Source organism: Rhineura floridana, chromosome 15, assembly GCF_030035675.1.
Source record: "Rhineura floridana isolate rRhiFlo1 chromosome 15, rRhiFlo1.hap2, whole genome shotgun sequence".
Classification (NCBI taxonomy): domain Eukaryota; kingdom Metazoa; phylum Chordata; class Lepidosauria; order Squamata; family Rhineuridae; genus Rhineura; species Rhineura floridana.
This window is the reverse complement of record NC_084494.1, coordinates 26,536,716-26,605,871: the sequence shown is the minus strand read 5'-3', so window position 1 is coordinate 26,605,871 and position 69,156 is coordinate 26,536,716. Positions and strand designations below refer to the sequence as shown.

Genomic DNA, 69,156 nt, shown 5'->3' with positions numbered 1-69,156 from the left:
AGGGGCCACATGCCTGCAGCAAGTGAGGCCACCTCACACTCACAGGCACACAGCTCTCCCTTCTCTGCTGATCTGTGCAGATCAAGTGAGGAGGGAATCGATTACCTGCTCTCTGCTTGTCAAATGATCAACCTGACGATGATGAAGCAGAGGCCGATTTGCATCTCCAGGGCGCTGGAGCCTTTCCCACCCCAGCACTGTCTGCATTTTTTTTTTTTTGCTGTCACCACTAACATTTATTTTATTATTCATATAATAGAAAAAGACTTGTAGACCTGAATTTCAAATATCAAAGCAGTTTACCACAATTAAATATATACAACAAAAGCACACACAAACTAAAATCACAAGTCATGAGCCTATAACAGTATATGCTTTCTCAATTCTCTGTATAAGCCTGGCAGCACAGGAATGTTTTCAGCATACGTTTGAAGGTTAAAATAGAAGATGTCTGCTGAATCCCTAGTTGAAGAGCATTCTACAGGACTGGGCTGATGGCACTGAAGGCTCATTTCATCTTGATGTCAAATGAGCCTCCCCAACATGGATGGGACGACGACCAGTGATGCTCCTACAGATTACCTGAAGTGATCAAGCTGGGATATAAGGGTTCAGGCAACCCCTAAGGTCCCACGGTCCTAAGTTGGTCAGGTCTTTGTAAATGAATACAAGGACCTTGAACCTGGCTGAGTATCAATGGAGTCTTGGGGGTGGGTGAGGCAGGAAAATGGCCTCGGGGTCCAATCAGGTCCTCTTTGAAAACATCTTAAAAAGCAATTCCAACAGAGGTGCAGACTGGGATAAGGTCTCTACTTAAAAGGCTTGTTGAAAGGGGAAGGTTTTGAGAGCTGGGGCTTGAGCAATTGATAAGAAGCAGTTGGTTACAGCTGAAAGTGACACTTGGCCCAGGAATATTGAAGTTAACCGCTTCGTGTTACTGTTGAGTTTGTGAAAAAGGTTGGTTACAGCCTATGGCTTGCAGTTAAATAATCCTTACACTCTTCTGGAAGCCCAACAAACAGAGGTATCAGCTTGTCTCTACCAGAACAATTTTTTGGAGACCCTGTGGTGGCCACCAAACTGGACTACTCCCCAAAGCCTTCACTCTAATCTCTGAGCGAGACTTTGCAAGAACGTCTTAACAGGTGAGAATATTATGCAAAAGAGACAGTCCCTTGAGAGCCAGTGTGATGTAGTGGTTAAGAGTGTTGGGCCAGGACTTGGGAGACCAGGGCCCAAATCCCCATTCAGCCATGACGCTTGCTGGGTGACCTTGAGCCGGTCAGTCTCTATAGGGTTGTTGTGAGGATAAAATTGAGAGGGAGGAGAACCATGACCCTTGAGCTCCTTGAAGGAAAGGTGGGATATAAAATAAATAAATATGCAAGCCCTAGCCTGCTATGGGCTTTAGAAGCTGTCTGAAATGTCCTTCCCAGGTGAACACACTCATTCTACTCATTGTGATATGGGTACAAAAAAGGCAAATGGTGTTTTAGGCTGCATTAACTGAAGTATAGTTTCCAAATTGCGTGAAATACTAGTTCCCTTCTGTTCTGCACGGGTTAGGCCTCATCTTGAGTACTGCGTCCTAGTTCTGGACACCACACTTTTAAGACAGTTGCAGACAAACTGGAATGGGTTCTGAGGAGGGCAACAAGGATGATCGGGACTGGAAACGAAACCCTATGAGGACAGAGTGAAAGAATTGGGTATGTTTAGCCTGGAGAAGAGAAGACTGAGGGGAGATATGATAGCACTTTTCAAGTACTTGGAATGGTTGCTACACAGGAGGACCAGGATCTCATCTCGATTGTCCCAGAATGCAACGCATGGAATAATGGGCTCAAGTTACAGGAAGCCAGATTTTGACTGAATATCAGGAAAAACTTCCTAACTATTAGAGCGGTATGACAATGGAGCCAGTGACCTAAGGAGGTGGTGGACTTTCCAACACTGGAGGCATTCAAGAGGCAGCTAGACAGCCACCTGTCGGGTATGCTCTAAGTAGGATTCCTGCACTGAGCAGGGGATTGGACTCAATGGCCTTATAGGCCCCTTCCAACTCTACTGTTCTGTGGTTCCATGTGGCAGAAGGGTCATAGCACAGTAGCAGAGCATCTGGTTTGCATGCAGAAAGTCTCCGATTCAGTCTCCAGCATGGAGTGCTGCTGCCCTTCAGCGTAAATGATACTGAGGTTAGATGAACTCAGTGGTTCTGACTTGGTAGAAACCAGCTTCCTATGTTCCCAGCAGAATCATGTTCATTCTTAAGACCGTAAGTTCCAGTGTTTGGAGTACTGTTCTCACATCTATATGTGGAGCAACAATAGCCTTGCTGTGTGGATGTTGGGTACCCTATTCTACACTTCTAATCTTTTTCAAATGGGGAGAGAAGCATTGCCTTGCTCAACCGTGGGAGAGCATAGCATCCCCAGAACGTCTTGCTGTGTACAAAGTGCTAAAAATCTAGTGTAGGCAAGGCATGGCTCCCTCCTGTCTGAGCTGCTTTGGACATCATCTGTCACAAAAAAATCCAGGAATGGATTTTGTTCTCTGAACCACTATGATTCATTGAATAACCATGGAGTGAGGCGGCATCTCAAAGAGTGGGTGACACCTTGTGGTTAAAGCTGGTGCTTTCGGCTGCCCTTTGTATTTTTCTTAGAGCCTTTTATCGCAATGCAGGAGTCCTATCTAAAGAGGGACCCTGCTCCTTGTACAGCAGCAGTGGGTTGTATTTTATTTTTCAAGGGTCTAACTTGCAGCTAAAAAAAGTACACACAGTTCTTAGCAGCTTGATAATATACAATAAAGTGCTTAAATTAAAGACTCTCATTAATCCTTGCAGGAAGCTACTCTCCTGTTGACAACAGATGGCTATCCTTTTTCCAAGTGAAGTGGCCAGAACTGTATGCAGTATTCTAAGTGTGGTCTCACCATAGATGTGTATAATGGCCTTATGACAGCATCAGTTTTATTTTCAAGCCCTTTTCTAACAATCCCTGGCATGGAATTTGCTCTCCCCCCCCCCAGCTTATATAATGTGCACCCACAATTCCAAGGAGGCAGGATGTTGTTGTTGTTATGTGCCTTCAAGTCGATTACGACTTATGGTGACCCTATCAATCAGTGACCTCCAAGAGCATCTGTCATGAACCACCCTGTTCAGATCTTGTCAGTTCAGGTCTGTGGCTTCCTTTATGCAATCAATCCATCTCTTGTTTGGCCTTCCTCTTTTTCTACGCCCTTCTGTTTTCCCCAGCATTATTGTCTTTTCTAGTGAATCAGGTCTTCTCATTATGTGTCCAAAGTATGACAACCTCAGTTTCATCATTTTAGCTTCTAGTAACAGTTCTGGTTTAATTTGTTCTAACACCCAATTATTTGTCTTTTTCGCAGTCCATGGTATGCACAAAGCTCTTCTCCAACACCACATTTCAAATGAGTTGATTTTTCTCTTATCCTCCTTTTTCATTGTCCAACTTTCACATCCATACATAGAGATCGGGAATACCATGGTCTGAATGATCCTGACTTTGGTGTTCAGTGATACATCTTTGCATTTGAGGACCTTTTCTAGTTCTCTCATAGCTGCTCTTGCCAGTCCTAGCCTTCTTCTGATTTCTTGACTATTGTCTCCATTTGGGTTAATGACAGTGCTGAGGTATTGATAATCCTTGACAAATTCAATGTCCTCATTGTCAACTTTGAAGTTACATAAATCTTCTGTTGTCATTACTTTAGTCTTTTTGACGTTCAGCTGTAGTCCTGCTTTTGTGCTTTCCTCTTTAACTTTCATCAGCATTTGTTTCAAATCATTACTGGTTTCTGCTAATAGTATGGTATCGTCTGCATATCTTAATGATATTTCTCCCTCCAATTTTCACACCTCCTTCATCTTGATCCAATCCCGCTTTCCGTATGATATGTTCTGCGTACAGGTTAAACAAATAGGGTGATAAAATACACCCGTCTCACGCTCCTAAATAGACCTTATGACAGGCTATCTCAGCCTGATGCTCTCAGTTATTTTGGACTACAGCTCCCATCATCCCTGATCATTGCCCATGCTAGGGCTGATGGGAGTTGTAGTCCAGAAATCTGGAGGGCACCCACTTGGGAAGCGTAGAGAATTACAACTTGTAATTAGAGAATTACAGCCCCAGGATGGCTCAGAAGCAAAGCTGATGTGGCACTGGAGGCCTGTGAAATGGATTACCTGTTGTTGTTGTTTAATTATTGTTATTAATAGCAGCTTTGGGAAATCTGATCTGGATTGGAGGTATGTCATTGAAGAAGGGCAGGCCTGAACTTTTCCAGTCCATTTTCCCAATTAACCCCTCCCAGCTGCTATTTTACACTGTAGAACAGGAGTGGGGAACCCACTGACCCTCCAGATGTTGCTGAACTACAACTCCCATCACCCCCAGTAAGCATGGCCAATGGGCAGGGATGATGGGAGTTGTAGTTCAGCAGCATCTGGAGGGCCAAAGGTTCCTCACACCTGCTGTACAGCACGTCGAACAGGCTACCTGTGATCCCCCCTTCCCATGCAACTAGCTTCAGTGAGTGATTTATTAATGAAAGGGGCTGACTGGGGAGAGAAAAGAAAACAAGTTGACTTATTCTCCCAAATAGCGGAGGCAACTCTTAGTGGCATGATGCCAGCATGAGGTGTGCCTGTGCAGTATGGATGTCTGATAAGCTTTCAGGCCAATCTCAGCACATGTTTACTTAGGGTTTATTGGCTTGCAGAGCAAACATGGCTCCTTGTTCACTTTTTTTATGGGACAGAAGAGGCACCGGCTGAACAAAAGCAGAGCCAGGATGCTCCTGCCACCCCTCTTCATTCATCTCTTTGACCCAGCTTTAGGGATTCAGCAGGCCCCTTTATTGAGATATAAATAAAGCTTAGAGTGCTTACAGCCCGTGGTGTTGCAGGCCCCATTAGGTAACAAGTGGCTGATCTAGTGATAGCTCTGCCAGCCAGTGCCTGCTGCAATCATGGCTGCTCTGGTTGTCTATTGGGTCAGCTGCTCTGATGTCACAGAGGAGCTCAGTAGGTAGGTGATACTTAAAAAGGTCTTGATGGGCAGGGCTGAGAATCAGAATGTTTAGCTCCATGGACAACTTCAATTGATGTCACCAGAAACATCTGACACCTGGGGGCAGATATTTTTCTTCCTACTGGGAGGAAGGGCAGAATGTAAATTTAATAAATAAATTGTCCCCAACTACAGGTTTCATCAGACATCATTGCCTTAAAAAATGCATAACTTTTAAGATTTAGTGACTGTTTAATTTCCTACTCATCCTCCCTTTTCATGTCTATGAGATTATAAACCTGTGATAGGGACTGTGTTGTTTTAAATTAGTATAGCACCCTCGAAAGCTTAAATGCATCATTAATCATTAAGAATAGTAAACCTTAAAATATTGCCTGCAAACCATGGTTTTCAAATGATAGCTAACTTCCAAACTAAAAGAAAAAAAAACTGAGCAGGAAGTAGAGCAGCGATGAGAAACTGTGGCTGTCCAGATGATCCCTGACCACTGGCTATGCAGGCTAGGACTGATGGAAGTTGGCGTCCAGCAACATCGGAAGGTCACCAACTCCCCCAGCTCTGAATTGGAGCCTCTCCATGGCCAGCCATGGACCATAGAGAGATTAAACTTGATGCTTATGATGCGTGATACAAAAGAGGCATCTATGGCCATTGGCCACACGGAGTCCTAAAACTAGGCTGATTTTTATCTTTCTGTTAGCAGCCCTAAATTTGGGATGACCTAAATCTCTTGTTGGTCTCAATAATTATTTATTTAATTTATATCCCACCCTTCCAAAGCAGCCCAGATCCCCTCCATTTTTCTTTTGTTCTTGCCTTTCTGTCACCGAAATGTCCAAAAAGTGAATAATCAGGGAGCTGCTTCCATTTTGGTTTCTAACTGATCCACAATTAGCCACCTTGTTCATGCACGTGGCACAGTTAGGCTGCAATCTGTGTGCGTGCGTGTGCGTATGTAAGCATATATTTTTTTCGCCAGGGCTCTTTTTGTGACAGGACTCACCAGTACAGAGTACCGGCACCTCTTTTTTTTCCGCTGGCACATGGTATGTGCTGAAAGCCAGTGTGGTGTAGTGGTTGGACTACAACCTGGGAGACCAGGGTTTGAATCCCCACACAGCCATGAAGCTCACTGGGTGACCCTGGGCCAGTCACTACTTCTCAGCCTCAGAGGACAGCAATGGTAAACCTCCTCTGAATACTGCTTACCATGAAAACCCTATTCGTAGGGTCGCCATAAGCCGGGATCAACTTGAAGGCAGTCCATTTTGTGCTGCCACCCACAGCACTTTTAACAAGATATGAGTACTGGCACCTCTTTTTTTTTTTACTAAAAAAGCTGTCTGTCTATGATTCATTTTCATATAATTACACTGCACAGTGAACTGTCTGATATTATAATACCCTTACACAGCACTTATCGAGAGGTATACCTGTTACTAGTATTCATAGCAAGTAACAGAGAACGGGAACCATTTTTTTTAAAAAAGACTAAAGCCAATATAGTTTAGTGGTTCAAGTGTCAGCCTAGGACCTAGGAGGTGGTGCTTCAAAGCCCCACCTAGCCACAAAGCTTGCTGGATGACCTTGGGTCAGGCACCGTCTCTCAGCCTAACCTACCTCACAGGCTGATTGTGAGATGAAACAAAGAGGGGGAGAACTATTTATGCTTCTTTGAGCTCCTTGGAGGAAAGGTGGGATACTCATGTAATAGGTAGATAAAGAATAAAAACCATAAGGACAGTACAATAGAACTATTACTAACAGATTTCAGGGTCACTCAGTGTGTTTTCCCATCCACTATCTAACAAACAGCTCTTAAATCCCAATAATACTGCTAAAATGGTTGGTTCTTGGTAGGTTTTCTCTGGCATGAACATGGTTTGTTTAGCTTCACCCATTTTGCTGTGTGCCACATCTTATTAGGTCATTCAATTATTGAGGGGACATTTTCTTGAGAGGGAATTTATTTTTTTGCTGTCCTCACCATATTTGCCAGTAATTGATGCATCAATGCTCATCGCCTTCAATAAAACCAGAAACAGACCCAAGAATATGCCTTATGCAGTTAGGTCTTTAATGTTCCTTGTAGTTTCCACTCAACATTCTTTAATTTGGGGGCATTCCCAGTGGACGTGTATACTTTTTCATGTTGGGCTGCAAATCAACACACATTTACATGGAACTTAGCACTATTGGGATGGACGGGATGCACTTCCAAGTAAACATGTATCAGATCAGACTGTAAATGCAAACAAAACCCATCACTGCTGCTGTTGGTTGAACCCAAGTTTTCACAAAACAAAACATAGGAATATGCTTTATAGTGTCACCCTAGGTCCAGCCCAAGACATTTTGTGGCTTAAGATAGAGCAATGGTGGACCCCACATCCAAAGTTAACGTGCATAGTACCCAAAGCTGATCAGACACAAGCACCTCTCCCCCTGGCAGTAAAACCCAACAACAAATAAATCATTTCCTGACCTTTTATATTAGTGAAAGCCACTCTGCCTAATGGTAGGGCTGGCCCTTCATCAGTTAGCAGAGCACCAGACTGGCAATGGCTCCCTAGGATAGGGGTGCCTAACTCCTAGTTTGAAGGCCTGATGCTCCCCTCCAAAGTTTTTTTCCTCCCCCCCCCAGCCCCCACTGATTTTGGTATCACCAGAAAAAAGAATAATTAAAGTAGAAATAATTTAAATCTCTCTGCCAAGCATCCCTAATAGGGATTGCATCCTCCCAGGTTATCGGATCAATCACTTAATGAGCAGGGAAGGGCAATAGCCTCTCAGCAGCTGACCAGCATGGATCAATCGAGAAGGACGGAGCTGCGTGCCTGTGAGAGTGTGGGGTGGCCACATTCACTTTGGCCATACCTACTGCTGGCATCTGACCTCCCTGAGGGTTCCACTGCAGAGGGACCCTCAGAGGTGAAGGGTGAATGTGGACCTCAGGCCAAAAAAGGTTAGCCTCCTCTCTTCTAGGGTCTCAGGCAGATCCATTCCCTGCCCTCCAATTCTTTTAGCTGGAGATGTTGGGGACTGAAGCTGGGACTTTTGGTATATAAGGCATATGCTTTACTGCTAAGCTATGGTACCTTTCCTTAACACTCATCCAACTCTCTCTTATTACCTTGCAAGCCCCAGCTTTCCATCAGATGGCCATGGATCTGCCTCCGTTCTTCTGAACTTTGCCATTGGCCATGCCCAAGAGCTGCTGAATACCATCACGATGACCACATTCCAAATGAATAATAGTACATTTGTATGCTGTCACGTCTGTGTATATGCGGGCACGTTTTTATTTGGCCTTGAACTATATTGAAAATTTAGTTTTACTGTACTTTGTTGTTTTATTGTGTTTTTTTTTAACGTTCTTGCAATTGTTAGCTACCTTGAGCATTTTAATACAGAAAGGCAAGCTAGAGGCAGTTCTTCAACCAATGTTTACAAAAATGAATACACATGGGGAAAGTGTGCATAAAAATGAATGTATCAGTGAAAAGAACATACAAACATGCATTCTGTGAGGAGAAATTGCTTGCAAAAGAATATATGAGTCAAAAAATGTGTGTATTAGGAGAAATCCGCACTCAAGTGCTGAGGAATTTTCATGAGGATTTAAAAAAAAAATTGCAACTTGCTGCAGAAATGTGGAGAACTGAATTTAAGACTGGAAAAATGAGAGCTGAAATTGACAGATCCTTACATCCCTAGTCATATCTATCACTACACCCACTTTTGCCTTTGGCTGCACCCCCTCCCAGATAAGTGGCCCCCGGAAGGTTGTCAGTAAAGGAAGGTGGCCCTGGCTGAACAATATTCTCTGCCCCTGATTAGATGTACCCCATAGCAATTGTTTCTCTGATGGTTGGGTTACAATATAAAATTCCTGATTAAAATCCAATGATCCTCATAAAACTATCAAACTTAATATAGCCCAAAACATAGCGGAGAATGAAAAATGCAACTAGACAAGTCTCCTAGGCAACCACAGAATTAGAAGGTTAAGATATGTTTTAAAAACGGCTTTAAAAGGCTTGAGGAAATAGTCTTCCTTTGGTGCCTAAAAGATATCAACATAAGCATTGGGTGAGAGTCTCTGAAGAGGGGGTTCCACAATCAGGATGCCCTTTCTCACCCATACCTGCCTGCTGCCCTTCTCCTGGTAGGGACACTTGTGCAAGGGCCTCTGAGGAAGATCCTGAGGCCTTCCAGAAGTTGTTGGGAGTACAATTCCCATCATCCCTGACCACGGGACATGCTGGCTGGGTCTGATAGGAGTCCAAAGCAAGTGGAGCACCACAGGTTCCCATCCCTGCTCTAACCGCTATACCACACAGACCCTCTAACTGTGAAGAGTGACTCCTCAAAATTGTTAGGATCTTTACTACTGGAATACTTTTCAGGCTTTCCTACAGCATTTTTTTAGGCTTGATGTAAAAAAGAAAAAAAGGAGGGAAAGCTTGAGATCTGAGCTGTGCTAGATGATGTGTTTACTGAGTTGGTCTGGCTTTGGCATCTAGGGTGCTAATGAACACATAGCTCAACCCAGACATTACTTCCTTTTTTTGGCTTTCAGCATTTTGAACTCTGCTCTACAACCATGACGTTTTGCCACATAATTAAAAGAGCAGGCTTCTCTTAACACAGAACCCGTGACCCTCCAGTGTTGTTGGACTATAGCTTCCATTGGCCATTCTGGCTGGGGCTGATGGGAGTTAGCCCAATATCTGGAGGGCTACAGGCTTCCCATCCCTGCTTTAATCCTTGCACTACTCCTTATCTCAGGAGTAGGTAGTGTGGTACCCTCCAAATTTTTTGGCTTGCAATTTGCATCAGCCCCAGCCAGCATGGCCTCAGGTAAGGGATGAGGGGAGCTGTAGTCCACCACATATGTAGGCCATCATGTTGCCTACCTTTGCCTGATCTAGTACTAGTGACTCCATGTCACTGGGGCAGAATCCACTCCAGGTTTTATTCTGAGCTTTCAAGGAACTGCCAAGGTGCTTCTCAAACATTCAAGGAGCCATCCAAGGTGCTGAGGGGAGAGTCCTGGTTGTGGGTTTCCCATGGGCAACTGGTTGGTCGCCGTGAAAACAGGATGCTGGACTAGAGGAGCCTTTGGTGTGATCCACCAGGATCTTCTTATGTTCTTATGACTAAAACCTGGAGCGGATTCTACCTCCGCACTGACATGGAGCCACAAGCTGCCACTGCCTAGTACCCTTACTGCTAGACAGTATTCGGTGGATTTGAGGGGAACCTTCTGTTTGTAGCAGCTAAGAATATCTAGACTATCCTTTTCATTTCTTTTTTAAATCAGGGTAGCAGATGAACACTCCCAGAATAAGCATGTTCAATAGCTGCTGAATGTTGAGCATCAGTTGGAAGAGAAAAATGGAAAAATGTGTGAGTGGGAGTAGAATGTCCCCCCCTCGAGCAACTTACAGTTTATATAATCTTAGAGAAGGGGGCTGGCTGGCTGGCTGGCACGCTGAACAGGAGCAGGCCATTTAGGAGGTGAAGATTTTATTGTTTATTTATTGATTGCATTCATATCCCACCTTTCCTCCAATGAGCTCAAAGAGGAGTACATGGTTTTCCCCTCCCTATTTTATCCTCACAACAACCCTGTGAGGTAGGTTAGGCTGGGAGACAGTGACTGGCCCAAGGTCACCCAGTGAGCTTCATGGCTGAGTGGGGACTCGAATCCTGGTTTCTCAGGTCATAGTCCAACACGCTAACCATTACAGGCCCTACTTGTCATTTAGTAGTGGAGTTAAGACAGTTTGAGCTTCTAAACTTAAAAGATCTTATTCTCCCACGCCCCCCTTTATTTTTTAAAGACGGTAATGTGTATTATAATCACATACTTCAAAAAGTGACAAGCTAGTCCTGCTGTGTCTGGGTCCCCATTTGCTTGTTCTCTTGGACTTCTGCCCCCAAGTCATAACCTAAAGGCACAACTGTCTGAGGTTTTATTTATTTATTTATTTAACCCCAACCCTGAGCCAAAAAAGGGTCTCAGAGCAGTTTACAACAATTCGTTCTAAGATGGTCTCCGCCCCCAGGCTTGAAATCTAAAAAGGCACGGCACACAAGGAAAAAGGAATGGGAGGGAGGGAAAAGCAAGCTCAAGTCCAATACACCCATGGCAATGGCGGTTCTGGTTGTCTTGCCCTTGAGAAAGAGCAGTTTCTCTCCTGAAGCACTCTTCCGGCCTCAAGACCAAATCCAGAAGCAGAGCTGGTGATAATCTCCAGACCAGGAGGACAGGGCATCTCCTGACACACAGTTCTTGCCTCAATGGCAGTTGAAATCCTCACAGGGAGGGGATTTGATGGAGTTTCACTTCTCTCTTGCCAATATCAGTAATTAATGTTGTTGTGAGCTATAAAAAGAAACACACGTTCAATAAACCCCACCCTCAAGGAATGAATGAAACAGTCGCTCTGCTAGTGTTTGTGTTTTGTAAAAAAGCAACATGAGAAAGATGACAAAGGAATACTTTGCCTCCAAAGAAGAAGAAGAAATACGCTTCTTAAAAATGCTTTAAAAATCTTTAATGGCTTTGCTCACCTGCAATTTTTATTTATTTATGCGGGCTTCTGCTGGGCACTTGGTTCTTCTGGGCATCTGGTTGGCATTGTGAGAACAGGATACTGGATGACATGCGCATGATCTTCTTATGCTCTCACGTGGATATGACTACCTCCCACCTTTTGGCTACAAAATGCCCCTGCCCCCAAAACAGTTTACAATAAGTTAAGAACAATACACAGTAATGTAAGTAAACATAAATTACAGTTAATATCAGAGGACTAAAATTGCAGCCCAAGCTAATACCACTCATAGCAGCTGAGAAACATATGTATCAAGCTGAATGCCTGCTGAAACAGGAATGTATTTTCCAGAAGGCTGAAAGAGAGGAAGCCGAATAGGCTTCCTGAGACAGGGAGGTCTGCAAGCTTGAGGTGTTTGCAGACTGTTGCTATTTTGGGGTGGGATTCAATCACATACTGGCAAATTCAGGTTGCACAATCATAGTTGATGGGAAGTCTTGTGCAACAAACCTACTACCCCAGAAGACTGGACTTTTTTCAATAAGGAAGTGATAGAAAAATGTCTTGGAAAGTGCGAGATAACACTTGCTTTACCGCAACATCATCTGCTCTCATCGGTGGTACATGCCCTGGTCTCCTCTCACCTAGACTACTGTAATGCGCTGTACATGGGGTTACCCTTGAAAACGGTCCGGAAGCTGCAACTGGTACAGAATGCGGCAGCTCGCCTGATTAAAAGCAGCCGCCGGCAAGATCACATCACTCCAGTGCTAAAGGAGTTGCACTGGTTACCGGTTGTTTTCCGGGCCCAATTCAAGGTGTTAGTTTTGACCTTTAAAACCGTATACGGTTTCGGCCCAGTCTATCTGAAGGAGCGCCCCCAGCATCAGCAGCAATGCTGCCCAACAAGATCAGCCTCAAAAGGCCTTCTCTCTATCCCACCAGTTAAAACAGCTAGACTGGTGAGGACTTTTTCAATTGTGGCCCCCACTTTGTGGAATTCCCTCCCAAATGATCTCCGCCATGTCCCCTCTATGATGAGCTTCCGCCAAGCCTTGAAAACTCTTCAGGCAGGCTTTTGGGGTGGGCTAGGTTTTATTACTATTGTTGAGATTTTTAATGTATTTGTATGTTTTTATTTTGTACGTCACCCAGAGTGGCTGGACAACCAGCCAGATGGGCGACTAATAAATTTAATAAAATAAATAAAAAATAAATTTAACCTTCCCACAAACAAATCAGAATGAATGCTCATTAAAAAGCTAACATGGTCTAATCTCTATGGAAACAAATCAGGAGGAACAATCTTCTGGAAGTGCTCTTGGTGCTGGTACTCCATAAGTGCCAGTATTGCGCTCTGTGCCCTGATTAGGAACCAACCTAACCTCTGAAGGCAAAGGGGCATGGAGCAAAGCCTCTGATGACCTGGAAAAAGACAGTCCTTTGGAGGTTGCCAATCTTTTTGGGCCAGTGGACAAAATGGGAATTTTGAGCAAGTGCCTTGGATGACAGTCACAAAATGGCTGCTGTTTAGTGCGTAAAGTAACAAAAAATGGCTGCTACAGAAAAACAGACAGGACCACAAAATGGGATGGGCAGGCCTCCCCATCAGTGGGGGAAAAGCAGAACCTGGAAAAGTTACTTTTTTGAACTACATCTCCCATCAGCCCAATTCAGTGGCCATGCTGGCTGGGGCTGATGGGAGTTGTAGTTTAAAAAAGTAACTTTTCCAAGCTCTGGAAAAGGCACCTATGTCAGCCACAACCACGCTTGCTCACAGAAAAAAAACTCTTTGCACCTCTCCTCTACTCAGAATGGAAGTGAAGGAAGGTGTTCAGTTCTGGCATCCAATGAAATGTGGACATGTTTAAGGTGGTGTGTTATACATTTAAAGCAGTATTATACCACTTTAAGCAGTCATGGCTTCCCCCCAAAAATCCTGGGAACAGTAGTTTGTTAAGGAGACCCCTGTTCCCCTCACAGAGCGACAATTCCCAGAATTCTTTGGGAAGAGGAATTGATTGTTAAGCCATTCTGGAACTGTCTCAGCAGCACCCTTAACAAACTACAGTTTCCAGGAGTCTTTGACGGAAGCCATGACTGTTTAAAGTGGTACAATCCTTTAAAAGTATAGTGCAGATGGGGCCTAAATTATATTCCCCAGAACACTTGAAAAGCACAACGAACATAAAAAGAGCCATGCTGGATCAGGTCAAAGGATCATGTAGCCCACCACACTGTTCTAAGAGTGCCCAAACAGATGCCCATGGGAAGCCTGTAAGCATAAGCTTACACTTATGCACTGCAGGGCTGGCTCCAGGTTTGAGGAGAACCCCTGGTTAGTGTCCTCTGGTGAGCTGTGAGTGGGCTTTGGCAGGATTATCTGACTGTGGATGTAGAACAGTGACACAAGGTCAGGGGCATTCTGGGAAATTAAGTAAGTCCTGGTGCTGATTGGATTTGCTAGGCCAGAAAAAATATTTAAGGGGAAGCCCAGTGGCAGGTATCAGCAACTAAAGGAAGGCAGGTGCTAATGCCAGCCCAGTATATATGTATGGAGGAAAATAATGTTATTGTTTCCACAACAAAATTGTGCCATTTGCATGCTGGGAAATATGCTGTCCCCAGTGATCTTGAGGGCAGATGAGCTCTGTAACAAATAAGATTTATTACACACACAAAATTCCATCATGTGGAAAGTCTCTGTGTTTGTCTACCACCATGATATGAGTCAGAAAGTTTTATTTATTTATTTATTTATTTTATCACTTTTCTTCACAAAAGTGAACCCAAAGTGACTTACAATCAATAAACTACCTGGATAAATTTCTGTAAGACTTGATTTCTACTTGGAAGGAGGTGGAAAAGCTACCTCAGTTGGAAGTGCAGGACAGTATTATTTTTTTAAGCCAGTGCTAGTCAGACACAAAACAATGAGAAATATATGTTAATAGTTTCAGTGTTGCAGAAATTATTTGATAAGTTTTGTGTGTGTTTTGGACAGGATGCTTGTTTTGAAAAACCCACCGATAATTTACAATTGTTCCGATAAGTACGTAACTGCTTAGCAAGCATGGCTGTATGCCGGAATTCGTTATATCAGCATCTGCTAGTGCAAACATTTTCAGATTTGGGTTTCAGTTCCCTATAAGACCTCCTCTGAACCAAGGGAGAGGCAGTTATGGGATAATGACACCTTAAAGAAGTAATATTGTTGCCTAGGGAAGATTGTCTAAATGCCTTTTTTGAAATTAAAGAGGGGGGAAAAGGAGGCACCTGGTTTGGAATGATTGATTCTTAACGGTTAAAATTTTATTTGTGGATTTATTTATATAGCGCCATGAATTTGCATACTGCTTTACAGGTCTCTGCCTCTAGGAGCTTACAATTAAAGTTCACTACAGAAGAAATAACAGAGGAAGGAGTGGGAAATCAAGAAGGGCCCCTAGCTCAGTGGCACAGCATCTGCTTTGTATGCAGAAGGTTCCAGGTACAATCTGGCCTTTCCAGGAAGGCCTGGGAATGTCCCTTGTCTGGAATCTTGGAAAGCCTTTGCCAATCAACGTGTAGAAATACTGAGCTTAATGAGCCAATGGTCTGACTCAGTTTAAAGGCAGTTTCCCATGCTCCTAGGAGGTGGGGTAAACAGGGGAAGGATAGGCATTTAATACTCACACCCACCTCACTCCTGGCAGTGAAGGCTTATTACTCCCTAGTGTTAAGACATCCCTAGAGCCTCCACTCACCTGTGTGCCAACGTCTGTTAACTTCTGTGGAACACAGGATCCAGCAGGCCAGAGTTGGTTTGCTTTTGAAACCTGGCCTGTTAGCTATAACTAGAACGGAAGTCTCCTTGATGGCATTTTGAACGTAAAGCCTGAACTTTCCAGATTTAGTCGTCTTACACCTTACGCCTACTCTCTTTCTCTCTCTCTCTCGGGCCCCCTAACCTAACAGCAGCATCCATACTTGGGCAATATCGAAGCCGTATATGAATTAAAAAATGGATACTTTTCCTGGGCTGCGTAGCAATGCCTGGAATTCCGATTCCATTGAAGGAAGACGCACGCGCTTCCCCCCCCCTCAAGGTCAATTCTCCCTCCCAGTCCTGCTTGATCATTCCCCAATCCCCACCCTCCTGACAGAATGGAACCCAGGAGTCCTGGCTCCTAGCTCCAATCCATTTAGTCTCTCTAACTTTCTCTGGGGTTGGACTTGGCCCTGAATCTTGCTTCCCAGATCCACTTCCTTTAGAAATGAACCACATAAGAATCCAGCCTGACATCCCAAACTACTAGGCCTCTTCCCTCTTTTGGGGTTGGGAAGGGGAGGGAATGGAACGGACCCAGGAGTCCCGGCTTGGCTCGCAGCTCCTCCGCTTCTGATCTAGTCCCTCCCCCTCCGGCTTAGCTTCGCCGCCGCGCTGCGCGGTGGTGGGGCCGGCGGGGGTGCGTGCAACAAAAGGGGCGGCCGCCACCGAGGAAGAAGAAGAAGAAGGAGGAGGAGGAGGAAGGAGGGAGAGCGGCGCCTGTCTCTTCTTCCTCTTCCTCCGCGCGGCACCAGAGCCGCCGGCCGGGACCAACGTTCGCCTCTTCATCCCGGCCGGGCGGCGAGGGGGGAGCCGCCCGCCCCTCTGTGCTATGTTCGAGTAAGCAAAGCGTTGTGCGGGGAGGCGGGCTGCATGGCGGCGGCGGGAATGAGATGGGGGAGGTTGAGAGATTGCCGGTCGCGTTGGAAGCGGGGGCTGGAGAGGAGAGGGGTGTTCACTGCGCCAAGAAAGGGTGACTCTTATTTGCTTGCTAGCTGGGAGCGGGGTACGGAGGGTGGGCGGGTAGGTGGGGGCTCGGAACCAGGGCTATTTAGCCCGCCGGGGAAAAGGAGATCGGAAGCATCAGCCCTTGGCGATCCGCCTCCGGGGCTTTGCTCTCTGGCCAGCTGTCCTGCGCTTTGGGATTCTGGCTGGTTACTTGTCAGCTGAGAGAGACGGAGAGGGATGGACACAAAGGAGCCGCAGGGAAGGAGGGAGACGGGAGAAAAGGATGTTCATGGAGTGTTGTGTCTCTGTAGGACTTGGGGAACGGCTTTCGGGGGGGGGCGGTGGCGGTGCAGGACCTCCTAACATGGCTTGCAGAACACATACACACACACGGGCAGAGGAAGAAAGCCTTAGCTTGCTTGCCTAATCTCCGGAAGGGATTGATGAGGGCAGCCTGGTGTGTTTGCAGGCTCTTTTTCGACGTCTGGTTGGATTGATAAAGGTTTCAGACCAGGCTGGCCTCCCCCTTCCTACCCCTGATCTCCCACCCTGCTGCTATAGGTGCGTATTTATCCGCGTCGAATTCTCTCTGTGTGACATCAGCGTTCACTGGCGGGAGCAGCGTGGTCTTTGGCGCGCCATCATCAGGAAAGCCTTTGTTCGGTGTGTGCCTGTGCGGGTTTCTTCACCCACATGCATATATCTCACTCTTTCTGTGTGGGTGGGTGTGCATGCGACGAGGAGGGTTTAAAGATCTAGTTGAGATTCTCAGCCCTTCCTTCCAATGCATAAATTGATAATCTCCATCCCAATATTGGAAAGTCTACAGGTGCAGGGAAAGTGTCGCCTGTTGCTCCTTTTCTCCATCCCCCCCCTTCCATGAGGAGGGTATCCATGAAGGTGGAGGTTTGAATTGATCGCTGTGTAGAAGGGCAGGCCTTGGCAGACTCAGATCTGGCTGCAGGTCTTAGCACATCTGGAGTTGAAACATTCACTGGCCTCTGTTGACTTTCTGGTCTTGTGTGTAAATTAATGATGGTGATGATGATGTGTGTGTGTCTTGTGATTATATGGGGGAAAGTTGGAGCCAGAATCTCCTGAAATCCCTCCTTTGCTCTGGGGAGGCATTTGTCGGTGTCTTTGTAAAAGCAACAGGCTTGCTTGAGGTTCTTCATTCTTGGGCTTTTAAGCAAAGATCTTTTAATTTGAATATAATATTTGTGGAGTGCAAGAAAGTAAAGGGAATCTCTAGAGATGTTTTACCCCCCCAACTTTCTAATTTAAGTGCCTGTGGTTAAAAGTGTATCGTGTGCATTTGGGGGTGGAACATCTTAGAAAACTCAGACAGCTAAATAATTGGTTTTACAAAGTTCCGATTTTATTATTTCAAGATTTGAAAGGCCAGCCTCATGACATTGAAAATATGAAGACCATAGGGCTACAGTGGGCAAGAGTGTCACAAAATGTTACATTTGGCCCCAAGACAAGGTCTTTAACACATGCTGGAGTAACCAATGTGGAACTATCCAGATGTTTTCTGGACTACAACTCCCATCAGCCCTGCCCATTGGCTGTGCTGGCTGGGACTGATAGGGGTTGTAGTCCAATAACATATGGAGGGCACCATGTTGCTTACCCTGGTGTGAATCCTCATGACCCAGACCCCTGAGTGTCACAAACAGAAAATAGGAAGTCTCAAGACTAGGTACATAAATAAGTGAGCCAAGTTTCATGTGTCAAGAGAAGGAGAAACCAATAAGCAAAACAGGGTCTTTATTTAATCCAAACTGGAAGAATACATATTTTTTCCTGAACCTAATAAATGAATTCGATCCTGAACATGAAGGCAAATTTATCCATTGAGGTTTGTTTTTCACACCAGAGCAAAATATCAGGTCCTTTCATTTCCATTGGATAAATCATATATTTTCTGGAACATCTGAAGGTCATTTGGATGCCTGAAACCACACAGAAAATGCAACCATGGGAGCAAAAAGGCAATCATGTTACAGGAAAGTCACAGTTGACCCATAGGTATCTGTTTTTTTCTATAATGGCTGAAGCAGTCTTGAGTTCCATTAAAAGGAACTTCCATTGCAGTGGTGGCTTACCTGAGGCTCTCCAGGTGCTGTTGTACTCCACCTCCCCAGCCCCAGCCAGCATGGACAATAGTTGGGGATGATGGGAGCTGTAGTCCATCAGGAGGGAAGAGGTTCCTCGCACCTGTTCTTTTGGAATGCTAATCTGGCACACCCAGTATCCTGTCTTTAGTTTCTGCTGACATGCCTTGTGCCACAGAGGTAGCTCCATCCCCAAATTTTACCAATGTGGAGGGTGGGGAGGACATTATATCTTGACCTTAGTGAATGGTCAGTGAGACTCCAGATTAAACTCCTAAAATATTTTTCGTTACATGAGCTGTGGGGTGAAGCCACAGAGCTTACCTGTCCTGAATTCTGCCCCAGCTATGTGATTAGGCCTTGATTACGTGCCTTTTACACATTCTCGCAGCCATCACCTGGAGAATGTTTAAGGGGTGATCGTGTGGATCTTTATGCAGAATTAGCAGCGTCCTCTCTTAGTGCAGTGTCAGCTGCATGGGAAAGATCTACACCAGTGTTGGGGAACCTGTGGTCCTAGAGATGTTGCTGGATCATCATCCTGGACCATTGGCCATTCTGGCTGGGGTTGGTGGGAATTGGAGTCCCACAACATCTGGAGAGCCACAGGTTCCCTATGCCTAACCTCTACAATCCAGCCTCATCCACATGATTGGGTTATTTATGCATTCTTGGTGCATGGGAGCTGCTCACAAATGCTTTTAGGCAGCTGGGAGAACAAAAAAGTCACCCTGGGCCAAGGCTGGCCTGGCATATTTGGCCACTGCAGGCAGCTCCACAACACAGTGTAAAAGGCAAACCCTGGGATGCCTTGTGATGTTGCTGGAACAGCACATGGCTTGAGAACTGTGCTGCAGCATTCTTTTGCGAGGGATCTTGGGGTGCATCTTTTGGATCACATGTGGTTTCATTGGCACCCCAAAACACAATGCAACCCTAATCAACTGCTTAGGTAGCTCATGCATGTTGGGCCAGCCCCAGAGTACACCAGGGGTGCTTTGAAAACACCCTGCAATGTTTGAGAGTCCCTGTGACATACATTTGAGCCCTTTGGGGAACGCAGTTGTCCCTGCACCCTTCAGCTTCAGTAGGTACCATGTGGAGTTGAGCAATGAATTTGGATCAATGAAACTGGAACACAGGAAACTCGGTCTCTTCTCCACCCCCACACATGGTGCCTGACATCTGAGATAGCATCCTGTCCATCTGGTTTATGGCTGTGAATGTGGTTTCTGCTTTTGCAAACAGCCCTGATCTGAATCCACAGCCTCCCACTTGCATTGATGAACTGTCATTCTTTGTCTGTCAGACCCTTTTCCATGTCAGCCCTTCCATGTTTATGGCAGCTTCCTCCATCTGAAGGCCTGACCTCTTCCTCCCTCTGGACACTGGGACCCACTTGGCATCTGAATGGGAAGCAAGGCAAAGGAACTAGGTTGCTCAATGCTATGCCAAGGTCAACCCTAGAGAGAGCATTAGCATTTAACTAGAGTGGCTGCTGTGACCACATAGAACATGGGAGGATAAGGAGCATGGAATGTACATTATCCTCTGCCCTTTCTCAATCTCAGGATACACTTCGCTCTTGTTCTTCTCCTTCAGCAAATAACTCCAATGCTTTCCCTTGCCTGTCGGTGTTGCTTGTCTAACCTCTTTCTCAGGCTGCGTACACACCATACATTTAGATCACATGCCCCCAGAATCCTGGGAAGAGTAGCTTGTTAAGGGTTCTGGGAATTGTAGCTTTGTGGGGGTAAACTATAGGATTCTTTAGTGAGGGAATGTCGTTAAACATGCTGTAAATGAATGGTGTGCATACAGTCCTTTTTCATATTTTAATGCTTTTTAAGAAAATCCATATGAGGTACACCAGTATTGGTACCCACATTTTACAAATAGGGAAAAAGTCCATAAAGAAGCTGGGGCCAGCAATGAGATGCTTTAAGAGGGGCTGATACGGAGGCTTGAATCATTTCGAAGGATTTTAACAACAGGTTGGGGTGGCATTTGTCAAGGACGGAATTATTTCTACAGTGCTCAGAGATCTGTAATGTTAAATCTTTTCAGGCCTGGAATCCACTTTTAACTTCAATTTGCAATGTAGGGTCCAATTACTATTTTCTAACCATATATGTTCCTTCCTTCCTTCCTTCCTCGTTTCCCTTTTCCCCTTTCTCATGGTGTAAGGCTGCCTCCAGTCATTGTTGTTATTATTTAATTTATACACCGCTTAATGTTAAAATAGGCTTCTAAGCAGTTTGTTTGTTTGTTTACTTATTTATTTACTTATTTATTTATTATAATTATACCCTGCCTTTCTTTTCATGAAACCCAAGGTGGCTTACATATGGTTACCAGGCGGTCTCCCATCCAGGCACTGACAAGTCCTGACCCTGCTTAGCTTCAGCAAGGTGCTGGCCTCATGTGCCTTCAGACATAGCCTGTTTACAATTGTAAAAACCAATGACACAAACATAAAATATTTATATCCATAATTAGTTGTATCCAGTGTTAGTCCTACTCAGCATAGGCCCATTGAAGTTCATGGACATCACTAACTTAGCTCCATTAATAGGTCTACTCTGAGTAGAACTTAATTGGATACAGTCCAATAAAATAATCCGATTAAAACACTAAAATATAAACACCTGTAATTAAAATATGCAATAAAACAATCTCATTTGAAAGAATAAAACAGGGCAGCAATTAATTTGGGAGAGGCCTTTCCAGCAAGCATACTTGCAGCGGAGAGTGGCAGCTGCAGTGCCATGATTGGCAGGTATGTGTGAGCTGTCCACCATTATTTTCTATCCGTAGTATTCTGACTGAGCACTCTTGCCCTTTGTTATTGCTCCTCAGTAAGACAGGCCTGGTTGGGAGTGGGTATGGCGGGGGAGCCCCTAATAAGTGTAAACATCTGTAGACTCTTCTGGGGCTCTTGGCTCCCTGCTAACTGCCGAAGGACGGCCAGATGCTGCTGCTGGACCTGTCAAGGTAGATCTGTGCTGCAGTCACAACAATCTTTCCCTTCTCCCCAGGGAATCCTGGGAATTGAAGATCTGTGTGTAAAGCCTTCTGTTGGTGGTCACCATCACATCTTTCAGCAATGAATTCCATATTTTTGCTGTGTGAAGAAGTACGTCCTGTGGCCGTAGGAACATAGGAAGTTGTCTTACACCGAGTCAGACCATGAATTCCCCTAGCTCAGTATTGTCCGCACTGATTGGCGATGCCTGTCCAGGATTTCAGGCAGGGGTCATTCTCAGTATGACCTGAAGAGGCCAGGGATTGAACCTGGGACCTTCTGTATGCGGAGCAGATGCTCTACCACTGAGCTATGGCCTTTCCTTTGTCTCTGTTGCTGGTAAAAACCTTAGACCATCCTCTTTTTCCAGCCAACCGTTCATGAGAACACATCCTCCTCTGCTGCATAGACCTAATCCTCGGCCTCCTAGGATCTCCAAATCCCACCCCAACACCACTCTTTCTCTCTCCACCCTATTGCCCTACATTTTGGCATTTCCCCCTGACACTTGGACTGTTGTGGGGTTCACAGCCACAAGGCCAATGCAGTATAAGGTTACTTCTGTGTTTGTGGGTGAAAATTGGTAGAGTACCCTTTTCATAGGTAACATCCTCTGTACCAGGAGCTCCTAAACGGCAGTCCGTGACCTTCTTTGAGGTGGCTGGTGGCAGGTCAGCATTACATTTTCATATTGATTTTTAATTGTGTTTGTATTGGTTCTTTTATTTCTCACATTCTATTGTATTGCAGTTTGAATTCTATGGAATGCAAATTGATATACAGTGAAATACAAAATAAGAAATAAAAGCAGCAATACAAATTCTATTACAAATCATATAGTATCTAGCATAGCACCTTAAAATTGCAGCAACGGGCAGAAAAATCATGAAGTCATCTGCTAAGACCATCAGCCGTTTTCAAGTGGCCCTTGGGGTAAATGTTTGGGAATCACTGCTCCATACACACTTAGAAAGTATAAGTGATATCGATGAAGCAACTATTTCTTCTCAGCATCCAGGGGCGAATCACAGAGGAACCACAGCCGTTTAATCCCAGGTGACAGCTGGCTAAGGGCCCTGGGGAATAATGTGGAAACAGAACTTGTAGGTTGCTAGTTTGCTAGTACTGTTCTGGAGGAGTTGTTCCACTGGCTGTATCTTGGACTTTTGTCCTCTTCTCTTACAGCAGAACTATAACCACTGAGGCCATAGATTCTTTCCATGGGATGCCTCAGAATCAACACATCTTTGTCTGGATAGAGTTCAAAGGCAGGGGTGAGGTTCATAGAGAACATGAGTCCTGCTGAATCAAAGGCCTGTTTAGTCCAACATTCTGTTCACACAGTGGCCGACCAGATGCCAATTTGTAGCCCATAAACAAGGCAAGAGCATGTAGGAACAACAGGAAGCTGCCTTTAACTGAGTCAGACCATTGGTCCATCTAGCTCAGTGTTGTCTACACTGATTGGTGGTAACTCTCCAGGTTTTCAGACAGAGGTCTTTCCTAGTCTCAGCTGGAGATGCTGGAGATTGAACCTGGGACCTTCTGCATACAACGCAGATCCTCTACCACTGAGCTGTGGTCCTTCCAGAAGACTTTCTCCCGCTGTTGTTCCCTAGCAACTGATATTCAGCGGCCTGCTGCCTCTAATACTGGAGGTAATATTTAACCATAATGACTAGTAGCCATCAATAGCCTTATACTCCATGAATTTGTCTAATCCCCTTTTAAAGATGTCCAAGTTGGCTCCCCTCTCTACATGATGTTTAGTTAGATGAGGAGACTGGCATGTTGGCATGTGTTTTGCTGTTGTGGCCCCATAGATACCATTGTTGATGATGTCTTGATATTGATTGTAGTGCAATTTGCACCGTTTTGCTGTGCAAAATGCAGCCAGGAGTTAAATTCACTGGGACTTCTGTGTCCTCAGTCGGAAGCTGGTGTATTCTTTCCCTTCAGAGTCTGAGGCTGTGGGTACTAGATATGGCCAAGCAACAGTCCATAGGGGAGGAAGCAGGTTAAAAAAGTACAACTGGCAGAGAGCCATGGGCCTCCCACACACTACCCAGAACATGGTACTTTTAAGCAAAAACCAAGGACAAGCAGGAATTGGGGAGAGTGACTCTTCAGTGTCTACACATAACATTGGGTCAGCGAGACAGACTGGGAATACTGTTGGTGTACCGTCCACCCTGCTGCCCAACAGCCTCCCTAACTGAGCTGACAGAGGTGGTCTCGGATCTATTGTTGCGTTCCCCCAAACTTTTGGTATTGGGGGATCTCAACATTCATGCTGAGGCCGCTTTATCTGGAGCAGCTCAGGACTTCATGACCTCCATGACAGCCATGGGGCTGTCTCAATTTGCTACTGGCCCTACGCATGTGTTGGGGCACACTCTGGACTTGATTTTTGCCTCTGGATTAGGGGATGGTGATCTGAGAGTGAGGAATTTTACATCTATTCCTTTGTCATGGTCAGATCACTGCCTATTAAGGTTTAGACTCACATTGTCTTCTCCCCTCTGCAAGGGTGGAGGACCAATTAAGATGGTCCGTCCCCGGAGACTAATGAATCCTGAGGGTTTTCTGATGGCTCTAGGGAATTTTCCGGCTGATAGAATTGACGGTCCTGTCGAAACCCTGGCCACGCTGTGGAATACAGAAATGGCCCGGGCAGTTGATACGATCGCCCCGGTGCGCCCTCTCCGTTGCAGAGCTCAATTGGCTCCCTGGTTTACCCCGGAGCTAAGAGTGATGAAGCAAGAAAGGAGACGGCTTGAGTGCAAATGGAGGCGAACTCCCGACGGCTGTAATCATGCACTTGTGAGGGTCTCTACCAAACTCTATGTGAAGGCAGTGAGAGCAGCAAAGAAGCAATACTTTGCTGTCTCTATTCAGTCATCTCTTAACCGCCCAGCGGAACTTTATAAAGTTGTCCGGGGACTTTTACACTCTGGTCCCCAGGACGCAATAACACCATCAATTGCCCGCTGTAATGAGTTTGCGCGACACTTTCGTGATAAGATCATGAACATCCGCCGGGACCTTGACTCCATTATTGTAGCAGTTGATCCTAATGAGGTGTCCAGAGCACAGTCTTGTCCTGTTTTACTGGATGAGTTTCAGTTGGTACAGCTCGAGGATGTGGACAAGGTGCTCGGACAGGTGCGGGCGACCACTTCTGCTCTGGATCCTTGCCCCTCATGGCTAATAAAAGCTAGCAGGAATGGAACAGCCGGCTGGGCCAAGGAGGTGATTAATGCCTCTTTACGAGAGGGAGTGGTCCCACCCTGCCTGAAACAGGCGGTGGTGAGACCGCTCCTAAAAAAACCCTCCTTGGACCCTGATAATTTGGACAACTATAGGCCGGTAGCAAATGTTCCATTCCTGGGCAAGGTCCTAGAGCGTGTGGTCGCTCGCCAACTCCAGGCTCTCTTGGATGAAACTGATTATCTGGACCCATTTCAATCGGGCTTTCGGCCGGGGTTTGGTACAGAAACGGCCTTGGTCGCCCTGTATGATGACCTCTGTCGGGAGAAAGACAGAGGGAGTGTAACTCTGTTGGTTCTCCTTGATCTCTCAGCGGCGTTTGATACCATCGACCATGGTATCCTTCTGGAGCGACTTACGGATTTAGGAGTGGGAGGCACTGCTTGGCGGTGGCTCTGCTCCTATCTCGGGAATCGTCTCCAGAAGGTGATGCTGGGGGAACATTACTCGAGTCCCTGGGTACTCCAATATGGGGTCCCGCAGGGTTCAGTTCTGTCCCCCATGCTTTTCAATATCTATATGAAGCCGCTGGGTGAGGTCATCAGGAGTTTTGGAGTGCGTTTCCAGCAATATGCTGATGATACGCAGCTCTACTACTCCTTTTCATCTTCGTCAGGTGAGGCTGTTGATGTACTAGACCGCTGCCTGGCCGCGATAATGGGCTGGATGAGAGCTAATAAACTGAAACTCAATCCTAACAAGACTGAGATGCTGTTGGTGGGAGGGCCCTCTGCCCAGATGGTTGATGTTCGACCTGCCCTAGATGGGGTTACACTCCCCCTAAAGGAGCAGGTACGTAGTTTGGGGGTCTTATTAGATCCTCTCCTGTCACTTGAGGCTCAGGTAGCCTCGGTGGCACGGAATGCATTCTACCAGCTTCGGCTGGTAGCCCAACTACGACCCTATCTGGACAGGGAGAATCTCGCCTCAGTTATCCATGCTATGGTAACCTCTAGATTGGACTACTGTAATGCACTCTACGTGGGGCTACCTGTGAAGACGGTTCGGAAACTTCAGCTAGTGCAAAATGCTGCGGCCAGAGTTCTCACTGGGACAAAGAAATTTGACCATATAACACCTGTCCTGGCGCAGCTGCACTGGCTACCGATATGTTTCCGGGCCAGATTCAAAGTGTTGGTTCTTACCTATAAAGCCCTAAACGGCATCGGACCGCAATACCTGGTGGAACGCCTCTCTCACTATGTACCTACCCGTTCACTACGCTCGACGTCGAAGGCCCTTCTCCGGGTCCCAACTCATAAAGAGGCCCGGAGATCAACAACTAGATCTAGGGCCTTCTCGGTGGTGGCCCCCGAACTATGGAATGCCCTCCCAGACGAGATACGCCTGGCGCCTTCTTTGTTATCTTTTCGGCGCCAGGTAAAAACCTACCTTTTCACCCAGGCTTTTTAAACATTTTAAATTTAATTTTAAACCTAATATGGATTTTAATTTATAAACTCAATGGCAATTCTATTTTGGATTTTTATCATGTTTAATGTTTTTAAAATTGTATTATATTTTTCACACTTGCTCATATTTTAATTGTGATTTTATTTGTTGTACACCGCCCTGAGAGCTTTCTGCTATAGGGCGGTCTAGAAATGTAATTAAATAAATAAATAAATAAATATATTTAGACAAGCTGAGTTCACATGGTTATTTTATTTTTGGGACCATTCTGTAATGAAAGTGGGTAACCAGTTTTGTAAATCATACAAAATTATGAAATGTAGGATGTGAGAAACAATGGGTATTTCCTAGGGATTCTTCAGAACTGTTTGAGTTGTCAGGCTGTTTCCCCATCTTTGCTGTTTAAGAAAGGAAGGAAAAGATGGGGTTCTGCATTCTGCCTAAAGGGGGAATTTCTGTGCATTTATTCAGCTAATTTTTCTGTTAGCTGAAAGCACTTTAATTTGACATGAAGCACTGTAGGGAGCACACAGGCCTGTTTCACATGTTATTGTTGTCATGTGCTCCTTGGTGTCTGGATCTGGTACCCTGTGGGTAATAAGAGAGCATGATTTGAAGGCCCAAGGTATGGCAACTGTTGCTGAAGTAAGCAGGTTTGGGGCTGGTCAGGGCCTGGATGCTAAACCACCGCAAATCCTGTGTGGAGGTCTTTTTATGCTCAATTGAGGAAAGCAGTTCAGAGATGTTGGCTGGCCTTGGTGTGTAGGCAAAAGGTGTTCTTGACATGATTCTGCTCTCACTGCTGAAAAGGGAGAGGTGTTGTTTTCTCTCTCTGACTCCATACTGAGCTTGAGACCCACCTTACCTGTGGGAGAAGGAGGTGAGTGAGTTCATACCTTCTTCTCAAGCTGTCAGCTGGGAGAGGTATAAGGGCTCATCTCTGTTGTGCTGATCTCTCAGGCCTGGTCAATACATGCCACAGAATGAGATGGTAGAATCCTGAGGGGGTAAGGTGGACTCTGCCACTTCACGCTGGATGTGTGGTGGTGGGTGCCATAATTTGTACGCTCACCCTGAACCCTAGACCAGGGGTCATCAGTGTGGTACCCATGGGCACTATAGCCCCCCATGAGGTTTTTTCCTGGTGCCCAAGAAGCCTCTCTGTCCCTCTCCAACTGCCTCCTTGGTATGAGGTGTTCAGGGTGATTACATTTTTCACCCTTGAAAAGTACATAGAGCTGAAGGAGGAAGTTGGAAGAGTGACACTCTTCTCTGCTTTCTTTTTCATCCCTATGCACCTTTAAAGGCTCAGATTGATTCTGCTGGATCTGACTTTTACCCAGATTCCCTTGAAAAAAGGAAAGTGTGTTCACTGTGTCTGTCTCTCTCTTTCTCTGGGAGTGGGTCTGATTTGGGAAATGGAGAAGTGGCCAAAGGAGGTGGCAATTGCTCAAACATCTAAATGTGCTCATGGGCCTAAAAAGATTGGCAACCTCTGCTATAGATGAGTGCTGAACAAGTTAAACATTACCAGTCCCAATACTGGCATCTGGCTAGCCACTGTGGAAAAACAGGATGCTGGACTGGACAGGCTTTTGACCTGATCCAGCAGGGTTCCTCTTTTGTTCTTATATTTATCACAGTGCTGCTTTGGGGAGGACACCCAGTACTGCTCTGGGTCTGATTTTGTTGTTCTAGCCAAAAGGACTGCCAAAACACTTAGGAATGGCTGATTTGGCTTATCATAAACTAAGGCAGATGGATATCATCAACCACATTATTTCTAACTCTTGTGTTTTCAAGGAATTCTTGAGATTTAAACACCCACTTTGTGTGGCCTTTCACAGAATGCAGGTTTGTCAGATTGGGAGGTTGTGTGGGGAGCATGTGAACAGGAAGGGAGTAGTGGTGTAATGGCTACTTGAGAGTGGGTGGGTGTCAAAGCAGTTAGACCATACCTGGAGGGGCTTTTAGGCCAGTCCCATTAACTCCAGGATTGCTCGTTTGGTAGCGGTGGTTGTGCCCTTTTAAAGTTTCACCAAATCTCAAATGCCAGCCTGATTCAGAAATCTTGATGCTGATTGGGGTGTAGGGTGTCTACTTGTGCACTACAAAAAAAAAACAAATGCATTATAAAAATGAGGACAAAGGAGGACAGTGATTTGTGTAAAATTTGTGTATGCTAATTGATATGTATAGACGCAAATCTAGAATGAATTACTACAATTTAAACTGAAATACAATACATCTCACCATCGTGGGGAAGACAGTAGCCAGTAGGCCTGTGAACCTGTTGTCCCGGTGCTCATTGTTGATCGGCAACTTCAAGGCCTCTCCTGCTCTCCCTTCTTAGGATTCTTTATCTTTAAACCAGACTTGGATCCAGAGCTTGGAAAAGTTACTTTTTTGAACTACAGCTCCCATCAGCCCAATCCAGTGGCCATGCTGGCTGGGGCTGATGGGAGTTGTAGTTCAAAAAAAGTAACTTTTCCAAGCTCTGCTTGAATCACACCATACCATACATTTAAAGCACATTTAAGACATATTTAAAGCACATGGCTTCCCCCAAAGAATCCTGGGAACTGTAGCTTGTTAAGGGTGCTGGGATTATAGATCTGTGAGGGGTAAATTACAGTTCCCAGGATTCTTTGGGGGAAGCCCATGTGCTTTAAAGGTGCATTCAGCGTATGGTGTGGATGTGATCTTTGACTAGACAGCCCTTCAAATAGAGGACTATCCCCAGAAAGTAGGATACGTGATGTCAACTGTTGATGGCACTGCCCAATTTTAGAACAGTGAAATGAATTGAAACTCATTTCACAGAATCCAATTGGCGTTGTGACGGGGCTTGGCAGGATATGCACTTATCAGGGAAGGACATGAGAGTTTACACTTCACCTCTTTGGGCAAAGAGCCAGGAGGGCCTTGGCTTTGCCTCTTGTTTGGCATCAGGAATGTCAAGCCCTTTTCTAGCTACCCACTGTGGGCATAGAAATTAACACTAATTTGGGATGGGGCTTGTGTTTGTGTGTGCACGTACTACAGGTGGACTAGATAGAACTACTGCCCATGAAGAGGCTTGAGTGCAGGGGGAAAGGAGATGGAGGGAGAGATTAGGACTATCCTTCTCCTAAACACTGGCTTGTGTGTATGCTTCCCTTGCAGCTGTTCAGCGTAACACAACCACCTGCTGCAAGGGGCTGGCCGGGAAGGGCAGAGAGAGGCGGGGTTGTGTGTGTGTGTGTGTGTGTGTGTGTGTGTGTGTGTGTGTGTGTGTGTCTGAGGACAAAATAAGAGTGTGAGCTACATAGACAGAAGAGAACGAACAGCCAAAATAGCTTTTCTCTTGCTCTTATCTTTGGGTGTCCTATTCTTTCTTTCTCTTTCTCTCTCGTTCCCCGATTTCTTGTTTTCATGAATTTCCCTCCCCTCTCTTTCTTCTTTGCTCTCGTTTGCTCCAGGACACAGGGCAGATCCTTGGGTGGCCGGTAAGTTCCCTGCTAGATCGGGGTAGATCTGTGTGAGTGCATGATGTTGGTAAAAGTGGAAATGTGGGGAAACATTCCTCTTTCTCTCTCCTTCTCCCCAATACCCTGGTCTGCAGGAGCCTTGCACTAGCTTATTCCCAGACCTGCCATTTGTAAGTACGTCAGATTGTCACAAAGCATGATTTGGGAGGAAATAAGGAGCCCATAGCTCCTTTCCAGCTCTTCTCTGCACCTCCACTCACATGTTGCTGGTATCTAGCATCCCATGTGGAGCAGCGGATAGAGTTTGGGATTTGATCTGGGGAGGCACAGGCTCAGATCACCATTCAGCCAAGAAGTGCAGTCAGTGATCCTGGTCCGGCTGTTGTCTGTTGGCCTCACCTACGTCACAGGGTTGTTGTAAGAGTGAAATGGGAATGCTCCACGTATGTTAACGTGAGCTCCTTGGAGGGGGGGGGATACAAAAAGTGGTAAATATCAACAATCTTGGCCCTGGATTCCTTACATCGGCTCTGTAAACAAGATCTGCAAAAATGCTGGCTACCCCGTCTGCACGGACATACTTATATTAGTCATTAGTGGCACGCAGATGGCTGGAAAAGAAAAGGAACCAGCTCTTTCCCAGTTTACAAAAGCTTCCTTGCTTGGTTATGTAGAGATGATTTCTGCAGGCAGCCAGATGAATTAATTGTTTATCAGTCTGGCTGGCTCCACATTAAGAACTTCAGATCCCTCCCCCCCACACACACACACTATGCAGTACACACACACACATGTATTTCCCATTTAGGAGGTGACGCTGTGGATCTTCTCCAGTTTTGTTGCTTTATTCTTGTTATTTGCTAGTTCAATGGCTGAAGAGATTCTAGGTGGTGCACATAGGTGGTGAACCTGTGGCCTTGCAGGTATTGTTGGACTGCAACTGCCATCATCCCTGATGGTTGGCCAGGCTGATGGGAGTTGGCATCCAACAACATCTGGAGGGCCACAGGTTCCCCATTCCTGTGGGAAAAGCTTTGGGGTGGGATCTGCACAATCACTCTATTTGTTTTTGTCTTGACCAGTTACCTCCCTTTAGTACTCCCTACTACCCCTAGCATGGATTAAACTTTTAGAAATTGACTCTTTAAACATAGATTGCATTTGCCACTCTGCACATAATAATTAAGCTTTGAACCAGTTGGAAAATGTCTGCTCTTTTACCATTCTAAGCATTTTGATTTTAAGGATGGGGAAAAAGTAGTTAAAGTTTAAAGACAAATGAAGTGCTGCAGGATTCTTTGTGTCTTTGCTCGGAGGTAATTCCCAGTGTCTAATGAGACTTACTCCCTAGTTCAGCCTTTGCCAAGCTGATTCCCTCCAGAAGTTTTAGACTACAACTCCCATCAGTCCAAAATTGTAGTCCAAAATATCTAGAAGACACTAGGTTGGCAAAGGCTTCCTGACTTAGTGTTCAGGATTACAGCCCTAATTGCACTTGTAATGCACCATAACCCCTTCCTTTTATTCACATGCCCATAATAAAGCTAAGGGTATCAATGAAAAACAGTAATTTTATTAAAAACTTTTTGGTCAACATAAAAGAGCCTCCTGTTTAACCAGGCAATACATTATTTAAAACTGAACTGTATTTAAAGAAACAATTTATAAAAACCATAGCTAGCAGGTGCCATCTTAGAAGAGGTGTTCTCTCACACACAGGAGGGAATGCCTCTTCTAAGATGATGCCACCTTTGATATATTTATGTACCACCTAAAAACAAAGTGTTTATGTGAGTGTGTTTGTGTGTTCCCTTCAAACCTATTTTGTTATTGCTGTGTGGATTTTTGCAGATTTAACTGTATTTATTAATTAAAACATTTATAATTGATCAGCTAATATTTTTTAATCGAGTGACAGCCCTAATTAAAATATAGGAAAATGTGTTTGTCTGCATGGGGATATTCCTTTATTCATTGCATGTTTTTTTCTGTGGTCTTGGTTTCAAATCCTTGCCAAGTCATGAACCTTCTAGGTGGCAATGGGCAAGTTATATTATTTTAGCCTCAGTTCCTTGGGGCTATTATGCCTTTCCTTACAAGGCTGTTGTTTGGGTGAATTGAAAAATATCTGTAAAGCATTATATAGCATGCCTTTCCATCCATCCCTCTGTTCCAATGCTCAGAGGTAAGTGCTTTGTTTATATAGCCAAAAAAGCACCCCCCATGCACAAGATGGAGGTATCAGGTTTGGGGAAACCCCAAGGTTTGCAGAAGTACAATATCTGGGGGCAGGGAGAGCCACCTAAGTGGTGGTGGGGTTTCGAAAAACTACCCAATGAGGACTGAGTGCTCTCCGAGGATAACGCCACATTACATTAATGATGTGATTAGCAGTCACATTGTGGGTTTTTAAAAACACCAGGTGTGGCGGATTGATAGTCGTTGGCACCATAGAGCTTGAGGAGGAGAGGTTTAAGACTTCTTTCCTAGAGGCAATCTAATCCCCCATCCCCCCCCCCACATGAGGCATTCGGAAACAAGTTCCCCCCCCCAAGGCTAATTGTTATGGGGTGGAGGGGCATTCTTTTTATGATCACAGCTGAGAAAGGAAGTCTTAAAGCTCCCCTTCCGGTGTGCTGTGGTGTTGGTGTCAGTGACTTATACCTCACCCTGGACCTGTTTTTTCTTTTTCTTTTTAAAGCACACTTCATAATTACTAAACACATTTATGTAACATGTAGCTAGACTGACTGGGGGGCGGGGAGAACTGAGCAGGAGGTGTAATGGGATGGGAGTATCCAGAAGAAGATAAATCCACGCTGCAACATTTTGTTGCAGGTCTCACTGGTTGATGCCTGCTAAAAGAATTACCTCTGCGTGTTCCAGAGATCATTGCCAAATATCAGCATCCCCATTCCATATTTCAAAGGAATATTTGAAATCACTCGACACCATGGACTCTCCATTGTGGAGTCCCCCAGGGATCGGTCTTGTCCCCCATGCTTTTCAACATCTACATGCAGCCGCTGGGTGCGGTCATCAGGAGTTTTGGAGTGCGTTGCCATCAGTACGCTGATGACACGCAGCTCTATTTCTCCTTTTCATCTTCCTCAGGTGAGTCTGTTGATGTGCTGAACCGTTGCCTGACCGCGATAATGGACTGGATGAGAGCTAATAAACTGAGACTCAATCCAGACAAGACCGAGACATTGTTGGTGAACGCCTTCCCTGCTCAGATGGTGGATGCTTACCCTGTTCTGGATGGGGTTACACTCCCCCTGAAAGAACAGGTATGTAGTTTGGGGGTTCTTCTCGACTCTTCGTTGTCTCTCGAGGCCCAAGTGGCCTCGGTGGCACGGAATGCGTTTTACCATCTTTGTCTGGTAGCCCAACTACGCCCCTATCTGGACAGGGACGACCTCGCCTCCGTTGTCCATGCTCTGGTAACTTCAAGATTGGATTACTGTAATGCGCTCTACGTAGGGCTGCCCTTGAAGACAGTTCGGAAGCTTCAGCTGGTGCAGAACGCAGCTGCCAGATTATTGACGAGGACCAGTCGGTCTTCGCATATAACACCTGTCCTGGCGCGTCTGCACTGGCTTCCTATTTGCTTCCGGGCGAGATTCAAGGTGCTGGTTTTGACCTATAAAGCCTTACACGGCGTGGGACCTCAATACCTTGTGGAACGCCTCTCTCGCTATGAACCTACCCGTTCACTTCGTTCAGAATCTAAGGCCCTCCTCCGGGTACCAACCCATCGGGAAGCCCAGAGGGTGGTTACGAGATCTAGGGCCTTTTCTGTGGTGGCCCCTGAGTTGTGGAACAGCCTCCCCGAAGAGGTACGCCTGGCGCCTACACTTCCATCTTTTCGGCGCCAGGTAAAGACCTTTTTATGCTCCCAGGCATTTTAATCTTCTTAACTTTTTTAATCTTTTAATCTGTATTTTAATTTTTGTAGTATTTATTTTGTTTTTGCTGTGCTTTTCGTTGTTTGTTTGTATATGTTTTTGTATTTTTATTATGATATATTGTATTTTATTTTGTTTGTTCACTGCCCTGAGAGCTATTTCGCTAAGGGCGGTATATAAATTGAAATAATAAATAAATAAATAAATAAATAAAAGGCTTTTCATAGGACTTGTTCACACACTTACCTAGATAAGGATGCAGTATGAACAGTGGCAGAGTGAGGGCAATGCTCATCCTGTGGATTATGGGTAATGTGGATGGTATACACACAACTTCCTTTCACCCATTTTCCCCTTTTTTTCTTGAGGGGGAAGGATTGTACAGATCGGGTCTTGTATATTAATTCATACATTCAATGCAGGTTTGGGACGAAAAGCTGAGTGTTTGCTCATAGAACTGACACCAGTTGGCTCTTTCCTCCCCTCTTGAGTGTCCCTTGGAATCTCTGGTGTTTCCTCAAGTGACCTGACTCTGGGATTAGGATCCTTTTTCACCCCATGAGTGAAGAACCTTCCTGTTTACATTGCTCTCATAATAGCCTCTGCTAGCCTGGACAGGAAACGGAAAAACCAATTTTGATATTGTTGGGCTTGCTGAGAACCTTTCTGTGTCTTTAAAGTTCCATGGAAGGGAGATGTGGATTTTCCTGTTAAATGGTGTTTCCAAATAAGTGTTTATTGTGAACTGGGTGCTCCTCATGCATGGAAGTTATTTTCTTTTGCAATGTCCACAAGAAGTTGTTGGCATCAAAATGCCAGCCTGTATTTTTTTCCACCATTTAATCTGGATTTTACCCATTCTGATAAGTAAAAACAAACAAAAAAAGGTTGCCAGAAACCCATTTGCAGTATTTGCAAATTAACCCCCCCCCCCGCTGATCTGGAAGCACTCACAGTCCTGCAGTAATAGAAGAAGATGAACTGTGCGAGGACTCCCCCCCCCCCATATCCCAGCAGGGCCTGGTTTGAGGGCAGTTGATTCAGCCACCTTGCTGAACTAGGTCTGCTTAAAACACCTCTGTGCACCTTCTTGGGTTCATCATGGAAGGAAGGGGGTATAATACACTAAAAAACCATGAATTCCATTTTGTCAGCTCTTAAAGACACAGGCCTCTTTAGAGTCCACATGTGGCAACCCTAAATGGGATGGTGGTTGGAGGGTGGATGCAAGAAGGAGCATTTGTTTTGAGGGTTTGAAGGACCAATATGAGGAATGCAGTGGACTGTACGGGAACACGGGGGTAGAAATTACCTTGGTGTTTGTTCCTGAGCAACTGGTGGAATGGTAGTGTTTAAATCTGGGCCTCAGCTCATAATTTCCTCTCTGCTTCCCTCCAGCACAGGCACCACCTCCCCACGTACGACCCCAAGCAACTCCCCGTCCCTGAGGAAGCGTCTGTTGCAGTTGCCCCCACGACCTCCCGAGTCACCTCCGGAGACCATGGTGGAGAAGGGTTCAGATAGCGCTGCGGAGCGGGCCCCTCAACCAGTGCCCCCACCCAGCACTCCCCTCAACTACCCACTCAGCGGGCGAAGCTTCATCCGTAATAACAAGGTAAAATGGGGGGATGGAGGCGGGGACATTTGGCGGGAGAATGCCCTGCCAAATATGAACCTATTTCGGTAACTTGCTCATTTTCTGAGCTCTTTTTAGGGACCCAACACTGACAGAGGTTTATTTGGTGGAAACAAAGAGGGCGTTTTTGAATGGGCCACCCAGATTATGAAGCGATTGCCCCTGGGAGGTGTGTGTCGTCGTCCCCCCGTCGCCCCCCCAATTGCTCCCTTTTAGGCATTTAAGACAGTTCTGTTTCCGCTGACATTTTTTTTAGTTAAGACTTCTTAGGCTTTCTTTTAAAATCATTGCACCTATCTGTTAGAAGACTCCTATCCTCCTCAAAGAGATACATTTGCTAGAGTGTTTTAACAGTCCCTCTTCCCAGAGAACTCTGGGAACTGTCGCTCTGTGAGGGGAATAGGGGTCGCCTAACACCTCTCAGCCCCCTTCACAAACTGCCCTTCGAAGGATTTTTTTGGGGAAGCCATGACCCTTTAAAGTGGAATAATAGTGAAATAGATCTATGGTGTAAATGTGGCCTATGCAATGGTGGTAGGCCTGGGGGGCAGGCAGGCAGATAAGCATGTGGGGAGTGCTTTAAAAACTGTGAGGCTTTCCTGATCAGCTTTCGGAGGGGTTTTGTGTCCCTTTTTATGCTGAAGTGAAGCAGCCCTCTGTTGCTGGGCTCTCCCTCCCTCCTGCTATTTCAGTTCTTGACTATGCCCTCCCTCCGTGTTTTTTCTTTCTGTGTGTCTGGACATGTGTTTCTGAGGGGGAGAGAGAGAAGAAAAACCACATGTGGAGATGAAATACACCCACAGAGCAGGGGAACGCACCTAACATTTTGTGACTAGTCACACCTTCCATGGCAGCCATTTTGTGCTTGCACCTTATGATCTCCATGTTGGACCATTTGTCTACATAGCTCAGTGATGTCACCACTGACTGGCAGCAGTTCTCCAAGGTTTCAGGCAGAGGTTTTTTTCCAGCCCTACCTAGAGATACCAGGGATTGAACCTGGGACCTTTTGGCGTGCAAAGCATGTGCCCTATCAGTGAGCTACTGCCCTTCCCTAAAATTACAAATGGGCTTATGGGACCCAACAGGGTGGGGACTGCAGGTCTACTCTGACTGGCAGCAGCTCCCCAGAGTCTCAAGCAGAGGCCTGTCCTGTCACCCTGCTCCTTGATCTTTTGGCTAACTGGCAATAAGCAGGGACAGAATCTGGGACTTTTTGCGTGTAATGCATCATGTGCCCTCTCACTCTCTGGTGCTGTTCATGTATTTTGGAAGAATATGATACATACATTTTATTTACTAATTTATTACAAGTGTTTATAATTCACCCAAAGGTCCCAGGGTGGAGATATACCCATTCTAAACCAAAAATTAAACAATTAATTACATATTACATGTAAGTAATTAAAATTAATTATATATGTAAAATTACATATTCCTGATTGCAGCCCCAAAGAACTCCATTTTGGGTTTTTTAAAAATGGATTTCATCAGGGGCCTGAAATTCAGATGAAGAGAGGGGTCAATACAGGGGTGGGGAACCTCAGGCCTGGGGGCCAAATGCAGTCCTCCCGGCCTCTCCCTCTGGTCCTGGGATTCTCCTCAGGCCACAACCACTCTGCAGTCATACTCTTCAGTGACCCTGCTTAGCACCTCCACGTAATTTTGCCTGCCTGGAGTGTCCTTGGACTCCAATAATGCCTGTTGCTTGCCTGGATGGAGAAGAGAGGTGTGTGAATATGTGTAGGAACTAGCCAACTGTAAAAAGGTAAAATTTACATTAGTTGCTCCGCCCACTTTAGCCTCTGTCCCCTCTACCACTGGCATGTGGCCCTTGGAAGGTTACCTAGAAGAAAGTGTGGCCCTTTGGCTGCAAAGGGGTCCTCTGCCCTGGGTTAATATGTGGCCTACATTAACTTTGCTTCTTTTTATTTTTCTTTCAGAAAATGCAGAGCTGGTACAGTGTAAGTTTCTGTTTCTGTTTTTTCTGTTGGGGTGTACACAAAAATAGACACACACCCCTTCCAGTCTTTGGCCAATAAAAGGATATTAAACTGCACAAAAAGTATGAAAGGAAAGGCTCTTCTGGTGTCTCAAAAAAAGTTTGCTGGAAAGGGGAAACATCTCAGTTCATGGCCTCTGTACTGCCTAAAGGTAGTTGTGTAGTCCTAAATGCACTACTTATTAAGGCATAATCCCCATAGAACTAACGGGATTGTGTTCTGAGTAAATGTGCATAGGATTGTGCTGTTCGTGTCAATGAAGGCAACAGGACTTCAGTTACTCCATTGGTTTCAGGGAGGGGGGCATGCAGCCAAACCCTGTGTTTGTCGTTGTTGTTTATACTTATTAGTTGTGTTCCTTGCAAAAGTGACCCAAAGCAATGGGATTTATTCCCTAAAACATGTGATTAGGACAATAATAACAATAACAGTTAATATTGGGTGGGCCACTGATGTCTTAATTCAACATCATTAATACCATATTATCTTAGGCTGCTGCCGCTTGTTTCCTTCTCTGTACAATACCGATATGTTTTATTGTTTTACGGTTTTAACATTTTATAGTGCTGGTCATCGACCGTAATAAATGATTGATTGATTAGGATTGGCCAAAAGCCCTTATAGTAGTGTGTCCACAAAATTTCATGGGTTTGCTTTCATAGTTTTACCCCCAAACTCTTTATTTTCTGTTTTTAAGAATATTTATAAACTGCCAACCAAGAAAAATATCAAGGCAGTGTACAATGAAATCATTAAAACATCATAAAATGATACATTTATAAAATCATAAAATACTGAAGAAATGACCAATATTGAATCAAATGAGTTCTCTAAAAATGCTTGGTGAACCAGATAACGTTTCCAGCAGGCAACAAAATATCAGGATTATAAGTACCTGTCTGATGTCGATAGGAGCAGCGTTCGAAAGTACTGATGCCACTATGTTAAAGCCTTGGTTTGCATAGAAACAAAATGAATATTAATTAATGTTAACTAAATATTACTGTTCAACAAGGCTTTTTTTGTGACAGTCCTCACTGCTACTTCTTCTTTTTTTTGCGGCCCATGACAGCCATTTTGTGCTGGCACCAACTACATTTTTATTAAGATATTGAGTACCGGCAACTCATTTTTTTTACCAAAAAAAGCACTGCTATTCAGTAATATGAACTAAAGGACTATTGTAGTTCCTTGACTTATAAAATTACTGCCAAACCAAATGTGACACCATTTGCACAGCAGTGTGATTTTTTTTTAAAAGTGTAAATAGTAGACATGGGGAGAGGGGGATCTACATTGGGTCCCTGGTGGGCAGTGCTGCAGTTAGTTTATTTTAGATTCTGGAATTAATGATCCTGTGAGGCGTGCCTCTTTGGATGATAATGTGAATTACTTCAAAATGCGGTAAGCCAGCCCCTTTGCACTCTGATGACATCTGCCCTAAAGTCCTGCCCTGACAGTACCACTGCTGGTGGAGAGGGAGGGCTTTCACCCTTTGCACCTTGTTGTGTTTCCTATCTGGATCAGTGTCTTGCATCTTTCATCCCTGACCTCAAGGTAGGATATGGTTCTTCCTCCCCCCACCCCTCCCTGGCTATCTTTATCCTCACAACAACCTTGTGAGGTTGGTTAGGCTGAGAGGTTGTGACTAGCCCAAGAATTCACCCAGTAAGCTTTATTGGCTGCATGGTTATTGGAACCTGAGAGAATGAGGATAGCCTGGAACCAACATCCTAAAATGCAGTGTAGGGAATTGGGGGTTTAATTATAATCATGGTAAAAACATTAGTTTGCAGACTGCAGGTGGGGGAATAATAGTTTTGAATGGTTCCCTGAAATAAATAAACAAATTTATTTATTTATTTATGAGATTTGTTAGATGCCCATCTGGCAGAGGTTAATCTGCCACTTTGGCCACTTACAACCAAACACAAGTACATTCCATATAGACATAATCAAAATCCTAAAAATTAGAGATTAAAAATTAAAAATAAATACACAACTCCTTGCAACTGGAAAACTAGCACAGAAGGGAGAGGGCTGGTGCATAACCTTTCTCTCTGATTCATATGGTAGATTTCTACTTGTAGCAAGTTTTCTTTTCAAATGTAGGGACATTTAAAAATGGCATTTACATACATACCCTTGCATGTAGTGGTGCAGTCCACTGTAACAACTGGGACTCTACCACCTTATTCTGCTACATCTGCAGATCTGGCTGGTCTGAATAAAATGGACAAGGGCTTGAAAATGGGGGGTAATGGAGAGGGGTATGGCTGGTGCGGTGAGGGAAACAAGGGTTAGCTGGACAAGATTTAGGAATGGGGCAGTATTATTTCTCATTCCATGTTACTTGTAAGTTGCTGTTGATAGTTTAATTTTTTAAATATTTTCTGCTTTGGCATCAAGTATAGAACAAAGAGTGGGGAGAGCAGGAGGATGTGGGGGGAAGAAACAGGAATTATTTTGCCATCGCTGTTACAGTTTTGCAAGTAATTTTAATCCATTTGTTGTCGTCATCATCATGGCTTTTTTTTGTGATGGTACTCGCCAGTAGGGAGTACTGGCACCTCTTTTTTGGCTCCCCATGGCAGCACCCACAGCACTTTTATCAAGATAGGAGTACAGGCGCCTCATTTTTTACCAAAAAAAAAAAAGGACTGATCATCATCATTTACTTTTTTGAGTAAGCTGTTTTGGGAACATTTTTGAAGGGTGAAGTAAAAACCTTTCAAGCAAACCAAGACGAAGCCTTAGAATCTTCTTACACTATCAGGCCGATGGGTATATAAATAATAATACATGGGAATATATGGGGAAAGAATAAGACAGTGTCTCTGGGCATGTGTAGAATGTGTAACCCTTGCCACTGAGTTAACTGCAGCCTCTCTGGCCTCTCTGCCTGCTTTTCAAAAGAAGGGCTTCCAGCCAGGAATTCTTTAGAAATTAAGCAATGTGTGGGGTTGAGGTGGATGGGGGTGGTTGTTTTCCTTTCCCCGGGCAAAGTCTCCCACGTGGGCAGGATACGGTTAACTGCAGCCTGACACCCTCCTTCCCACCCTGCCCCCTTTTGTTTCCTGTAAGTGACACCCCGGCACCCTTAGCCAATGGCTGGGTGGTGTAACAGGAGCTGTGGAGCTGTCCCAGGGGGAGGCCTCTTGGCTTCTTTGATGGGCTCCAGAAGAAACTTTTCCACCACTACCACCTCCCTTCCTTTCGCTATCTCCAGCTTCTCTGCATCCCTGTTTTATTTCCTTCCTGGCTTCCCTGCACCTCCTTCAGGATCCAATATCTGCAAAGAAAAAAACCTACCCTAATTCCCTCTGGGGTATATTTCAGCACCCCCGAAGCGCCTGCAGCAACCCCACCCCCTTGCCCCTCCCTTCTCTCTCTCCTCCTGACTTTTCTGATCTTCCTCTTTTGAGCTTCTGTTATTTTTAACCCGTTCCTGGGACTGACCTTTTGCTAGCCACACTTCCCCCCCCCATCCCCTTCCTTTGCCAGCCCCATTCTTGAACCCCTGCCCCCCTCTTCTGTGCTGAACTTGCACCAGTCCTGCACCTTACCTTTGCTGTGCTGGCACACTGTCCTCTTTCCCTTGCTGCAACCTGTTCATTCTTGAGCTGAAGCGTTTTCTGAATCTAGCACTGCTGGCGCTGCCCTCCCTTGCACACACACATGCAACCCATGGCGATGCTGCTTGGAAACCTCCTTTGCCTGCTGGGTTGGGGCTGCCTCTGCTCCCTGTGTTAAACGGAGGGACTGCCCAACGCAGACGCTCCTCCATCTGGACAGGGTAAGAGAGATGCCTCGCTCTTCCTAGTTGTCTTGCCTCTAACCCACCCTGTCTACCCCCCCCTTGCTCAGTTCTGTGTCCTTACTCCCAGGGTGTGTGAATGCCTTGCCAGACTTCTCTCTCCTCCTTCTGCAACAAGCCCACCTCTATGACGTAAACAGCCTCACTTTTGCTAGAGCACATTGCATTTGCTCTGGAGCTTATGGGAACTTATGCTACTGGCCTTTCTTCCACTTGGTCTTGGTCGCCCCTTGCCATCCCCACAGCAGCCATCCACCCGACACATGTCTCCGCAGCAGAGAGCCAGTGTGGTATAGTGATTAGAGTGCTAGACTGAAGTTGGGAGAGCCCGGTTAAAGTCCCACTTCAGCCATGAATCCTACCAGGTGACCTTGAGCCAGTTACTCTTTAGCCCAGCCTTTTTCAACCAGTGTGCCTCCAGATGTTGTTGGACCACAACTCCCATCAGCCTCAGCCGCATTGCCAATGGTCAGGAAAGATGGGAGTTGTGGTCCAACAATATCTGGAGGTACACTGGTTGGGAAAGGCTGCTAGCCTAATCTTCTAATTCACAGGTCTGTTGTGAGGATAGAATGCAGAGCACCTTATATGCTGTTCTGAGCTCCTTGTAGAAAGGGTGGGTGTTTTTTTTAAGTGATGGTAAAATAAATGTAATTTCATATTTCTGAGCACCCTAGTTCCCAGCAGAAAGTGCTGCCCTCATATCCCAGGCCGTGAGATGTCCCTGCTATTGCTGACCAAATTACCGTTCTCCCTCCTGCACCCCATAGCTCACATCTTCCTAGATGTGAGGGGGTAGAACTGGGTATAGATATTTGCCATCTGAACTGGGTGCTTCTTGGGCAGAGGGTCCAATGGGAGTGGCAGGAAGGGAAAGCTCTCATCCTGATGGGCCTGATTGTCATTGGCAGATGCTGAGCCCCACGTACAAGCAGCGCAATGAGGATTTCCGCAGGATCTTCAAAGGACTGCCTGAAACTGAACGGCTCCTTGTGGGTGAGACATGGGAGAAGATGGGCAATGTGGGGAGGCTGTGCCAAACGGAAGGATCCATAGTGGATGAATGGGGTGTATGGATCACCCTACACATGACTGTTGAGAGTGCAGAGCAGGGATGGGGAGTTTGTGGTGGCTGTCCGCATGATGCTGGATTCCAACTCTCATCAGCCCCAGCCAGCATAGGGTCAGGGATGATGGGGGGCCAACAACATCTGGAGGGCCACCACAGGTTCCCCATCCCTGCTGCAGAAGGCATTTGAGTAGATCAGAGTTGGTCACATCCACACCATAGATTTAAAGCACATGGCTTCCCTGCAAAAGAATCTTGCGAACCGTAGTTAACCCCTCACAGCTACAATTCCCAGCACCGTTAACAGACTACAGCTCCTAGGATTCTTTGGATTCTTTGCTTTAAATATGCTTTAAATCTATGGTATGGATGCAACTAAAGACTTATTTGGGAACTAGTTTAACACTTGGTTCTCTCCGCAGAGAGAGAGAGAGAGAGAAAAAGCGGGGGATGGCAGAAAGAACGAGAAGAGGGGGGCAGAAGGAGAGAGAAAAGGGGTGTTTCCCCAGTTTTAACTCGAGCCCTAAGCACTGCCAGCACATGGCCCCCAATAGATTACTCCTGAGGGAGTGTGGCCCTTGGCAGAAAAGGTTTGCCACTACTGTGTTAGAGAGTTCCGATGGAATGGCTATTAAATCAGTTAAAGGGCTCATCGAAATGGAGCGGGATAATCCACGTCATCTGACAGTCCTCACTTTGCCTGTTTGTTCGCTCTTTCCCAATAAAAAAAACCCACTTTTTTTGCTCCCACACACGCAGGGAGAGGACCCATACTTCTTCTCGCTTTTTCCCAGCTCCGCCCATAACACTCCCCCCTATCAGCCAATTGGTCCGCAAAAATATGACGTATGCTCCTCTCCCCCTTTGCAACAAAGCACCACAAGGCGCATGCGCTTGAACGTACGAGCGCGAAAGTTTGAATTTCCTGATGGTTTGGTAGTAGCGGCTGTAATGGAGTTCCTTGTCGCTCACCACTCTGGAGCAGCGCCAGCTGGGTGTGTGTGTGTCTCCAGGTGCCCCTGACCATCCAGGGGGATTGTAGGCAGTGCAAGGGATCAGCGCTTGTAATCGCTGGGCGAATCCCCCCGTAACCCTTGGGCTCATTCACTGCAGGGTTCACCCTGGACCATTATGCGGCTTGGCGGCAGGAATGCTGCCCCTGAGGGAAGCAAACAGCCCCCCCCCCATGGGAGGCAGCTCTTGGCTCGGGCAGGGAATGCGGGCAAACAGCATGCTGCTGTGTCAATCTGCGCTGAAGCAACCAGCACAGGCTTTGTGGTGTTCCCTCCATTTATATGCCTATAATTCCTGTATTTTTGTTTGTATTTGTGATATTTCGCAAAACCAACTGTATGGTTTTCTACCTTTACGCATAGTTTCTGGAGATATGCATGATTGCAATTCCACTTATTTCTCCAGAACAGCAAGTAACGATGTGTCATGTCTAGGAAGGTAGACCACCAGTCTCTATGGTTGCGGGTGACTGAGATGCTAGCAAACCACTTATATGCCAATACTTCCTGTGGGTTTTTTGCTTGTATTTGCGATATTTCGCAAAAGCCACTGTATGCTTTTCAGCTCAACTGGGCTGCTGAGAACCTGCAGGCTGTGGTTGAAATTGACAAGACTCAAAGAGAGTAGCCTTGCAGGCAGGAAAGCTATTGAGGAAGGGTGCCTGAGTGTCTGTAATCCAAGAGGAAAGCCTCTATTTCTCTTCTTCCCCCCCTCTCCCTCAACTCTGGATGCCTGGAAGCAAAGACCAATACTTCAAGAAGGGCATTTGATGCGGGGGGTGAGAGGTGGAGGTTAGGCAAAGATAAATATTTTCTCCCTTGAAAAAGTTTACAAACAACCACAATTGCAGATATCACCCTGAGCTGCTGCCCAGTTTGCAGGCTGGCTAAAAATTAACCGCTGTTGCTGCTTCTGTGCAAATGCACTTTTTTGCATCTGCGCAGTAGAAGTTGCAGGGGGGACCCCCACACCACACCATTGCTCTGATAGGTTCCTTTTTCCCGGCTTTCCCCGGACATTCGCTCATATGCGCAACAGTGGAAATACGTGATTGGCTGAGAATGAGGGAAGGGATATGGGGAACCGCCCAAGAACTGCCCATCAAACGCCCACAGCTGTCAAGTCCGCGGTATTGCATCCGAGCGCCTGAAGGTACAGCGGATGATTCCCGGTTTAAAAAAGCAAATCGCATGATTTGCGGTATTGCAGGAGCGGATTTAACCGCGTGAAAATGTGCAAAAGCACGCGGCGTTATATGGACGACCGAAAAATAATGAAAGCACAAAACGATCATGTCACGCATTTTGCAGTCGTCTGGATGAGCCCAAAGTCTTTGGTTTTGATATGTCCTGTTTAGTCATTTGCAGCCTTTTTGGTGTCCTGTCTCTAGAATACGTGTCCTAAAGGTCATCTGCCAATGCCCCTTTCATTGGAAGTAGGATGAGTGGTGACCACAAAAAGTGCCTTTCTAGCTGCTGAGTCCCACATGTGGAGCTCCCTCTGCAATCAGGCTTGGATGGTGCCTTCTTTATTGTTGTTTAGGCACCAGTGTTTTTTCCCTTCAGCTGTGATTTTTGGAGACTTTGGTTGTTTTTAACCGAGCTCCATATCTGCTTTATATCTGTAGTTTTAGTGGGTGTGTTACTGAGATTTTTTTGTGACTGTAACCCACCCTGAAATAATTAAAAAAAAAAAAGATGCAGGGCAATATATACATTTAAAAAAATAAATAAAAAATAAATGGTACAGCCTTTGGCCAATATCCACCAGCTGTGGCTTTCAGCCTCCTCAACAACAGGGTTGATCTCCCCACAAGATTGCTGTTGTTCCTCACCCCATCCCATGTCTCAACCTGCACCCAGCTCCTTGCTTTCAGCTGCTGACATGTCCCCTCTCCTCAGATTACTCCTGTGCGTTGCAGCGCGACATCTTGCTTCAAGGGCGGCTCTACCTGTCGGAGAACTGGATCTGCTTTTACAGCAACATCTTCCGATGGGAGACCACGGTGAGCGTCTTGGCAAGGTAGCCCGGGGAAAGGTTCAGGATATATAGGCAAGCCTTTTCGCCTTCCCCCAGTGGCTGCTGATCCTATTGTGTGTCATCTGTCAATAGATCTCCATCCAACTCAAGGAGGTGAAATGCATCAGGAAAGAGAAGACAGCCAAGCTGATCCCCAACGCAATTCAGATCTGCACAGAGACTGAGAAGGTGAGTTAACGGGTGCCTTCTTGGCTGACCTCTGTGTTGTGCACATTGGGATTCCAAAGAGTCCCTGGAACAACTACATTCTGGAACAGCCTTTCCCAACCTCTGTGTTCCCAGATGTTGTTGTACTGCAACACCCATCAGCCCCAGCCAGTGGTCAGGAGTGGTGGGAACTGTAGTCCAGCAACAGTTTGGGAAGGCTGTTTTAGAGCAGAGCTGAGGAACCTGTGGTTCTCCATTAAGGACATACGAAAAAACCTGCTGGGTCAGACCAAAGGTCCTTCAAGTCCAGCAACTTTCTTCCCTGTGGTGCCAGTAGGGAAGGTAGAGTGGCCAATTCTGGAAGACCAGGTTGCACCTGCTTTACTGGGATTTTTGCAGAGCTCTGGACTAGGTGAACCTCAGTCTGATCTAGTGGGGTGTTTCTCTTAAGAGTGCAAGTCTCTGGGATTGCTGGGTACAGGTTTCTTATGCTGTAACATGTTTGCTTTGTACATGTTATAGCATGCTATTATGTTATATTATTATTATGTTATTTAAACACTTATAGACCACACTTCCATAAAAATACAGCAAGACAGTATACAACATCCAAAATCACAATAAGATCAGAAAAGATATCAATAAGATCAATAATGGTTAGGAAGAAGAAGTTCACATTTCAAAGGCCTGTCTGAATAACACAATTTTAAGGAGACATCTAAAAATAGGCAGGGGTGATTCCTGCCAAGCTTCTACTGGCAGGGAGTTCCACAGGGCAGGGCGTGCCTCACTAAAGGCTGAGTCCCTAGCAAAGGCCAACTGACCCTCAGGGGTGCAGGGAACCACCAGAAGTGCCCCATCAAAAGATCTCAGTGATTGAGGTGTAGGATAAGGGGTCAGGTGGTCTTTAAGGTACTTTTGGGCCCAAGTTGTTTAGGGCTTTCTGAATTAACAACACAAGAACCTTGAACCTGACCCAGTAGAAAATACTGTATGATTTCTAGTTTCAAAAAATAAAAGAAAAATAGGTCACACACATAGGAAGCTGCTTTATACCAGGCCAGACTACTTGTCCATTTAGTTTAATATTGCCTGTTGTGACTGACTGCAACTCTCCAAGGTCTCAGGCACAGAGAGGTCTTTTCCCACGATCCTTCTAACTCGGGTTGGGGGACCTCTGGCCCGTGGGCCAATCTTGGCCAGCCAAGGGGTCCAATTTAGCCTACAAGGCCATTTCCCCCAAACCACGCCCACCTGTCAATCAGCTGATGTCACTGAGTGAAGGAGACCCCTGCAGAAAGCAGAACCAACCCCCCCACTCATCAGGTGGTAAACAGAGAGTTCAGTCCTGCTTGGTGCAAAGCAGACCCCCCTCCCTTCCCCTCCCCATGAATCAACTTTGACAGGAGGGTGGACCCATCTACCTAGAGTGGTCAGGGAGATAAAGATCTGGTTGAACCTGGCATCTTTTGTATGCAAATTATGTGGCTTACCTCTGAGCTATGTTCCCACCCCTGTACTAGTTCATGTTCTGCTCCCTGTCCTTTGTGTGATAATTCTGTCTCGCTTTTCACAGTATTGGTCACAGTGTTCTTCCTAATATTACTGAGATACAATGGCTGTTTTGAAGCTGTGCATGAGTGCACAAATGAGGTGGTGCTAGGAAAAACTTGGTGCCTGAAGGTGAAGGGAACAGTTAGGAAGTGTCCTGTCCTTGTCTTCTTCTTTCTCCTCCTCTTCCTCCCTGCCTGCTAGCGGCTGGCACCACCATTCTCGGTATGAATATCATCTCAGTAAATATGATCCTAATCATATCTTTGTGTTCTCTTTTTATCTTTGTGTCCCAGCAAACAGAAAAGCACAAGGGCACAGGCTACAAGAGAATAGCCTCTATGTTCTGCTCTTTGCCTCTTTCTGTTCAAAACAAACTCACAGTTTGGGACAAAGATGAACAAGTGAGCTTTGCCCTATGCCTCTCCTCTGGCCCACAGTTGCTGATTTGCACCCCGCCCCTTGTTCCTGTTCACCTCACCGCACTCTTCAGCTAAAGTTCATCAGTGTCTGGACTGACTGTGCTCTGCAGAGCTTTATCTCTGCAGAGGGTGTGGCTTTTTATCTTTCTAGGCATCTCCTACCTTCACCACCTCTGATATGTTGCCCCAGTGAGAGGTGCAGTGCCCCACAAAAGAGAAAGAACATCAGGTGACTCTCAGTACAGACAAGAATTGGGTGTGACCTGTGCCTCTAGGTGACATGCTCCTCAAAATCAGTTGACGTGAGCTAGTTATCCCTTCATAGTATTTAATCACTCAGGTTGTACTTGCAGCAAGGGAAGTTAAAGATAGACTCTCCACCCCCCCTTGCAATCTCATTCACTTCATGCATTTTGTGGATGTCAGGATTCCAGTTGTCATTAGTAATTGCTGATAGCCAGCTGGCAAGCTGTAGTCATTGCAGTTTAATTAGTCCAGAGTGTGGCTAGTAGGAGGATAAACCTGAATAACAGAGGCCATTGAGATGAGATTGAGACTTTGGCAAAGGAGCACATATAGCTGCTAGATCAGGAGTGGGGAACTGGATCCAGCCACTGAGCCTGAGCATTTTGACAGGTGGGCAGGGCCCTGTGACCTGTCGATCACCTGGTGTCACGATGACCCGTTATTCCTTGTAGCAGCATGGCAAGCTATGCTACAAAGGAAAATCCAAGCAAAGCAAAGTTTGAATTCATCAGCTGATAGGCAGTGATTTCAAGCCCTCCTTTCTGCAGGGATTGGCTGCATCATTGAGTTCCCCACAAGGAACCCAGTAGTGCAGTCTGTCTCCTGGGCTTGAAGCCCTGCTTTGGCAGGGGTTGGCTGCACTACGGGGTTCCCCATGGGAAATTATAGCACAGCCGATCCCAGCAGGCTTGCTCAGTTGATTGGGGGGACAGCAAGCCTGCCTCTCCAATGCACAATCAGGAGTGCACTTTAAGGTTCTTGATCATGCATTTGCAGCCACGTCTCTATCCGCCACAGACCTTGCATCACATATGACATCAGCTGAGGCACAGGTGGCCATGGTTTTGGAGAAATGGACTCACGGGCTAAATTGGCACCTGCGCCAGGCCTAATTAGGGCTACAGGCCAGAGGTTCCCCAGCAAGCAAGTGGGCGCATAGGAAGCTGCCTTATATCAGACTATTTGTTCATCTAGCCTGGTATTGTCTGCTGTGACTGGCCCCAACATCTCAGGCAGAAAAGGCTCTTTCACATTGCCTGATACCTGATCCTTTTAATTGGAGATTGCAGGGGTTGAATATGGGACTGTCTGGATGCAAAGCGTATGCTCAGCCACTGAGCTCTGATTCTAATGTAGGCTTTGAAAGACTCTGGTAGAGTCCAGAGAGAGAGTTTGGGAGCCTAAGACTGCAGCCATGGGAAATCAAATTGCTGCACTAGACCTCTCAAATGCTCCCTTCCTTGGATGCCAGGAGCATGCTTGGTCTACACATGCAGCAGAATGGAATGGTAGAATCTTGGAGGGGACGTGGAGTGTAGCATTTCAGACTGCAGGCAGCATAGCCAGTGGTCAGGGATGTTGGGAGTTGGAGTCCAAAAAATCTGGAGGGTCACAGGTTCTCCACACCTGCTGTGGAATCACAGCTTTAGAAATGACCTAATCTATAGGTAGAAACAATTAATGCTTATTATAATAACATAATAAACTTAAGGCGAGGCTTATGCTGTCTACTCACTTGCCATTCTCAGCATTTCTTCACATCATTTGGCGCCCGTGACCGCTGCTTCATGCTGATCTTCCGCCTCTGGCAGAATACGCTCCTGGATAAGGTAGGAGTGGACATATTGCTCCTGCCTCCTAAATCTCATGAGATTTAGAAGTCAGAAGCAATCTAAGATTTGTGAGCTCAGGTTATGGGTCCAGACCTTGTTATTTTTCAGGAGTTTTCACTGGTTCTTGATCTTGAGGTTTCTATCTAGCTATTTAGCTACTTATTTATCTGAAGCCTGTGCCATGTTTTTGAAAAGAGGAACCAGTTGTTCAGTGTTGGGTTCTAGAGTGGTTTTGTGTGTGTGCACACTTGTGTGTGTGTGTGTGCATGCGTGTGCATACGCATGCTTACATGTGTGTATCTGGGTACAGTTTGTGTGTGTATTTTATGTTTCTGTGTCAGGGCTAAACAAATGAGTCTGAACTGATTTTGCACTGCTCATTCCAGCTTTTGAGCCGCAGTGCTTTTCTCTGCTTTTGTCTAATGCCATGTTCTCCTCCCAGACTTTGTCCCCTCAAGAGCTCTGGCACATTGTCCACCAATGCTATGGCTCTGAACTTGGCCTCACCAGCGAGGATGATGATTACGTCTCTCCCATCGATGAGATCAATGGTTTGGGGTGAGCATACACTGCCCTGTGAATGCCATAGTCTCCCCTGTCTTTACTGAGACATGTAATGTGACTATAAGGATGCCAAGGGAGATAGGATAAGATACAGGGCTGCATTCTACTGAATCTGGCCAATGGGAGCTTCTAGTCCAATACTGGCTGTACAGCAGCTCAGGCAACTATCCTTTTCCCAGTTCTATTTCCTCAGAACTTCTTATCTGGTGATGCTAGGGTCTTGAGGCAGCTGGCACAGCAATTTTATCTCACCCCCTCCCCACTCCAGGAAGCCCTACCAAATTTGAATCAAGGTGTGGTCTAAGTGTTGCTCACATTTTTTACATGTAAGGGAAAGTCTCTCCCATTCCCCCCCCCCAAAAAAAGAAAATTGTGTGTGCAGGAGAGAGCATTCCCACACTGTGCTATAGGGGTCGGGAGCTTGTGACTCTCCAGATGTTGCTGGACTACAACTCCCATCATCCCTGATAACTGGCTTGAAAGGAGCATTCTGTTGTAGCCAATAGAAAAGGTTGGTGTGTGTGCATGCCTTGCTCGCCCAGGGCTTCTGTTTCAACCCTTCCTCCTCCTTGTCTTGATGTTGCCCTGCCTCTTGTTTCCAACAGAAGCCCCAAAGAGACAGGGGACGTCATTGACCTGAGCGACTTGACTTCCCGTTGCAGCACAGACCTCAAGCTGGATACCAGCCCCCTCCTGGACAAAAGGGACGCCAGCCAGAGCATCAACTCACTGGCCAGCAGTAGTGATGGGACCACCTCGGTGAGGATGGTGGGGCTCAGATACAAGGGTTTGAAGTCTGTGCAAGTCATCTACCAGATTCTGCCAAAGTTCTGCAACTGGAGTAAACCGTGCAGAATAGGTTGCTTTGCATAGACTATTTGCTTTGCATAGTTTCTCCCTCCCATCTGGACTGTTAGTTTAGGGAGAGTTTTTTTGTGGAGAGATGGCTTTGTTTCAACTGTATGTTGTAGACAGAGAATTAGAGATAAAGGAACATTCTGGGCGGAACAATGATTCTCAGACTGTGTTCCAGGAAATCCCTGGGGTTCAAAGGGTTACCTGGGGCTCCTTGATCAGTAATGGCCAACAAGTTTCCCTGAGTGACAGCTTGTCCATCAATGATTTCCCATCTTTCCCTGTAGTGTTCAGTTGTAGGGAAGCATTAGGTATATTCACACACATTCAATTTCTGTGGGGCAAATGTGATGGCTTGTGGGAATCATAGAGTTTTAGAATTGGAAGGTATCTTGGAGAACATCTAGTCCACCCCCTGCTCATTGCAGAATTTGAAATGCAGGATGCAACTACAGGATCCCTAACAGATGGCTGTACAGCCTCTTGTCTAATACATCCAGCAAAGGAGAGCCCACCACTTCCCCAGGCACTTTGTTCCATTGTTGAAAAGCTCTTACCATTTGCACATTTCTTCTAACATTTAGTCAAAATTTGGTTCTCTGCATTTCCCACCCATTGATTCTAATCCTCTGGAACAGCAGAGAACATTCTAGAATATGCCCTAGTATCCTCTGAAACATGCAAGGGTTCCGCTGTATGCCAACCAGTTATGAATGGGTTCTTTGAGAAAACCTGAAAACCAAGTAAAGGTGAAGAAAGAGACAGATGGAAAAGAGTAGGACGTTTCCCCACTAATTAAAATAAAAACATGTCTAGGAAAGGAGTGCAAATTAATTCAGGTGAATAGATTTTTTCTCACTTAATAAAACCATTTTTTTCTCTTGCTGCCAAAACAGATGAATTTGTCAATCCATTTTTGAAGATCTGGAGTATTTTTAGATGCCCAGCTTTGCAAGATCGCTTTTTTTGCAGCCAAAAAGGCTCTTTGCATCTGTAATTGTTGTTCAGTCAAGCCCTATGTAGTTGGGAAATGTCCAAGAATAACATCCAGAGGCCCTCAAAATGAGGCTGACTTATCTAAACAGTTCTTGCTAAAATGGTGTTATTCCGACAACATAAGGTGTTATAATTACAGACTTCATCTGCTTCAGTTCTCATTCCCTCCACTTAAAAGGAACTGAATTAGGGATCTCTTCTACAGAATTGTCAGTGGCCTTGCCAATTACAATCCCCAGGATTCTTTTGTGTGAAACCATGAGAGCAACACTGGTATAAGACTGATACTGGTATAAGATATGTTTGCAGTTTAGATACGCTCTAAGCCTGTTAGAAAAATAATCCATATGTTATCAGAAGTTTTCAGAGAAGGTACTTATGTTAGTCTATTATAGCAAACACTGTAGTGTCCTGTGGCACCTTAAAACACAACAGATTTATTGTGTCGTAGGTTAGAGTCTGTTTTATCAGGTGCCACAATAAAGCTGTTAGTCTTTAGCAATCATGACAAATATTTCTTTTAAGTTAAAGAAAAGAGATTGTCAGGACTCCACAGGAGGAGTTTTATTAGATGAAGGCAAGTGGAACTCCAACAAAATGTTACAGTGTGGAGTGCTCCTGTTTAGGGTCCAAGCTAGCCAGCCATGCCCTTTTCCAGGATACTCCATTCTGTTTTCCCTCCTTCTTGGCTTTCTATTTTCTTACCCTCCAACACCAGCCATCATTCTGTCGCAGCTGAGCAAGCTCATTCCACACTGGGCTGTTTTTCGGTCCCCACTCCTCATGCGGCTGATACCTGTGCATGGATGGCACCATTTTTGGGACATAACTATTTATTTATTTATTCATTCATTAGATTTATAATCCCGCCCTTCCTCCCAGTAGGTTCTCAGAGAAATGGGTTCACTATTAGTGTATAGGTTTCCACAATCCATGGTATATTTGCAGCCATACAGAGACCTGAACCCCTAGGAGTAGGGGAAGGGAAGAGGTGGAGAAGATCTAGACTGGGATAGAGCCATACCCTAGTGAGCAGGTGGTGGGCTTAGAGAGAGGCTGGAGCTCTTAGTCAGACAATACATCAGGAAAAGAAGGTGGGAGATAGGAAGAACTGGATAAATAAAATACATAGAATGAACTGAATTCCATTGCATGTTGTTTGTCAGACACTCTTGTAATGCATTGAAACCATCAAACTACTGTCAGACATCAGCTGGTAGTTTTTCAGATTTCAAATGCTGATGCTGAATGTCAAATACTCGCCAAATGTTCTCGTCTGAAGAATATTTGTGGAATTTCTGCCATCAAAATTTGAGAGTGCAAAACACCCAAATCCTTTCCTCTTAAATGTGTTGCTAACTGTGCCCATTTGCTTCCCTCAAGCTGGCAGAGGACCCAGATGAGAATACTGACAGCCAAGTGGATGCCTCTTCCAGTCACACAGTGACCTCAGCAACAGAACCTCCCAGAGATGATTTGCCACAAGGGCCACTAGTGCCCCCTCTGGAGGGGGATCCACTTCCCAGCGAGGAGCTCCTGACAGACATAAGCAATTCTTCTTCCTCCACGCAAGATGAAGGTGAGGGCAGACCCCATCCCACTGCAGCTATTGAACCGAGGAGGGTCCTCATTAGGTGTTAAGTGTGAAATTGCCATGCTTTATTCACCCACTTTTTACAGAGCATCTCTACACAATGCCATTGTCCAATCATTGTCATCCTAGGTGCTGTTCAGGTGAATTGTTCCCTCCTCTTCCTGACCCACATGACTATGCCGTGTCTACTAATGTGGACAGAACATAGCCGGATGTTCATGCACAAAGTGCAATATACCACACAATGTGGAAAATCTTTTGCAATTCCTCATGGAGTTTCTGCATCAGAAGAGTAATTATTGAATCGTGTTAGAAGCTGCCCATCTGGAAGCCCCGTGTCTTTTGCACTGGGTCCCAGATCGCCTGTCCCGTTCCTCCCTTTTGTGAAGTTAAAAACAAAGGGAGTATTTTCACATTTTCACCTTTGCGGTATTGCTTACAGCAGCCCAGGGCTGCTGGGCATGCTATTAAGGCTGCAACCAGCCATCTTAATTTGCTCAGAGACCTCAATTTGTACCCAGTATGTGTAAATTAGCATATGCAAAATTTATGCAAATTTGTGCCATGGGCTGGTGTCTTGAGGTTTTTTTTAAAAAAAATTCCTTCTAATTTTCTGCATGCGCAAATTTAGATATTGTAAATGTGTCATCACAGCCATTTCCCCCCCCCAACTTACTGACTTTGTTTAGACAGATATAAAATAAAGGGGTGAAACTGAATATATTAAAGAAGACAGGAGAATGCAAAATCATATGGGTGGGAAAGAGTTACATGGGACTGTGCATTGAGTCTTTTAAGTACCTAGCAATGGCCCTGCTTGGACTGGAATCTAGATATGATGTGCTTGAATCAGCTGTCTTTTCTCCTTCTCAAGCTGAGGTGGATGCTTTCTTTTCTGACCTGCCTGGGCGGTTGCTCATTAACACCGTTTATCACGTTGGAGCTGAAAGGCTGCAGCAGATGCTCTTCAGTGACTCCCAATTCATACACAACTTTTTGGACCAGCGCAAGTTCACAGGTAAGGAGAAGTGGGGACCCCCAAACCACATCCTCCCCTGGAGTTCAGGAGCAGGGTTCAGATGAGTGTTTTAAAGTGACGCTGCCAATTTCTATCAGTCTGCATAGCTTGGACTTAAATCCATTTTGCGACACGTGATGCATTGCCTTTTCACTCCAGTCCCAATTTACAGGAGGAAGCGTCAGAGCTCAGAGGTGGAGAGCACCTGCTTTGCATGGAGAAGGCTGCAGGTTCAGTCCCTGGCATCCTTAAATAGGGCTGGGACTCTTTGAGAACCATTGCCATACCCTGAGAAGGCAGAACACGCAGCCAACAATTCTTTAAAATGTAGCACGATTTGCATATTATATAAAGCAGGATTTATATATTGATTTAAAAACCTTCTCATACTGCTTTTCCCCTGTTGTTTTCAAAAGCACAATGACCAAGGAGTTGCTTCTCCTGGTATGTCCCCTTTTCTCCCCTAGATGTGACACTGACTTCGTGGACTGGCGACAACAAGTGCCACCAAAGCCGCGTCATCACCTACACCATCCCCATCAACAACCCACTGGGTCCCAAGGCTGCAGCTGTAGTGGAGACCCAGGTGTGGATGTGCAAAAGGATTTTGTTTTTGTTTTATTAAAGAAGAAGGTAGGGGGTGAGAGGCAGGTATATCACCTTATTTTATAGTGATCCGATTGGACCATTTGAGGCCAACTGCTTCCTTAGAATTGTTGACTGAACAGTCTAGTAGACATAAGAAGAGAGGCAGTGCTGGCATATTATTAATTCATTTTTATTTTTATAGTAAAAGGCGGAGAACATTTCTGATGTCAGATTTGTGATGATCTTTGTGTAGGGACTGGTCTGCTTGCCCTATGTTTGTACTACACTTCATTAAAAAGTTCAACTCTGTTCTTTTGGTTCTGAATAGAGAGAATGGTTTCCTTTCTCAATACAGCTGTTAATTAACTCACCTTGCCAAGCTGATTGTTTTATTGCTTGTCACTACTGTCACAAAGGGTCGCCAGGTTTATTTTGCATAGATTCTAGCTTGAACGGAATTGTCACTGTCTTTACTTTTTGCATATAACCCCTCTGATGTTGCAGCTTACTAATCTGTCTGTCTATCTATCTATCTCTAATCTATATCTATATATGGATGGATGGATGAAGTGTGTGTGTGTGTGCATATGAAGTGGACTCTAGTCCATGAAAGCTTATGCCATAATACAGTTTGTTAGCTTTTAAGGTGCCATGAGACTCTTTGTTAATTTTGTTGCAACAGGTTAACATGCCTGCCCTTCTGGAAAATGTGCAGGGGCATGCATTTGTGTGCATGTGCATGAGTGCAGAACTCACACTTCTCTCTTTCACTCTTCTCCTATTTGCTCGACGGTCAGACTCTGTTCCGTGCCAGTTCCAAGAGCGGGGGCTGTGTGGTTGACTCGGAAGTGATCACGCAGGGCATTCCCTACCAGGACTACTTCTACACAGTGCAACGATACTGTATCACTGCCATGGCCAAGAGCAAGGCTCGACTCAGGTACTGGTTCTTGCACCTTGTCCTCCCTACTGCTTATAACAGCACAGTGCTGGTCAAGAAGGAGGCATGGTTTACTCTTCTCTTGGCATGTAACCCTGTTAGTCTCTTGAGACAAAGCCAGCAGAGGATCCTGTGACACTATAAACGAGGGGTGGGGTGGGGTGGGAAACCTTTGGTCCTCCAGATGCTGGCTGAGGCTGGTGGGACATCTGGAGCAACACAGGTTCCTGCCATAAAAACTTAAGAACCATGCAATCATAAGAGTTGGAAGGAACTTTAGAGGTCATCTAGTCTAACCTGTTCAATCCAGGATCTGCGATGCGGACTGCAGCTACACCATGGCCATCTAGCCTCTGCTTAAATATTTCCATAGAGCCATGAGGTGAGATTTTGTAGTCAGGAGTCTACTTCATCAGAAGCATTTTTCCCCTCTTGTTCGGCCACAGCAGTCATCAGAGCCTCCCACAATATTTTCTTACATGTAGCATATATGTCCCATCCCCACCACTGTTTCTTTCCCTGTTACATTATTAGGCTCCCCCCTAGGATTACCGTAGTTAATCAGGAGTTCCTTACAACTGAAATACCGTATATTCCAGCGTATAAGATGACTTTTTAACCCAGGAAAATCTTCTCAAAAGTTGGGGGGTCGTCTTATACGCCCAGTCGTCTTATACGCCGGAATATACGGTAATAGTGCCACCTGCTCACAGTTGAAGAAAATGCCCTTCACTGCTGTTTGTTTTGCTCTAAACCACTTTGAGACTGCAGAGACTGCTTGGTAATGCAGTGGTAGCCAAGCAGGAGGAGCGCATGACAGCTGACTAAGCACCATTGGTCACTCTGTAAGCGTTGCAGTGCAAAGGAGAAGCAAGGGTGTAGAGAGTAAATGCATTACAGTGGAGAGAGGGAAGCCAAGCCAAGCAGAGCTAATAACCCACAAACTAGTGGATCTCCCCCCTTGCCCCTAGCAGCAGATCAACATTTTGTACCATAGATCCCTTCCTCCTTCCAACCTTAGTCTGGCCTAGAGGGACTTTTTTAGCTGTAGAGGAAAAGTCAAAGCTCAATGCAGAACTGCAGATCTTGTAGCTGCACAGGAAACAGAATGAGATTAAACTTAAACAGGGAAGTCTGAATAAGCCCTAGGAACCCACTTCATTCCAGGCCAAACATGTGGTGAAGCCTTTCCGTCCTTTGCAGAGAAACTGAAGCGTTTTCTCTGAGAAGCATTTTCCCAGAATCCCTTGGGAGAGCTCAGAGAGGCCTTGACCTACCCGGTGCAATCTGTCTCTGTTTCAGAGTCTCCTCTGAGATTCGGTACCGGAAACAGCCGTGGAACCTAGTGAAGACGCTCATTGAAAAAAACACCTGGAGTGGTGTTGAAGAATACTTTCAGCACTTGGGTATGTGAGGCAAGGGGCAGAGCTGTTATGCAGCACCCTTGCCATGGAGCAGTGTTGGCTGTCAGAGGCTCAGGAGCTGGCATTCCTCCTTCCTCTGCCCTATGGCGGTGGAGTTCATAGATCTCCCAGTGAAAGGATTGTGGCATTCATTGGTATCAATGGCTCTGGGCCTGTACTGTTTTATCTGTGGGAATATGCAGGATGGGGAAAGGGTGTGCATGTTCTGGAGGAGAGACCAGTGGTGGTTGGTGCCCATTAAGACTGGTAGGCCAATGGTAGGCGGAGCCAGAGCCAATGATTGGTGAAACCAGAGCCAGTGGTAGGCAGAGCCAATGAATCCTTTTTTTGTCCCCCATTGTCCTCCCTGCAGAGTTCTACAAGGGCAACACTGAGATGAAGGAGGGGGAGGAAGCTCACAGGCAGTGCCACCCCCTGGGCTGGTTGTAAGCAAGAAGGCAGGCAGCTGGGGGCTGGCTGAGGTTGGTGGGACAGTGCCCTCATTTGCTCTAATAGACCAGCCTCCATGGGAAAGGTGTTTCTATATGGCAATAGCAATCCTCATGCGAGTCCATCTCTCTCTTGGCTGTCGCAGAGCTGGCGCTGGTGCAAGCAGAGAAGGCCCTGATAGAAGAAAGCTGCCACGGCAAAGAGCCACGGGGGCTCCTGTCTGGACTGCGTCGGCGGAAACGCACCCTGAGCTGGAGAGCCCCACATGTTGAGCCCCCACTCCCCACATTGCCTGATGGTGATGGGGCAGCCCGCTCCATCCGCCCATCAGGTAGGCCCTCTCTTGTGGGAGGGGGGGCTGGAGTCCAACTTGCCCCCTTCCCTTCCAGTCCGGGTTGGCTTCCTGGACACATGGGGAGTGATACCTCCGGCAGCCCCCTGACCTGCCAGCTTTCTCGTGTCCTGCAGGCAGCCTGACCTCGCGTCTCTCGGAGCAGCTCTCGGAGCAAGGCCAAGGCCAAACTGTCTCCACTGTGATCCTCATCATCAGCCTGGTGTAAGGATGCTGCTGGATTGGGAGATGGGAGTGGGGGTTGGGGACTTTGGAGATAATTTGGGGGTTGTTGGGAGCTTGTGCAGTCCTAGGCAGGCTTACTCAGAGGTGAATCCCACTGTGTTCGGTGGGGCTTATCTCATGGGAAATTTTACACAGGTCACATGCACACCATACATTTAAAGCACTCTTACACCACTTTAATAGTCATGGCTTCCCCCCAAGAATCTTGGGAACTGTCATTTGTTAAGGGTGCTGAGAGCTGTTAGAAGACTCCTAACAGAACTACAAATCCCAACACTTGGGGGGGGAGAAGCCATGATTGTTGGTATAAGAGTGCTTTAAATGTATTGTGCAGATGTGACTAATTGGGAGGCTAAGGAAGAGTCCAATTCACTAAGTAGTCAGAGGGTGTCCACCCTGGCTGGCCTCATGCTTGGGTAAGACCTGGTAAGACCAGGGCCTACTCAGCAGAATGCACAGGAGGATTCCCCAAACTTGGCAGGGCTGGTTTACCACATTTTGAAACAGTGGTAAAATGAAGTAATAATTCCCATCTGTAAGAGGGGTGGGTGCACATAAGACTCTTTTAAGTCCTGAGTCTCTAAAACCGGTGTATGGAAACTTTGGCCCTCCAGATGTTGCTGAACTGCAACTCTCATCACCTTTGGCCGTTAGCCATGCTTGCAGGGGCATGTGGGATTTGTAGTTCAGCAACTTCTGGAGGGCCAAAGGTTCCCTCACGCCTGCTCTAAAATTACCTAAGTGCACCACTATTTGGCAGGCCCCACTTGGAAGGAAGGATGCTCTTTATCCATCTTTCAGGGCTGAGTAAGAGCAAAGAGCAGTGGAGAGTGGTCGATTTAAAGAGCCTGGGACTACCCTGTTATTCCTTGTTTTTACCACCTTTTTAGTTTTAACTGGTCGTCCTTTGCTGTTCACAATAGCCCAAGGGCGAAATTGCGCAGTACATTGCGAGTATGGCTGCCAATAAAAAGAGAAAAAACATGTTTAAATTCCTGACTACCCTCCATTACGTCTAAGACAACCATATCTGGATGTCACACGGTTATGCGTTTCACTGTCCTCTGCTCCACATCATAGGCTGCCACTGGTTGTGTGTGTGTTTACATGTATGTATGTGTGGAACATGGGATGTTGTGACATCAGGACATGGGTATATTGTCCTAGATGTTATTGGGGGGAGGAGGCTAAACATATAGGGTTATATCGAACTAAATTCTACTCAGAGTAGACCCATGAAAGTGAATAGACTTAAGTTAGTCATGTCCATTCATTTAAATGGGTCTACTCTGAGTTTAGCATTGGAGGCAGCCTACGGTTGCTATTTAAGGCAGTGGCCTCATGTTCGTTGTACCATGTGCTTCCAGAGTGACAATTAGAGACACAGAACGGGAAAGTTCATCCCCCGCTTTATCCCTTTGTACTGTGTAGAGCAAGGACCATAGTTTGGGAGTGGAGCACATGCTTTGCATGCAGAAGGTCCCAGGCTCAGTCCCCAGCACCTCTACTTAAAAGGTTCAGAATGAAGAAGATGGGAAACCTGAGACCCTGGAGAGCTGCTGTCAGTCAGAGCAGGCAATACTGGGCTAGATGGACACATCATCTTCCTCTAGTAGAAGTCTGCTTCCTGTGCCCTTAAAACCGTTTGCACATCTGTGTGTTGGGCTGCTGTTAAAAAGACACAGGGGCAGCAGCCTTTCTTTTGGAATGGAGAATATTGGGAAGGGAGAGAGTTAGCACAGGATCTGCTTGGTTCCCCCCTCCCCCGTTTTTATTTTTTGGGCTGGAAGCATGAGCAAAGCTTCACACATCTCTTTCTTTCCTTCTTCCACCTTTGCCTCCGCACAGGATCTGTGTGAGGTATCGTATGCAAATTGTCACTCACCCGACTGCTTCCACATTGGGTGCCCTTTGGACCGTCCCCCTAACCTAAACTCCATCCTGCGCTGAACCTGCTGTTGTCTCAGATGCCATCCGTTGTCTTGGACCCTAGCAGATAACGTCCCTCCACCTCTCCCTTTCCTTCAGTGCCAATCACAAGCAGCTTATCTGCCTGGCTTTGCCTTCTTCATCTGCCATCATAGTCCTTGCCATCACAACCATCTCCTCTAGTTCCCTGTCCCTGAGCCTGTTTGTCATCATTCTGCTGCTGTCATCCTCCATGTTCTCCTTATTCTGCTTGCCATTTCCCTTAGCGGCCATCACATACTCAGGGTCATCCTCTGAATTAAAAGCAAAGCAAAAAGAAAATACAGTTCCATAGCCAGGAAGCCTGAATTCCTTATTCTGGGTAAATTGTGTAAATTTGCATATTGTTTCCATAGTTTGGCCTGCATAGCCCCTCTCTGCCCTCATCATTGTGGCTTCTGACTTTTCCCCTGCTACTGCCAGCACATTTTCAAGGCTTAAATTGTGAGCCATGAGGGCTAGAAACGTATGAAAGAAATAGAGAGAGAGAGAGAGAGAGAATGTAATAGAGAAAAACAGGGAGAGAGAGAGAGAGACAACAGGCAGACAAGTCTCAGCTAAAGATGTGAAGGCCTGGAAAATAACTGGAAAAAATCATTAAAAAAAACGCATTCTCCTCCCAAAAAATTTCAGTCCTCCCTGAAAAATTGACCCTGCTGGAAAAAAACAGAAAACCCCTTTCCCCCCCTGAATTTTACTGGGGGTTTTGGGGCTTTCACATCTCTAGTCTTAATCATACTAAATTTTGCATCTGATATGAAATTTTGTACAAAATCATGAACTACACATGGATCAAATCTTGCTATATATTTCTGTCCTTCAGCTCAGGATGAGTTCACATATTGCATTTGCAACACGATCCATGCATTTTTTTATATTATCATTGCAGCCACCACTTGATCACTTAAACGCCTGTGGAGCTGCTAACCTGGAAGGGTCATCGCAGATCATTGTCTCCTCATTGCATCAGGCAGTTTCCCAACAACAGAGGGGGTGGTAGGGTGCTTGCTATCACTTTAGCTGAATGGTGTAAACTCATTCTCTGTCTCCCCCATCACTCTCCCCCACATCTTGAAATGCTGTTTACTGTCTGTAAATACTGTGTGCTAATGAGCTACATGCTACGGATCTTTCATAGAGAGATGTCAATAGTTGGTGTCTTCCATTCAGTGCCGAGGGTACTAATAGGCATGCATGCCTTTGATTTTTAATATTCTGAGAGGGAAGCTCTAAAGTGTGGTGCATTCCTAAAGCCAAATATAACTGAGCAATATTGCAGGGCCTGAACTCAGGTCTTCTGTATGCAAAAAGACAGAAGCTGCTGGGGAGGAGCTATAGCTCAGTGGTTGAGCACAGGCTTTGCAAGCAGAAGTTCCCCGGTTCAATTCCCAGCATATCCAGTAAAAAGGGTCAGGAAGCAGGTAACGCATACATGAACAGCTCCAGAGAGTATGGAAGTTGGAGAAGGACTTTAGCTCCATGATAGAGCACATGTGCTTTGTAAAGGTTCCAGGCTCTATACCTGCTATTGCCAGCTAAAAGGGGCAGGTGATATGAAATACCTCTGCTTGAGACTTTGCCAGTCAGTAGACTATAGTAGGCTGGATGGACAAAGTCTGATCTGATATAAGGCAGCTTCTTCAGTACTGAGATCAGACTTTCCCCTTTCTCCTAACATCTTTTGCCCTGTGCTTTATAAGTAAATAAAGCTGTGCAGGGGGGATCCACAGGGCAGAAGTGTTATCTGTGGTCTAGTTCTGATGAAATAGTGAACTTGTATCTGAGCTGTACCACTTAAGGCTGATGGTGTGTGTGTGTGTGTCACCTGACTGATTGTCTGTTCATGAGTAGCCAACATGGTGCCCCCCAGACAGTTGTTGGACTGCAACTGCCACTGGCCATTCTGGCTGGGACTGATGGGAGTTGCAGTCCAATGACATCTGGAGGGCACCGTGTTGGCATATATATGGCGGTATCCAATGAAGTAGTGCTGTAAACAGAAGGATTTCTGTTTGCGCACTGGAACTTCCCCTCCCTCTCCTTTCCCATGTGTCACTGTGTATCCTCCCCAAATCTGGAGGGTTGGGGGAACCCCAAGAACAGATTTAGGAGGTATGTGGAGAGAGAAGAGGAAGGGGAAGTTACATTGCACAGTCAGGAGCGCTTGTGCTAGTGGAATTAATTAGCTGGATACTGTCATATAATATGATATGATACAGATAGATAGATAGGTAGGTAGGTAGGTAGGTCCCTCCATGTAGAAAAAAAGCATGTCAGGGAGAAGCTGGTTGATAATCCTTCTCTTTGACATGCTACATTGCTATTTTATATAGGAGCCATCAGCCCTGTAAGCCCATCACCTATAGTCTGAAGTGAGAGCTAGGCCCAAGTGGTCTTGTCTATTTCCAAGCCATGTCTCTGTCTCTCTCTTCCTAGCCTTGTGGTTCTGGTCATCTTGAACATGATGCTGTTCTACAGGCTCTGGTCTCTGGAGCACACAGCCCGCACCTTTGAATCCTGGCAGGCGTATGCACTCTCCAATGGGTGAGAAAGCAGGAAAGTGGGAGGGGGGAGAGAAGTGCAAAAATGTAATATTTTATTTCCTTCTTTTATAATCAGAAATGTGGATGTTGGACTCCGTATTTTGTTAAAATTAAAAATGTTAACAGTCTGAAATGGCATGGACAGGAGAGCAGCCCCCACCCCTTGATTGGAGGGTTTTAAAAATCAGTTTCTGGGGTGGCTTGCTTGATGGTTTAATCTGGATATGCTATTTTATTTATTTATTTGATTGACTCATACATTTACATCTTGCCTGGAAATAGATTGGTAACCAGTGCTATTATATTAATAGAGGAGTGATGTAATATGAGCTGATTACCTTGCTCTCACCAGCATTGTGATGGGCACATTCAGGACCAATGATAGCTTCTGAACCGTCTTTAAAAGAAGCCGCGCTTAGAGAGTTCCCTAGGTCAGGGATAGGGACTTCCAGGTCTTGTTGGACTCCAACTACCACCAGTCCCAGTCAGGGATGATGGGAGTTGTCCAGCAGCATCTTGAGGGCCATAGACTCCCCATTCCTGCTCTAGGTAGATATTGGACATTTAAAAATGTGACACATACACAAAAAGTATTTTAAGCTTGTCTCACCTGTAATCCATATCAGAGCCACTGCTGCTATCACATTTTAAGGTGCAAACCTAAGATATTTAAAGGAAAAAAAGTAAACAAGGCATTTGTTTTTATTGTATTTTAAACTTAGGAATCTGTTGAAGAGCAGGATATTAATCAAATAAGGGAATAAGATATAATAAACAACAACCATGTTTTGAAAATACATTTATTATAATCCAGGTACATCCATAAGGGAGTCATAATTGGCAGGAGCCCCCTTTTGAGTGCATTCTTGATGGTAAATCCAGATCTGCCTCTGTGTCAAATGAAAGAGCCATGCTACTCAGAATGTACGTTTTTAAATGGATTCTCCGTATTTTACATATGTAACATTAGCAATGTTAAGCAGTGATGCACTGGAGATTAAAAGGCATTCTTTGTATCACTTCTGAAAAACACTTTGTAAGGTGAGCATTTGAATGCTTGAGTTTTGGTTTCCACATGGAAACACAGACTATGCCATACCTCACCTCAGAGACAGACTCTCATAATACAGGTTATCAGATAGTAATGTCAAATGCTGAACATCAAACAGCAGGCATCAATGGACAGCCGATGTTAGGTGCTGCAGCAGTGGATTCTGGGATGCAAATCCACTTCAACACCGGACTGCCCGAGGGCACCAGTAGGACAGAAGAAATGGTTGGTAGCAGCCTGGGAAGTACAGGGTGTGGAGATGAGGGGGACATAGAAGATATTTCCCTGTCAACCACAGCTAATAGTACTCTCTCTCTTCACCCTGGCAGAAAGCTTCCACAGACAGCATCCGAATGGGCTGAGATCCTTGAACTGCAGAAGCGGTTCCACAGTGTGGAGGTGCAGAAGTGGAAACAGATCCTCAAGGCCTCAGTGGAGCTTCTAGATGAGGTGATGCTTGTGGTTTGGGATTTTGTGAGGAATGGAACAGGGGCACTAGCAAATGTGAACACCCCTGTTTGATTTGAGGAGGCCCTCCCCAGTGAAAATTGATGGGAATAGCATTATTTTTCCATGGAAGTTGCTGCCATGTTCAGTTCTAGTCACCTCTTAATGTGGCAAATGGATGCTTTTAGCTTCTGTACTACCATCTCCCCTTCTCCTGCCCTGGGTAAGATTTGAGGCCCTGGAAAATTGGCAGTGAAGATGTTCTGTGCATTCTTACTTAGAATGTGTGGAAAACACTGATCTTTTGCACACACTTCTGTTTGGAGTATGAGCAAAGGATTGTCCCTTTCAGGGCAAACAGAGGACTGTTGCTTCTGGGATTCCTTTTTCTAAATCTCCATAGGTACCAGAGGTCAAGATCTACTTTTTTTTCATACAAAAGGACAGCTGTGCTGCTAGGAAAAAAGGTTTCCATGTTTCCAAAAATGAACTTGGCTTTGATATCTGGGGTCAGATATTTATTATGATGTTACTTATTAAATATTTATTTGTTTTACATTTGTTTATGAATATGTATTTAGGAATATTTTACTTAGTACACATTTAGACCACCCTTTGTCTGAAGAGTTCTAATGAGTTCAGACTGGTATACATGCCCGTCTTTGATCTTCACAACAACCGTGATGTAGGTTAGTCAGAGAGAGAGACCCAGGTACCCCACCCCCTTGTACTGGTGCAGTGATGTCTTAGTGCCAAACTAAGGTGTGACGCATGAATAGGATCGCTTATGTTCTCTACTCCCTCTAAAAAGCAAATGTGGCGTGAAGGGTGGGGAGGATTTGAATCACAGTGCTGTGAGAGGTGTTTAAAAACAACAACAATGATAACAGTAACTTTAAAAACATATTTCCCACCATGCCATTTCCCCAACTGAAATCTGTCTCTCCGAGCTGTTGTTTGCTTCACAGCCAAAGGAGAGGAGGAGAAAACATACAGGTATCACAGGCCCTTTGAACTCTAGTTTGGCTCTTAGAGCAAACCACTCCCAGGCCTTGTTGCTAGTCATGACAGCTCCTTACTCTCTGCCTTCTGAAGAATAACATTGTCCTCTTTCCACCAGATGAAAATCTCCCTTGAGAAGCTGCACCAGGGCATCACGGTGGCCGAACCCCCGTTGGAGCCAGAGTGAAACCATGACAACTCCCTCTCCTGAGGGTGTTGCTGGGTTTGAGGAGACGATTCTGGACCTGCCTCAGAAGCTGCTGCTGGATCATGGCACCCACATCCCATGGCTGTATGTGTGTGTGTGTGTGAGAGAGGAGATGACACCACACTCCTCCCCATGCTCATCAGCTGGACCTTAGCCTCAAGAGTGCCAGTGATGGATTTCATCACCACCACTACTTTCCTGCTTCAGGGATCTTTTGCCTGGAGCATCTTCCTCTTCTCTTTTTCTCTCTGAGGGTCTCTGCAGTGACTTTGCTTTATCCCCCTCCCCCTTTAAGTGCTATTTATATTCCTCACAGGACCCCAGAGAGCTGTTGACTTCTGCTACTCCAGCACCCTTGGTTTCTTTCCAGCTGTTGTTCAAGAGTGTGTGTGGTGGGAGGATAGGAAGATTTAAGAGGATGGACTCTGGTGCTTATGTTTGCCTTGTGTCTTGAGACAGCTGGGACAGTAATGACCCATATCCCCTCCACGTTGACGGCAACAAGGACCTGGCTCTGTGATTCCTTTTTCGCTCACATACACACTACTAATGTGTGACTTGTTGGGTGAAGGGAAACCTGAGTCTCCAGTGAATTCCTTCCTACTGTTCCCATCCTTTGGTGAGCCTGATTGTTTTATTTAAAGGGATCTTCTCAACAGTGTTACCTCTGACAAAAGGGGGGAAAGGGCAGGCGTGGCCCTTAATATTACATTGCCATATATCCGACTTTCAAAAGTCAGAGAGTGCTGCTAAGGCCCTGTGAGTTCTGCACTTATCGCCCATGTGGGAGTTAGCTTAAAGCAGGGGTGGGGAAAACTGCGGCCCTCCAGATGTTGCTGGACTCCAAATCCCATGCTCCCTGACTGTTTGCCATGCTGGCTAGGGCTGACGGGTGGAGTCCAACAACATCCGGAGAACCGCAGGTTTCCCCATCCCTGGCTTGACAGCATGTCCAGGCAAGTGAGCCAGACAGGGAAGCAACTGAGGTGCCTCTGTCGTCTGGAGGTTAAACCCACCGGTCATTCCATTGACGCCAGCCTCTGCATTTCCATCCTGTGTTGGTGGGCTTATCCCAGTCCAGACAGAAAGGTACCTGACTTCTGGAGGTTTCTGCTGTGTTTACCACAACAAAAATGCCGAACGAAGCATTTGGGAGATGGTCATCTGGATGAGTGCAGAATGGTGACTGGTAGTCAGGGCTCCTGGTTTGTTGTTTTGTCCCATGTAGATAGCACCATTCTTCAACTCCAGGGCTCCTTTGCCTCATTCCTCCTAGGCCAATCTCCCAGGCAACAAATGGGCCTTACCACAGCTTAGTTATACTATTACTTTAAAATGGAGTTTCACTGCCAGTCTGGACCCCCATGTGCCCTTGAGGGGGGTCTCTAATCTTGAAATCTGCCCCCTCCTGGGGAGGGGTGTGTGTCTGCCAGCCCTGTGTTCTCTCTCCCACCCTCCCAAGAGCTCTGGAGGTCTAGGTTTTTGACCCCCCTCTTCTCTCCCCCCTCCCACCAGTGTTGGGGTTGGGGGATTCCCCCAGTTTTGTAGCTGTGTTCAGTGTTAACGTTCCTTTGTGTTCAAGGTTCCTTTGAGGTGCTGGAGCTTATTTATTAAGGAGCGGAATAAAGACCGTGGATCGGAGTTTCTGCATTTCTTTGTATGTATGGGGAGGGTGTGTTTTAAAAATGTATAATCTTCCACATTGGATCCTCTTCCCTTCCCCCAGAGTGTCAGTAGGAGAGACTGAGTGATCCAGATCCTGACATGATTTTGCAGGTGACCAGGTGGTCCAAGTTTCAGAGGGCTGGGCTGGACCTGATGTGCTGTAGCGAGTTTATAGATTTTTGCTAGCCCCATCTCCATCCTCCTGATATATGAAGACTTTGAGCATGGCTTTCTACGAGAAGGGCTGTATTATTTAAAAAAAAAAAACACGTCAGCACCAATGGCATGCAACAGATGATTCTAAAACATTTCATACATTTAAATGTATGCAAACAAGCAACATATTTTCCCTCTCATCTGAGAGAGGATCCAGCCTGAACATTAGAAAGGGCCATATGGAATTGTAGAAGGGAAGCAAGACATTATCAAGGCCAGGGAATGAATGAGAATCATTTGTATAAACAGCTAGGGTGGGGGAGAGACACCTCTTGGGAGGTATTTTGGTCTTGTAGTTTCACTCCCCCTCTAACCAAGTCCCACTTAGCATTACCACCCATGACTCCATTTCCTTGACTGGCATTCTGAGAACAGAGTCCAAAACATTTTCTGAACCCTTCAAAGCAGGAATGGGGAACCTGTGCCTCTGGGTGTTGTTGAACTCCCAACTCTCATCAGCCTCAGCCAGCCAGTAGTCGGGGATGATGGTTGTTGTAGTTGAAAAAATCTGGACAGCCACAAGCTCCCCATCCGTTTTGACAACTAGCTTGTGATGGTACGTGCTGACCCTATGGTGGCAACGCCATATTTGACTACCTGCACGTGTTTGCAACTGGGCCTGGACACACTGCTAGAGAAGAGGTAAGATAATAAGGGTGGGGTATTCAGAAAAGAATGCAGGGCATAAGCGTAGTAGCAGCAACTAGGATAACCCAGGACCACAAGTTTAAGAAAGAAGGTGGAATAACACAAACGATGCAAACTGCCATGCAAGCTATACCAGCAAGAATCCCCTCTTCTCCATTAGCAAAGTTTCAGGAGTTCATGTTTGCATCTGGCCACCCTAGCAAGGATGCCAGAGAGGGGCAACTGAAGGCTCTCAGGCAAGTTGTCTCCATTTACAGAAACAGCTTCCTGTTTTCACAGAATGCCCTGATGCACTTTTAACTGATTAATAGCAGGCAGGAGACATGTCAGCAAGGATGAAGGTGAGCACATATTTTCAAAGTCCATTTAAATTGGGTACAAGCACCAAAGAGTAACAAATTTATGGCATAAGCTTTCATGGACTAGAGTCCATCAGTTGCATGAAGAGAAAGCTCCAATTGAATTGTCACATTTTACCTTTTTGTGTTTTATTACCACCACCATTTATCATGTTCCCATCTCTACACCCTTGCTAATGGAGGAGAATACTTTATCCATCTGATGAAGTGGACTCTAGCTCATGGAAGCCTATGCAACAATCAATGTGTTCGTTTTTAAGGTGCTCAAGACTTAGTTTTGCAGCAAGAGAGTAACATGGTTCCCTGGAAGTTGACACTGGGTATGGCATGACTAGACTTGAGGCAGGGGGGCTGAATTCAGGCCTAGTAGGGTTCCCTCTCCATGCCTTTAACAAGAGCATGATAGGCAGAAAGCCAATAGCTGCATTGCTATGTGAGTTGGGAGAAAGTTGCACCTGCTGAACATCCACCTGTGCAGTTGAAGGCACAAAGCATCTACTAAGGAGAGGGAAAATAGCAATCCTAATTGGTCTTCATTCGCATCAGTTCTGGATTCTGGATGCTTTTCTGGATTCCTGAAACTTGTTAAGTTTGGTCTAAGGGTAGAAATATGCTCACTGTTCTGCCGGTTCCAGTGTGTCTCCACCTCTCTCTTCTGAAAACAGGGACACATGATGCTAGTCAAACCCCACCCCTTTTATACTGTAAAACCTGGTGGCAGCAGCTTGAGTGCATTTTTTAAAAATCCAGCTTCAATATGATTTTGCAACTGATCGGCAGATCAACCCGTTCCCTCTGCAGGTGTGACTAATGGAAACACTTTGCTGTAGGTAACACGTCTTATTTCTCCTTCTAGATCTGTTATTTCCCAATCTGTCTTCTAGGATTTTGAGGGAGCTTTGGGTTGTATCC

General features: G+C 45.8%; 1 protein-coding gene and 2 long non-coding RNA genes across 6 annotated transcripts; 1 reads left to right on the top strand and 2 right to left on the bottom strand.

The window, feature by feature from the left end:
• Window positions 1-10,792: 10,792 nt before the first annotated feature.
• Window positions 10,793-15,631, bottom strand: LOC133370986 (uncharacterized). The gene is made up of 3 exons (XR_009759226.1): window positions 15,379-15,631; window positions 11,649-11,808; window positions 10,793-11,460 (listed from the first exon to the last, which is right to left on the bottom strand). It is a non-coding gene; the product is annotated as an uncharacterized LOC133370986 (long non-coding RNA).
• Window positions 15,632-16,016: 385 nt separating this feature from the next.
• On the top strand, window positions 16,017-66,997 carry GRAMD1A (GRAM domain containing 1A). 4 transcript variants are annotated; one of them, XM_061598004.1, is made up of 19 exons: window positions 16,017-16,280; window positions 34,993-35,209; window positions 37,174-37,194; window positions 41,962-42,046; window positions 45,035-45,138; window positions 45,246-45,341; window positions 49,069-49,149; window positions 49,595-49,710; window positions 50,322-50,475; window positions 52,951-53,146; window positions 54,036-54,179; window positions 54,647-54,765; window positions 55,565-55,707; window positions 57,010-57,113; window positions 57,706-57,891; window positions 58,029-58,116; window positions 62,542-62,649; window positions 64,029-64,149; window positions 65,267-66,997. In XM_061598004.1, exons 1-19 carry the CDS (start codon window positions 16,273-16,275, stop codon window positions 65,333-65,335), a joined length of 2,160 nt encoding a protein of 719 aa, XP_061453988.1. In that variant the 5' UTR covers window positions 16,017-16,272; the 3' UTR covers window positions 65,336-66,997. The 4 variants fall into 4 exon arrangements, with proteins under 4 accessions (XP_061453988.1, XP_061453987.1, XP_061453989.1 ...); XM_061598003.1 differs by lacking the exon at window positions 16,017-16,280 and adding an exon at window positions 29,521-29,704; XM_061598005.1 differs by lacking the exons at window positions 16,017-16,280; window positions 34,993-35,209; window positions 37,174-37,194 and adding an exon at window positions 38,299-38,790.
• Window positions 36,564-41,365, bottom strand: LOC133370985 (uncharacterized). Its single transcript, XR_009759225.1, has 3 exons — window positions 40,800-41,365; window positions 38,129-38,184; window positions 36,564-36,942 (listed from the first exon to the last, which is right to left on the bottom strand). It is a non-coding gene; the product is annotated as an uncharacterized LOC133370985 (long non-coding RNA).
• Window positions 66,998-69,156: the final 2,159 nt, after the last annotated feature.

Coding starts and splice junctions, on each gene's coding strand:
- GRAMD1A (XM_061598003.1), top strand. CDS start 29,631: ATGAATTTCCCTCCCCTCTCTTTCTTCTTTGCTCTCGTTTGCTCCAGG. Junction 50,476..52,950: donor GTAGTGATGGGACCACCTCG/GTGAGGATGGTG, acceptor GCTTCCCTCAAG/CTGGCAGAGGACCCAGATGA. Junction 54,766..55,564: donor CAGCTGTAGTGGAGACCCAG/GTGTGGATGTGC, acceptor CTCGACGGTCAG/ACTCTGTTCCGTGCCAGTTC.